This window comes from Perca fluviatilis, chromosome 11, assembly GCF_010015445.1.
Source record: "Perca fluviatilis chromosome 11, GENO_Pfluv_1.0, whole genome shotgun sequence".
Classification (NCBI taxonomy): Eukaryota; Metazoa; Chordata; class Actinopteri; order Perciformes; family Percidae; genus Perca; species Perca fluviatilis.
Genome location: NC_053122.1, coordinates 13,243,408 through 13,314,859, shown reverse-complemented (window position 1 = coordinate 13,314,859; position 71,452 = coordinate 13,243,408). Strand labels below are relative to the sequence as shown.

The 71,452-nt window shown below is 42.9% G+C and overlaps 4 protein-coding genes and 1 long non-coding RNA gene across 8 annotated transcripts in view; 2 read left to right on the top strand and 3 right to left on the bottom strand.

The window, feature by feature from the left end:
• Window positions 1–3,059, top strand: part of LOC120568165 (ETS-related transcription factor Elf-1-like) — a 6,539-nt gene extending 3,480 nt beyond the window's left edge. For both annotated transcript variants that reach the window (XM_039815493.1, XM_039815495.1), the window contains 2 exons: window positions 305–500; window positions 892–3,059. In XM_039815493.1, the coding sequence (XP_039671427.1) occupies window positions 305–500; window positions 892–1,483 (788 nt within the window). In that variant the 3' untranslated portion in view covers window positions 1,484–3,059. The remainder of the gene's footprint in view (window positions 1–304; window positions 501–891) is intronic.
• Window positions 3,060–4,775: 1,716 nt separating this feature from the next.
• Window positions 4,776–25,502, top strand: sugt1 (SGT1 homolog, MIS12 kinetochore complex assembly cochaperone). Of its 3 annotated transcripts, none has more exons than XM_039816356.1 (13): window positions 4,776–4,924; window positions 5,025–5,070; window positions 6,037–6,127; window positions 6,818–6,887; window positions 7,296–7,366; window positions 10,871–10,924; window positions 12,163–12,191; window positions 12,411–12,436; window positions 12,689–12,785; window positions 14,378–14,485; window positions 23,348–23,438; window positions 24,349–24,521; window positions 25,248–25,502. In XM_039816356.1, the coding sequence occupies exons 1-13, from the start codon at window positions 4,911–4,913 to the stop codon at window positions 25,347–25,349; spliced, it is 972 nt and encodes a 323-aa protein (XP_039672290.1). In that variant the 5' UTR covers window positions 4,776–4,910; the 3' UTR covers window positions 25,350–25,502. The 3 variants fall into 3 exon arrangements, with proteins under 3 accessions (XP_039672290.1, XP_039672288.1, XP_039672289.1); XM_039816354.1 differs by having other exon boundaries at window positions 4,780–4,924; window positions 5,022–5,070; XM_039816355.1 differs by having other exon boundaries at window positions 4,781–4,924; window positions 5,022–5,070; window positions 12,414–12,436.
• A 3,179-nt stretch (window positions 25,503–28,681) lies between these two features.
• On the bottom strand, window positions 28,682–35,784 carry LOC120568688 (leukocyte cell-derived chemotaxin 1-like). Its single transcript, XM_039816353.1, has 6 exons — window positions 35,476–35,784; window positions 35,059–35,199; window positions 33,750–33,890; window positions 33,123–33,236; window positions 29,431–29,581; window positions 28,682–29,028 (listed from the first exon to the last, which is right to left on the bottom strand). Exons 1-6 carry the CDS (start codon window positions 35,545–35,547, stop codon window positions 28,697–28,699), a joined length of 951 nt encoding a protein of 316 aa, XP_039672287.1. The 5' UTR covers window positions 35,548–35,784; the 3' UTR covers window positions 28,682–28,696.
• A 646-nt stretch (window positions 35,785–36,430) lies between these two features.
• On the bottom strand, window positions 36,431–40,698 carry LOC120568782 (protocadherin-8-like). The gene is made up of 3 exons (XM_039816486.1): window positions 37,816–40,698; window positions 37,468–37,693; window positions 36,431–37,365 (listed from the first exon to the last, which is right to left on the bottom strand). Exons 1-3 carry the CDS (start codon window positions 40,270–40,272, stop codon window positions 37,013–37,015), a joined length of 3,036 nt encoding a protein of 1,011 aa, XP_039672420.1. The 5' UTR covers window positions 40,273–40,698; the 3' UTR covers window positions 36,431–37,012.
• Window positions 40,699–60,274: 19,576 nt separating this feature from the next.
• On the bottom strand, window positions 60,275–64,109 carry LOC120568783. Its single transcript, XR_005640785.1, has 3 exons — window positions 64,003–64,109; window positions 62,767–62,805; window positions 60,275–60,377 (listed from the first exon to the last, which is right to left on the bottom strand). It is a non-coding gene; the product is annotated as an uncharacterized LOC120568783 (long non-coding RNA).
• Between the last annotated feature and the right edge of the window lie 7,343 nt (window positions 64,110–71,452).

The following is a 71,452-nucleotide window of genomic DNA, read 5'->3' as shown; positions in this document are numbered from 1 at the left end:
TGAATGTCATGGCAAATTTACATGTTGGTCTCATGTCTGAAGAAGCGCCAGAGTCACCTTTTACATAAAAGTCACAACAGCAATCTCACTAGGTCTAACCTGGTAACGTTTCCATAAGACTTTTAGTCTGAATTAAAGTCAGAGTAATGTAAAGGCTGCAGCAGTACATGTACAGAGAGATCAGAGAGACCAATGTGGATCACAGGGGATCAGTCACTTGCAAGACAGCTTTTACAACAGTCATTTCCCATGTTGTTTCTTTGTCTTTCCTTTTCCATCGTGTTTTTTTGTGTTTGTGCTTCAGGAGGAAACACACTGTACCTGTGGCAGTTCCTGATGGAGTTGCTGCAGGACCGACAGGTCTGCCCTCGCTACATTAAATGGACTAATCCCCAAGCAGGAATCTTCAAGTTGGTCAACTCAAAAGCAGTGGCCAGACTCTGGGGCAAACACAAGAACAAGCCAGATATGAATTATGAGACAATGGGCAGAGCACTCAGGTACACTACCAAAAGAAGGCTAAGGCTAATTAAAACTAATGTCACTATTAAATTAATCGGTTTGAAAAAAAAGTCAAGTTTCTCTAATTCCAGCTCTTTAAATGTGAATAACTTCTAGTTAACTTTCTCCTCTATGACAGTAAACTGAATATCTTTGAGTTGTGGACAAAACTAAGCTTTTTTTTTTTTTTTGGGCTGATTAAAACTTTTCACCATTTTATAGATTATTTATTTATATATAGAATCGATTAATCAAGAAAATAATCAACGGATTAATCTACAATGAAAATAATCCTTAGTTGCAGCTGTAATCCTAACATGGTCATGTTTTTGCATTAAGGAAAATATGTGGGGTTTGTTTTGTTAATGCTAAATCTCTGTCTTCATGTAGGTACTACTACCAGAGAGGCATACTGAATAAGGTTGAAGGCCAGCGTCTGGTCTATCAGTTCACCTCTCTGCCCAAAGATATGATTTATATCACAGATGGAGATGGCATCAAAGAGGAAGAAGATTACGATCACAACGAAAATAGTGGCAATGATGAGGGCGTGAGTGATGACTCCGATGACAGCACTATACCTTCTAGTGACCAATCAGTGGAGGAGGAAGATTCCCACCCACCACAGAAGAAAACGTCATTCAGCTCTGTTCGATCCCCAGCTACCCAGCGGACCAGGCCAGCTCCCAGGCCCTCAGGCCAGCGTGATACGGTCCTGCGATCTGCCAGCACCAGCTTGATCCAGGAGCAGCATTTGCCTATTGTGTCCGCTGAGATGCTGCGGACCCTCCAGAACCTGCAGAAGGTCCAGTCCCTGCAGCCTGCGGGTCACGCCTCGGTCTTCAAAACCGCTCAGCTGCTGGGGAGTCTGTGTGAGCGACAGGCTGCCGCTGAGGTGGCTGTAGACAGTGATGAAAAGTCACACCCAAGACTCAAAGTGGAGACACCACAGCTGGTGCCCCTAACTAGCTCTGACCAATAGAAAAGACCAATCACCCCTAAACACACACACACACATATGCACACACATGCATATACACTCCACTGACTCAGGACCTGTTACAGAGCTGCATTTTGCTGTAGCAATGTCTGCGCACCAGGGCCTATATTTCTTAAGTGTGAAAGAGTGGGTGCACTGATCTAGGCTTATTTTTTGTATTTTAGATTATATTATTAATTGGTAACAAAAGTAATTCTAGATCACTGCTTCCTCCTTGACACCTGATTCGGCAGGAAACTGTCAGGAACCAAAATCTCATAACAAAGCAGTTTACTTTCTAAGAGACTTTAAAAGCGCATGTGCTGTATCTCAGCCTTCTGTCATTCTCTGAAACCGTTAACCATACAAGATACCAAAGACAGACATGCACTGCAATCTCCAGTCCCTCTGCACCTTCTGCAGACACATCCTCTGCTTGCACTTCACCTCCAGCATCATGGATCAAATGATCTGATCAGCACACTGTACCTTCCTTCTCTGCCTTTACTCTCACTCTTTCCCACTCTTTTTTTTTTTACCATCACATGCTGAATCATTCCTTTGCCTTAAAAATGACTTTGCACTAGTGTTTACCCCTGCTGTATATTTCTTCTTTAATAGTGCCTGATGATCTCAGTCCATCCTGTCCCCTGCTTCCTTTGTTCCTGGTAATCATGAGGTTATTGAGGGAAAACATTCCATATTATTATTATTATTATTATTATTATTATTTTTTTTTTTTTTTTTTTTTTTAAAGATTACTGAATTATGTTTTGTATTGTGAAATGTTGAAAATAAGGGAACACTGTTATTTCTAGAATAGTAATTTAGCACTGCTGCTGTTTGTAGTTAATGTGTCTACACAGTGGACCTTCTTTTTGTTGACAATCACCAGTGAAATGACCTTTTATTTAGCTACATTGCCTCTATAGAGTCATACTGCTACTATTTAGCCTTTCTGCTATGTACACATTCTGTTTAGTTATTACACGTATGCATATATGGACCTCTAAAGCCTTGATATCTTTATGTATTGTGTGTTATATACTGTATATCTGTGAACATGCTTGACTTTGTGCCTTGTTGCCATTTTCTCCCTCAGGTTCGTACAAAATTAGTTTTACTTCAGACTATATACTCTATGCAAGGAGTAAAACGCCTGGCTCTTTTATAATGAAGTAATGCTAAGTTCAATGTTTTCACTTTTAGTTGATCTTAGTTTAGCCTCACATGCCTCACTCGAATGAAAACTGAGTTTGCAAGATTTAGGCTGGCTTCTGTGAGGCTAAACTTGGCTTAGAAGATGCTTGTAACTGTGCCTTTACCCCCAGGGAATCCTATGCAAAACTGTTTTCACTGTATTACAGAGTAAACCATTTATTTGGAATCTCCTCGCTTTATCTGGAGGTCTCTTGATACTGTAAGTTTTACTGATATTGATATGTAAGCTTGTAGCACAGGGAGAGGTGGAGTTTCTGTTGCCTTATTTTGGTGTGTTTGCTTTCATGCAGGCTGGCAGTGTTGAAAAGATAATATTCTATTATATGAAATAAACTTAATTTTGTCATTGTCTGTTAAATTAATTTTCACTAATTTATTCACTCCCATATAGTTTACCAGCATCAGTGGTTAAAAGTACTTAAGGACAATTTTGAGGTACTTTACTTGAGTTTTTCCGTTTTCTGCTACTTTACACTTCTACTCCACTACAATTCACAGTGACATATTGTACTTTTTATGCCTCGACACCAGCGACAGCTGTGGCCAAAGGCATTATGTTTTTGGGTTCTCCGTACGTACTCCGTACGTGCGTCCCATTCTTGTGAACGCGATAGTTCAGGACCCCCCTGGAGGGAATTTCTTCAAATGAAGCTTAAACATCCACTTGGACTCAAGGATGAAGGGATTGTATTTGTGAGGTCAAATGTTAAAGGTCAAGGTCACTGTGACCTCATGTCTTTCTATCCCATTCTGGTGAACGGGAGATCTCAACAACACCTTGAGGAAATGTTTTCAAATTTGCCACAAACGTCCACTCAGATACATTTATTGTATTTTGAAGGCGAAAGATCATGGTCACTGTGACCTCACAAAATGCTTTTTTGGCCATAACTCAAAAATGTATACCCCAATTATGACAACATTTAACACAAATCTCTAATAGGATATAATGACAAGTGATGACATTTTATATCCAAAAGGTCATAGGTCAACTTCACTGTGACATAAAAGCAAAAATGCTTTATTTGGCCAATATTCATCACCATAACTCAGAACAGAAAGGGGAGATATTTGATCGGATACTGAATTGGTGACACTGATTTTGAAACGCTGGTGATTGTATAGATCTTCTGTGCTGCCGGGTTGAGTATTTGTGTGAAGCATCCATGTTTGCCAAAACCCTTTTTATTAAATGTCTTCAAAGTCTGCACTAAATATATGACTTTGGACAGACATGGATGTAAACTGCTACTTGACTGGCTGGTGGAAGCATACAGCCAAGGCGGTAATTGTAGTTACTGCATGTCATTTAATTTACAGGTTTAGTTACTAGTTACTTTGCAGATACATAATACAGTAATACAAAATATGATCACCAAATTATGTTTTATTAAGATAAGATTTTATTGATGGCTGAGGGAAAATTCACTAGCAGTATATAAAGTAAGTCAAATTACCAGCACCTTTATCATCAGCACCATTAAAGTGATGTACACATTAATGCATCAATAATTATAATCCAATTATGTAATATATTATTAGGAAATAGGCCATCCTGCAACATAAGTAATTTCACTTTTGGTACTTTATTTAGATGCAATACTTTTGTACTTTTACTTAATTAGTAGTGTTTTTGACTGCAGGACTTTTTCTTGTAACATTTGTACCCTGTGGAATTGGTACTTACACTTAATGGAAAGAGCTGAGTGCTTCTTCCACCACTGCTATACCTCCATATACCCCACTACATTTCAAAAATATTGTATTTTTTACTCAACTAAATTTTAAGACAGCTATGGAAACTAGTTACCTTAATTAAGATTAAAATGTTACTTACAAAACAGGAATCAGTTTATAAAATCTGATGTATCAATGTATAAGGATACAAAGTAGGTCACATTATCCCCTGTCTCTTCCCCAAGCTACATTAAAATACTCAAATAGTTTAGTAGTCCAATAATTTAATATACAATAAACGGTATATAATCATTATTGGAATGGTAGCCCAAAGTTTGCCGTTAGAACGCTGTCATGTCATGACTCCTCCAGGACGTTAGGTGGAGGTGTGAGCGGTGTGCAGTTCGATGCCTGCTCCTGGGGCTCGAGCTGTGGCTGCTGCCTACCGCTATCACGTTTCCTCAAGTCTCTCCACATTTTACTAGAACTTTCCTGTCACTCCTGAAACGCTGTCCACATTCTTAGCAAATCCATGGCAACCGAACGGCAAGTGCAACTTAACATAATGAATGAGCTTTTATTTCATTTCCATTCATTTGTTTCTCTGCAGCCGATTAACTAATAGTCTTTCCTTTCGCTTTAGCAGCTTCCCCGATAGCTTCATTGACGAAGATCCACAGAAAGCTCTGGAGGTAAATATCAACATTAGCTAGCTAGCTAGCCATAAACCAAACTAAGTAGCAGGTGGATATTTCTAATCACATTAACCTTAACTTCCTCTGACTAACGAAGCTAAGTTGTTTTACCAAGGAAATTTGGTGTGGCGTCGGTGATAATAATGTCTCTGGTGTTAGCACAGATTTTGACTCTAGCTAGCTAGCCAAGTTAGCTAACGTTTCATAGTATATCAACATTCATAGTATCACTTTGCGAGCAGGGAATCATTAACGTGACAACAGTGCCATTTCGACGTTAGCAGTACATTTTATGTTTTGTTGTACTTTACCACCATTGCAAATCAACAATTCTTAGTCATAAGGCGTTATTACTAGAAAACGTTTGTAAGAGTCTTTTTAGATATGTCAGGCTATCAGCATGATAAGCGTGCACTGTAATCGTCAAGTCGGTAACTAATTCTATTCACTAGTTTTATTAAAATGTTAACATGTAAAACATATCCTTTTTAGTTATTCCTTAGTTCATTATGTAAATAATGGAGACTGCTTTATGATGTCTCATTAATGGTACTCAGAACCAGCACTTCCAGTCCTACAATATTTGACAAATAATAAAATAATATTTCCTTTTATGGCCTTTAATTGATAGGATAGCCTGAAGACAGGAAAGGGGAAAGAGAGAGAGAGGGGGGACAACATGCAGCAAAGGGCCGCAGGTCGGATTCGAACCCGGGCCACTGCCAAGGACTTAGCCTACATGGGGTGCACACTCTATTGGGTGAGCTAGAGGTCGCCCCTACGCACCCTTCGCATTTAACCTATCCTAACTAAGTTGGAGCAGTGGGCAGCCAGAGTCCGGACCAACTCCAGTTGTAATGCCAGTACCCACGTCAGGGGCAATGGCAGGAGTTCTTGGCATGCATGTTTATGGTAGGACTCGGAGGAACCATAACCACATAAATTTCATCTCTGTCCTTGTAGGAACTTAATGAGGCCTTGCAAGGAGACTCTAACAACGCTGACTGGTGTTGCCAGCGTGCCTATGCCCACATACTTCTCAAAAACTACAGCTGTAAGTCTGTAAACGACATGCTTTGACAGACATATTAGTTATAACACAATCTTCTTTTTTATGATTAACGTTTTTGTTTTTAAAACAAAACATACAACTCCCAACATGAACACATCCACTCCCCATGAACCCCCACCCAAACAAACAAAGACACGATGAAATAATAACCATAATATTCAAGACAATATAATAACCAAATAGACAACTGTAAACCAAATAAACATATGTATATGTGATGAAACAATAAGCACATAGTATACGCCTCTCCACAGTACATGGCTTAGGAGCCCTCCAGAAGCTTAAGTACTTTCCTCATTTTCTAGTGTAGACATCCAGTCTTGCAAACGCTGCCACTCTAGCCATCTCACATATAACACAATCTTTTTGAATCAATATGGATGATTGTACTTGAAATATAAATGTCTTCAAATTCTATTGAAAACTGTGTTGTGTTTTTGGTAACTGCCTATGTTATGAGTGTAATTTGGTATTGTCCCTCAAACGCTGGAGTAGCCGTTGTGGTCTAGACTGCAGAAAAGAACATTTCCTTTGGGATACTTGAATTAATAATCTGGTACCAGTCATCAATCACTAGAGGAAATTTGGGTGGCATGAATATTCATTTTCTAAGTGAAACAGGCTGGGTGAATGTATATGTATGGTAAACATAGTGTTGTTTTCTCTCCACAGGTGCTGTTGATGATGCCAAAAAAGCACAGCAGCTAAAACCCAGCCTTCCCCTTGCTTTCATGCGAACAGGGTGTGTACTATAATATGATAAAGAAAATGAGGGAAGACCATACTTATAGGTGTTTGGTGTATGTGCTTAACATGACCCAATGACTATGTGGTGTTTTGCAAAATCTGTAATATATAGTTGATTGGTAAGTAAGCAGTTTTTCACATTCACATCTGCTATGAAAGTTAAACACATTATTCCTGTTGCAATAGTTTGGAGTCATGTTAAAGCTAATATCAAGAGTTATGTAATGAGAATTTCAACTTTTCTCTCCAGCCAGCTATGCAGTTTATGTACAAGAATTGTTTTAGTTATGTAATTTCTCTAACAAGGTACATGATCCAAATTTTTTGTATGAGGTCACTTATATATTTTTCCAAGACTGTCTTATCTAAATATATGTGGCATGTTTTTGTCTCCCGACTGCAGAATAGCAGAATACCACCTTAACCACTGTGAGTCAGCACATGCAGCTTTCACTCAGGGACACCAACTGGATGGTGAGTACAGCCTATTTTGGCCTCGAGTACAAACTTTCCATCATCCCACTCTCTACCAACCACTGTTTGCAGCAGCATCCTGTCTGTTTCACTCTCCTCATTGAATACAAAGTGATTAACCTGTGTCCTTTAGCTTTATGGCTAAAATACAGTACAGTATTCTTAAAGTACAGATCATATTTATTACTTACACTATGGCCTTGAAAATACTCCTTTCTAATTGTCTGGCAGGTGTCTTAAAAGTGTATTACCGAACACTTCAAACATAGTTCTGGTCAGCAGTTTAACCACTATCTGAAATCAGTGCTTGATGTACTGTATATTAAACTGCAAGTAACATAGCAACAGCATTTTGGCTTATTACCTGTTATTACACTGACTAACTGTGGGTCAAACTGATTACAATGATCAGACATGCAGTCTTTCCCTGAAATGTGCAGGGATATTTCCTCCCAGGATTCGATATTCACGGAAATCCGTACCTCTAATTGTCCACCTCAAGACCCCGTAACATTCCAGGAATTAAAATGGCACCACGGCTTTGTTGTGAATGCAGGCAGAAAGGTCGCAGGCATAAGCACGGTTGGACTGTCCCTTCTTCCATCTATTCTGGCATATCAATGGCAAGTGTAAAAAGGTGGAAATGTGGCTGCATGTGTGAATAGTGAAAATCTCCAGCAGTGCCTGAAAGGTTATCCCAGTAATTTAAGGGAACTGTGTGAAATAACATTTTCCATATTTTCCTGTGGTACCTGCCCATGAGAACCTGAAGCATAGTAGAACACTCTTCAGGTTATTCTGATCCACCTCGTCCATTTTATCTGTATATCAGGAGACCATGTTGTGTATTATTATTTACATATTTGATTCTGTAGTTGATGCTAACAGTCTTCTTCTTCTCTACTGTCTTTTTTTGGCACATTGCTGCATATCTTGGTGTGTTAACACCAGCTGTAGATCAGTGGAATAGTGCCTGTGCTTGCAAAACCTAGCTCCATACCACTACAAAAAAAACATTTAAAAAGAGAACCAGTGTATATTTCTAGAGCCTAAAGCGTTAAGACCACATATTGATTTATATTTATTATGATTACATTGGAATAAGTTAAAGGAACACGCCGACTTATTGGGAATTTAGCTTATTCACCGTAACCCCCAGAGTAAGACAACTCGATACATACCCTTCTCATCTCCGTGCGTGCTGTAAAGCTGTCTGAAGTCTCCAGCGGCATCAGCCCATAACAGAACAGGCAGTTGAATGGTTCCAGTAATCCTACTGCTCCGAATAAGTGACAAAATAACGCCAACATGTTCCTATTTACATGTTGCGATTTGTAGAGTCACAGCATGTACAAAAAATAACGTAACATGAGACACAGCCATCTTCTAACCGTAAACAAACCGGGAACTATATTCTCAGGCGGAAGAATATAGTACTTGGGCGGAGTGATAGTATAGCAAGAGTTATTTTTTTTTTTTCTTCCTGCGCATTTAACTCCATATGATCACATGGTGTTGAGCCAGATGCACCTGAATGTTGGCCATACTACTGTAATATTTAAATTAGAGTTCACAAACATTGAGCTTCAGTTGATCTTCTATACAGTATTAGGGCTATAAACTAACAATTATGTTCCTTATCAATCAATCTGCAGATTATTTTCTTAAGTTACTGATTTATCATTCGGTCCAAAAATAGTTAAAAATGACTACAAGAAAAGAGGTTAATAGCAGGTTGCAAATATCTTCTGGGATAGCTTCTAGTATAGCCTTATAAAATAATTATCAAAAGGTTGCTTTTTTCTAGATGGAAGTATTGCATCACATCTTCAGTACGGCTGAATGTGTTGATGGCTTTGTTTGTTTTCAGTTAAGTAATATTTGGCCACATGATGATGTTACAAAAGAGCTGCTGTGCATTTTGGGCTTTAAGGGCGCTGACACACCAGGCCGATTATCGGCCGTGGGACAGTCTGGCGAGGTCAGTGACTCAAATCTGTTCGGTGTGTCCCGTGCCGTCGTCCGTCTGAGGGGCTGTTGGCATTCATTTTGGCCGACCTGACATGTTCGGTCAGCGGCAGGGCAGTCGGGACTCACCCGGAAATGGCGAGCGGAATGAGGTGACTAGAGTCTCTCAAAATCTGACGAAAATCTTTTAAACTGACCTTTGTTGAGCTGAAATGAAGACAGATTCAGCAACTGCACGGCCTATTTCTCGCTTATAATGTTTTCAGAAACACGTTTCGGTGAACTATTTTAGTACAATATGAGATCGTATTCTGAACGGCCGCCATGACAGTCTGGCTTTGAATTTCCGGAGAAAACAAACCCATGTGACGCGTTCGTCCAATCAGCTGCCGGTTTTCATTTCTTGGGCAACATTACAGATTAGCGCCGCCTGCTGTTATAGAGATGTATTACGTCTCGTCTCCTCTCATCTTTTTGGGCTGTTCTGTGGCAGTTATTTGGACCTCGGGGACGCGACTGATCATATCGACGGGGTTTTCTGTCAAAGGTCAGCCGTCGTCTATATGTGTCTACACCTTAAGACCCAGAGTAGCCCAGATTGGCTTTGGCTCGAGGGATCCCTCCAAGATGTAAGATAAGGACTAAAAGATTTTAAACCAGTAACTACACAAGTGTTAGTACGCGTCCAGATATATGCGAGCTAGTGAAGCCAGTGTCTGTCCAAATTGTTCACAACTGTAGCCATTGTCAGCCTAAACACTATTACCACCATTTTCAATATACAGTATCAGTGACCATAATCTCATTAATGTCTTTTACTACAGCTATCTCCAACTCTGTTCATCAAACGGATGGTCCCCAAATACCACACAAAACATTAACAACACATGGATTCTCACATCATTATATTTGTATATACTTAATTTTTTATTTATCAATTAGCTAGAAACTTGAACTGTTGTTGTAACACTTAAAGAAGTTTGCTATTGAAAAGACAGCTGGAGCTGGCCAGCAGAAAGCGAACAAGGAAACGTTACAGTAATGGCTGTAACTTCGTAGATGTCATCAAGGTGCATGAATCGATTTTTATGGCCATGAACAGAACAAACTGTTATTAAGTTAAAAAAAGACAAGCTGAGAAGCTTCCCATTTAAATGGCAGAAGCTGTGGATCTTATTTGGAGTAAGTGGTCAGAATTAAGTCAATGGGATGGTGGAAAAAGATTTAAAAATCTCAAGCGAATCATTAGCACTTTCAAAAGAGCTGTGAAGCCATTTTTGAACAGATTTTGAGTTGAACAAATTTTGCTTATAAAATGTGTGTTACCCTTGGTAATTTATTAAACATTTTCTGTACTTCCTAAATGTATGACTTTAGCCTTCTGCAGCACTTAGTCAGACCACTTTAGACTTCATTAACATCTAACTGACCTCCTTAAATGTTTACACAAGATTCTCTAATTGCCTTTTTGTATCAACATGTGTCACTTAACAAAGCACGGCAGCAAATGTCTATTCTTTTTTGTGATTGCCACAGTTTCTGACAAATCTTTTGAGATCTGGATCAAGCGGTGTGAGGAGAGGATGGGTGGTAAGTAGCTGAACTGAAACGTCTATAATGTGTATTGTAATGTATTTTTATTATTATTTAGAGCTGATGTTTGTCTTTGATTTTAGGTTTATTAGAATATTAAATAGTCTTTATTTAATTGTTTTTTTTAATGTATTTAAAATCTTCAAAGGTATTAAATATTGGTTCACAATATTGCCTATGGCGGTTTTAGTTTAAAAAATAGTTTCAGACTTCCAAATCCATAACCAGTTGCACTCTTAACTTCTATATGCTATTTACTCCTTGCTATCAAACACTAAGCTAAATAGCACAGTCGGAGAGCTGATCAGCCCATCTGATCAAACAAATGAGCTTGCACACATTCATGAATCTACAGTGTGAGTGTTTAGGCAGAGCTGCTCAGTCCGATAAAAGATGCATGCCATGTCTGGGTGGTGTGTTTCTGTTTGCTGGTGATGCCTGGGCCCTCTGGATCATCTCAAGTAAACAAGAGCATGAGTTTTGACAAACACGCTTCACACCCGCTTGCACACATACTCCCGTGAGGGGTATGATTCATCAGAGTTAACGTTACTGATGTTTGAAAGCCCCCGATGAGACCCAAACTCCTTCATAGGCCTGCTCACAGACGGCATGCGCACACAGACAAATGCACACCAGGGTGTACATCACCCCCCCCCCCTAAAACTTAAAAGTACCCTACTTGCACTCGCTTACACTCATACCAGCAGCAGTTGTTTCTTCCAGTGACAGTGTGTTTACCACCAACCAACCCACACGCGGCACCTAGTTATTCCATCACATGTGGCACCCTGCTTGTTTAAAAATACACAAACTCTGACACACAGTCTTTTTCTCCAAACGCCCCCCTCCTCACCATTTCAAACGCGACCTCATTAAGACAACATTAACACGCCTCTCATCATCTTATCTCTCTCTTCCCCCTCTGTGCTCTCTTTCTTTAATGAATTCAGTGAATAATGTATGACAGCATGCTGGTAAACGGTGATCAGGCTTGCTTGGGCTCACAGGGCTTTTAATGGGCGTGGACGGACCAGTAAACAAACTGGTGGAGAATGGGAGAGTGTCTGTGTGGGCATATCTGTCTGCTAGTATTTATCTGCAGACAAAAGTGTGTTAAAAGTTGTGTTCTTATTTCATCATCATAGATACTTGAGTTTGATTTAGGCAACTTAAGGGGGTGTATTAAATGTTTCCACCTGCCACTCACCCAAATTTTCCTTCTCTCTTTCCAGAGCAGACTCAGATCGGCAGCATCAACAGGGTGAGTTTCTCTGCACAGCCACCTGGGGGCACTGTTGCTCTCAGCATCGACAGAGAGCCTCAGCCTTGTGTATGCTCATCATGTTCAAAGAAAGGAGCCTCACTAAGCTTCTTTTCTTATGTTTTCTCTCATTTTTGTCCTTTTTGTTTCATCCCCTTGCCTTATCACCACATCCTCCTCTCAAATTGTCATTCTGTCTCGGGGGGCTGAATGACCCAGCAGACACCAGCGGTTCCACATGTGAAGTAAGTGCATAAATGTAGATTATGTCTTATCTAGGCATCTTTTTTTATGTGTTTGATTTTTGTTTATTATTGATGGCCTAATCAGTAATATGTATGATTAACCAAGCCTTAGTGTGTTAAAGCAGTCCCATTCTGTATAATTGTGGAAACAGTGTACATAGACGAGACTTGTTAATGATGAGTTGCTTTTTGAAGTTTTTGTTGCAAGGTCTTCAGACTTGTTAATTACTTTTCTGTGTGTGTTTTTTGCAGACGTGACTGGTACCAAACAGAGTCTCAAGTCATTGTCACAGTCATGGCAAAAAATGTACCCAAGGATGGTGTGTGTGTAGACTTCATGGAAAAAGAGGTATAAGCGCACACTTAAATGCAGTTTCAAATGAAGAGAGTCTGTGTGTGTTTTCTCTCTCTCTCTCTCTCTCTCTCTCTCTCTCTCTCTCTCTCTCTCTCTCTCTCTCTCTCTCTCTCTCTCTCTCTTTTTTTTTTTGGGGGGGGGGGTTGTGTTTTTTTTTTTTTTTTTGTGTTTATCTCTATAACACACACACACACACACACACACACACACACACACACTCCCCATGGACCCAACTATGCCTCCAGTGGTGCCTTGTTAACATTGCCCCCAAAGTACAGATCTAAGAACAATTTACCCTCCCCAGCTTCTCCAACCTCCTAATTGTCTGTAGATAGAAGGCATAACTGATCTAGGATCAGCTGCAGTGCCCTCCAGGGACAACCCTCTTTCGTTCTCATTTTCTCTTTTCCTTTGCATCTTTTCACTTCTTTCTTTCTCTCGGAGGGGAAACTGCAGGGCACCCCAGGGAATGGCTTTGCCTTTCCTAATAGAATAACAACTGAGTTTACCCCATTTTAAATGAAATATTTCACTTGTTACACTCCCTCTGTGGTGGGAAGTACAGATAAGTTCATATATTTTTTACTAGGTCAGTATATACAAAAGAAATTAAAGATGAAAGGCAGTGTTTCCAGTTCTTTTCCCTGGTGACTGAGTATGCAGCAGCTGTATACCTACAGACAGTGCAGGAATTTAAATGGGAATTAATATTAAGGCTTTGATAGTTTTGTGAAACTGCCCAAAAGCTACTTTAGCTAACTTTCTAAGCTTTTATCCCCGATGAACTACTTCTTACATACATTTGGTCCCAAATCAGAAAGTCCACTTTTAGTGAAATGGTAGGTGTTGAATTGCAAATGATGAAAGTAATGTAGTGTTCCTCCGCAAAAAAAAAAAAAATGGATTATGAGATGATAACAGTCGAGTTATTCCTCAAGTGGGACGTTTTTAGTGCTTTTCTATATGTGAGCAGCATTTGCAAAGTGACAAGTGTGTGTGAGGATTTGGGCCACAGCCCAGTCCATGTCCCTCCTAAACCAACAAGCCACCCACCCAGTCCCAGTGACTGACAGACTGTTAGAGATGTCTGCCCCCCCCCCATCATCACTGGTCACTCTGTGGCTGAAAGGGACAGGGTGAGGATACTCTTGGCTGACAAACCAGCCACATCAGATGATTATTCTCATGGACAAGTTGACACCTCCACCCCTCTTACTCCTTTTCTATCTTTTTGTTTCATGCGTTTCCAAGAATGTAATTTATACACAAAAAAGGAACCAAAAAAAGTGAAGCAAGCTCTCACCTTTGACATTTCTTTTGAGACGATTATGTAGTTGAGATGTGAGACGTCAGTTAAGTGAAATTAAATATTGGTGGTACAGTTTCAACACGGGCATAGTTAATTATTATCTTATCTAACAAAATAAAAAACGCCCACTCTGAAACTACTACTACTTCATAGTCATGGCACTACCTTGAATGAGACTCTATTAAATATTTGTATGTTTTACTAGTTGCTCACTGCCCAACTTAATGGCAGCCATTGAGGGGTAATGCCTAATGTCTGGTGTCTGTGGTCTCTTCAGCTCTCTGCCAAGATACAGCTGGCATCAGGGGAGAACTATAACCTCAACCTCCACCTCCTGCACCCAATCATCCCTCAACAGAGCAGCTTCAAGATCCTCACCACTAAGGTATCCCATTCACTTTGACTTTAGCTTGTCCAGTTAGTGTGTTGTTGAAACCTTCTAAATCAACAAGGAGATAACTTTTTAAGAAGAAAATGTTTTTTGTTTTTGTTTTTTTTAACCTCAGCAGCTTTGCATATTGACAATTCTGTCATACATTTTTGAAGATTTTGACATGTTTTTGACAGACATTTTGCCGTGACAGATGACATGCTCATGAAGGAGAAACAAACTGTCCGACCTGCATGCTTTCAACAATACCTGTTGTGTTTAATGGTCCATTGTGCACATCAAAGCTTTGCGACTTTTTCTGATGTAGGAGAGCACAGGACAAAAAACTGCATTGTTTTGTCCTTTCTGGGGTCACAGTGAACACAACTGACCAACACTCAATGTTTTGAGATAATAAGACATCCTCAAACTAAGCAGGTGACGTAGCTGCCAGGATACAATTGGTCATGGTAATTTAATTTCTGGAATATCTGAGATTTCAGAGGTGTATTGAAAAAAACATAAACGCACAAGGTAGAAACAACATTTTTAGGTCATGGAAGCACTTTTGAAAGTCAACAAAAAGTTATTACATTTTACTCAGAATCCGTGAGAACGTCCCCGTAGTTACTCTCAACTGTAAAGAAGCCGACTATTAAACATGTCAGGGAACATTGTTTTACATCCCTATAAAGAATATATGATGTAGTCACACACTGGTGAAATGTGGGCCCTTCTCTGACTATGCTTTAAATCTCTGAATTGCAATTTTGCCAGAGAGCATCAAATTATATTATCTGTATTCAGGCTTTTACTATCTAAATAGCTGATCATTAATTATAGTCGTGTTTTTGTTAAAACTGTTCATGACTTAAATGTCAGATAACAGTAAATAAGTCATAGTAAAATAAACCCATGCCGATGTGAGTTTAAGCACCTCACTGAAATTGTGACTGATCATTACTTGTGTAACCACTCTGAGATTAACATCTTAATCTCTTCAATAATTTAAAGCAGTGTAAAGTAGGCTGTCACTACATATAATGCCTTAATGCTAGTAAAGCTTACTGTAGCTGGAGTAGAAATGAGAAAATCCACTCTCGCTGTATACAGTGCGGCTCCTGTGGAGACTTTGGCGCAGTTCATCTGAGCAGCTAACAGGAGATTCACACATATGCACAAATCCTCACTCCTACACACACACGCACACGCACACGCATTAGGGCTGTACTCGCTGAGAGTTCCTCAGCACTGTTTAAGGTGATTATAGGCCTAATGAGTAGGAAGGGCATTTTTTACCATAGACTAATTAGTGTGTATTATAGAGGATGTGGGCTAATGACTGTCCTGGCTGAGTGTGTGCTGATTCAGGGTTTAGACCACTGTCAGGTTTTAGCCTGAGGATCAAGACGCAGGTTTTGTGTGAGTTGTTTTGATTGTTTTTGTAATCGTTAAGGAGGAGGAAATCGTCTTTTAGGCCATTGATCGATACAACATTAAGCTCTGCTTTCTTCCTTGGGACTCTGTGTAGAACTATTATTCTGATGGTGGTGGATGATCTTTCCACACTTTTCGGACACAGCATCTTCCAAAGCACATCCTATTCTAAGTAACTCAACAAAACTCATAAGATTGTAATTTATAGTTAGTAAAGGGATAATTACCCAGTTAACCACTTATTGTTGCTTCTTACAGGTGGCTTACTCATAACTAAATTATACAGTATTACATAAGTACTATTGAATGCCAGAGCAAAACTGTAATCTGGTTTCCTCATGTAAATCAGACATTTTGACAATATTAGGCCAGATTTACTGAGAGAATGCATGAATTTGTTGCTGCATCTGCATATTTTTAACTTTACTAAGGCAGCTTCTCATTACGCATTCAGTTCCTGGACTGATCCTCCAGATGCAGTTCAGCCATTGGATTCCTATACACCAAGTCTGGAAAATAAATGATAATGTAGTTATCTACAGAGTTTACTTCTACTAAAGTTGAATCTCACGTGAGGAAGTGTATACAATCTTAAGTAGTTAATCCAATAGTCAGCAGACAATCTTTATGTAAATGAAAAAGAGATATAATAAGACAGTGTTTCCTTTAGGATTTTTTTTAGCAGTGGGGGCAGGACTGTCCGAACAACAACCCCGCCCCCCATGATTCTCCAGAATACTGAGGTAAATGCAGTCAACAGCGTTTACCTCTGGTACCTCCCTCTGGTTACCTCAGGTCTGTTTCCAGACTGGGGGCATGCCAACTGCCATCTACTGTAGGTAATACACTCACTGTGGATAAGTACCTCATACATAGGCCTCTAACAGTAATTGTCTAATCACATTTTTATTTAACATAATTAAGGTTTCTTTGTTTAACCGCAATGAATTGCTAACATTAGCTAAGGTCCCAAAAACTATTTAGTACTGTACTATTGTCAATTTTATGTTCATTTAAGAAAAAAATACAATGTTTTTCTGATAATAAAGATGCATGATTTACTTCATAGGCTGGGAACCTGTGTTATTACATTATCCTGGTCACATAACGGTGATATAATCAAAACATTTATCCTGGAATTCATTCAAAACTTTAATTTGTTTGAAAAAGTAATACATAAAGAATTTATTTTTATAAAGAGACTGTCTATATTGTGTGCATTATATCCACCATCTACACTGTGCTGAGTGGAAACTGACCTGCACAGAAACTGCCCCCTCTCAAAAAAACATGCACTCTTACTCACTAACTCACTTTTCCATGGCAACAGCAGACACTGCATTCCAGAGGTGCACGTGGGTTGCAGCTTAAACAAGGGCTCAGTCTTAGAGAGAGCACAGCTGAAGATGGTCTTACACTCTCTCATATCTTTCTACGGTCTCTGTCTTTTTTTCCTCTTTCTTCCTCATTTATTTTCTTTGTCTTTTGTTTTGTCTGTCTCTCCATGGCCCCTCACATACACACACACACCTTATGTCTTTCACACATACAAGCACATGCACACAGACACACAAACACCTCTACCTCTAGGATAACGAAAAAGAGTGTTCAAACCCTCCTCCTCTCCCACAAAGCCCTGACTGTTCCCTGGTCCACTGGGCTCCTCCGGTACACATGGCCCCTACACACACACACACACACAAGCTCATAAGCCCACATTGGCAATTGCAATTCAAGACAACATAACAGCACCTAAGTCTTTTAAAACTCTACAGGTGAAATGTGTGTGCACACATGCACGACAATGTGAGAGACCCCAACAAACTGAGCAGCTTTCTCGATGCACGTCTCATTTAAATATTTTGGAGCCGTTTCATTTTTCTGAAGCCAAGGAGCCATTGGGGGAAAAAAAAAAACATTCAAATGAACAACGGCATCAGCAAATCAAGTTTCTCCAGATTGGCATGCATCCCTAATGAGTGTTTGGAGGGGAAAAAAATGCATTGCCCTCGGAGCCTGTCGGCCTGTCTGTCTCTGTAATAGGCTGCCCTGCACTCTTCGCTCCACAATGTTTACGCTTCATCTCCTCGCTGTCTTTAAAGACAACTTAGCAGGGGGAGGCTAAGCCGGGTGTGAGTGTGCGAGCACGTACACACAAGCTCTCTCACACACACACACACACATACACATACACATACACACACATACAAATACAGAGGCTGAACAGTAATCTTTCAACACAAAATATTTGCTGTGCGGGAGTGTCGTCTGTAGCACATTATCGTCTATGCGACCTCCTCCTGTCCTCCACCACGACAGACATTCCAACCGCAGGGGTCACCGCGACAACGGGGAGCCAATTACACACCAGTGTGTTTGATCAGAACAGACGGCTGACGCACACACACTCAGACGCGTGCACACAAACACACTAAATGCAATTTCAAATCCACACTCGATCGTTCATTCACTTCCAAACTCATCTCTTTTGGGCAAATAGCTAAAGTGGCATCTCCGCTCTTTAATTTGCATGCCTGTCAACGTCTAAGAATGTTTATATTTATTTCATTTATGTGGCTTTCTTGCAGAGTTTGTTTTGAAATCCGCGGGGATCTGGAAAAAGAGGGAGAAGATGCTGGGTGAGGAGTCGTGACAGGGAGAAAGGGGTGGGGGGGGGCCGATGGTACACAAACACGTGACAAACCACACGGGATCCCAGTGCCCCTCTGTAAATAGTGTGTGTGTGTGTGTGTGTGTGTGTGTGTGTGTGTGTGTGTGTGTGTGTGTGTGTGTAGCAGTGCACTTTTGTATAGTCCAGCCCATGGGGTCCTGTGGGTGGTGGCCCCTGTATGTGGCTCTGCTGTCACATCCCTTTACGAGCCATCTTTTCGCCTGTCACACACAAAAACGCACACAGAGAGACTCACACATGGCGCCTGGCCTGCCATGTCTCTTAAAAGCCAGGAAACACAGATGTGGCAGCAGATTAATGTTGTATGGCCCATGAGCACGCATAGAAGCACACACACTTTGACACACACACACACACACACACACACACACACACACACACACACACACACACACACACACACACACACACACACACACACACACACACCGCTGCTGCTGCTGCTTGAGTCCTGCTGCACTTCACACTATAGAAACATTGAAGACAAGAATGGCACCTGCAACACTGAATGGTAATTTTAAGATGGTAACGTTTAATTTACTTGGTCTACAGTCTTTGGTCCTTTTCTGTTCTAAGACTTTGTCTCTGCCTCCATGAACATTAATAGATCAATTAACTAGAGACCATCTTGCAATGGGATCACAGCCACCACAACACCAAATCAGGCCAAGGGCGTAAAGTGTACTTCCCATTCCCCTACTACCTCCGCCTTTACTTAGACCACACCCATCTTTGAACTTGACCTACGTTTTGATCTCAACTACACACCTGTAGTGTGTAGTTTCGTGACTGTATCTTGCACATTTGCTACGCTATCACAGTGACAAAATCTGTCTACAGACAGACATATAAACACCTAAGTACCCCAAAGAGCCTCTGTGGTAGTTCCCGCTACAGTAGGTGTCTCCAGGACCACATTTTCCATGACACACACACACACACAGACTCACAAGGTGAAAACTATACCAGCGTCGCTGTCGCGGCTGGTAAAAACAGTCAGTCAGGCTGTTGAGTTGCTGCCTTGTTAAAATTTAAAACATGAACTCTTCTGCCTAGATAGCTTGACTAAGATTATTTTAGAGTTAATATCAAAAACAAAAGACAAAAAAATGAAAAGACATAAAATCTAAAGAAATTTAACCTCAACCCACTGCTACAAGGGCTGTATTAGTTTGATCGCCAATTAGCCGTATTTGTCAGCCATTAGAGCAGGTTGGCATCTCAGCACTTTGATACATACTAAAGTCTTGAAAGCACTACGAGACCCCTAACAGAGCTCAAAGCTCAGAGATTGCAGATACATCTGTCAAAGAAACTAAAATGATTTATTATGCCAAGAGGAGCTGTTTCAAAAAGCGATTGAAATTAGTTTATCAAACACAAACAGTCACAATTGATGAACAGGGTTTAATAAATCAACATTGAAACCCTGATGTATCCTGGATAATTTACCAATTCTACTGAGAAGCTGAAACCACAGAATGTTAAGCATTTACTTTTTTTTGGAGGGGGAGGGGGGCTTTTTCCGCCTTTATTTGATAGGACAGCTAGGTGAGAAAGGGGAGAGGGGGGGAAGACATGCAGGAAATTGTCACAGGTCGGATTCGAACCCCGGACCTCTGCGTCGAGGCATAAACCTCTCAATATGTGTGCGCCTGCTCTACCACTGAACCAACCCGGCCACCTGTTAAGCATTTGTTGCTTGAAAAAAACATAGAAATAGATTATCAAAATAGCTGCTCATTAGCTTTCTGTTGATTGATTAATCATCTAATCGTTGCAGCTCTACACAATACATCACTGCTGCACAGAGTGAGTAAAACGCATGTTGTCACCACAAGCTGGCGGGGCAAGCCAGAGGGGCGTACTACGAAGCGAGATTAGTGGGTTAGCGAGCTATGTGGAGCCTAGAGCCAGAGTTTGACGATGTTACGAAGGTGGCTCTCTTTTAATCTGACTAGATCACCATAGCAATTTATGCTGCAGACCTAGTCCTGACCAGTTTATGATCAGTTTCGCATTGAAATCAGCTGAAAAGTGCCTCTCACTAATCAACTCTTTAGGAAATAGCGTCACTCTATAGTTGGTCTATATCCACGTCGTTCCGTGGACGTCCGTTACCTACTTCTTTCTTTGTGGTGGAATATTAAGCGCCGGTCGATTTATGAGGACTATGGTTAACTGCTCCTCAGATCTCTGCAGGGTAAATCCAGACAGCTAGCTAGACGATCTGTCCAATCTGAGTTTTATGTTGCACGACTAAAACAACTTTTAAACGTACACGTTCCACCAAAACAGGTTAGCGCCGCACAAGAAAATTGTGATTGGTTTAAAGAAATGCCATTAAACCAGATTACGCTCCCCCCCACCCCCCTCCCCCAGAATGCTGTGTGGACTTGCCAGACCCTCCTCCACAGCACTGTGGTAGAAGGTATGGCAATGCGAGACTACTCTATAGTTTATCGTCAATCTATATGCGATACAGATTTTCATTTTATATGTTGTAAATGCAAAGTCGTTGAGCAGTAACTTTAACGTTAGTAATGCCACCGAACGGAGCCGTGCAATTACAGTAGCACAAACTGTGTATCTTACACGTACACGTTATCTCGAACGGGATAACAGGACTTTGGGCTTTGTCAAGCCAACTAATGCAAAGAAAGCCTGGCTCTGTCAAACGTGCTTCGTAGTACACCCCTCAGATTAGACTAGGATAAATTCATCTTTGAGTTGCATTTTTGTCACAGCCAAACACAGCACCATAGTTGTCAAATTAACAACAATTGACCCAAAATCCAAAGTGAACTGATTTAAGCTGCTGAATATGTAAACTCTGCTTTCTACTCGCCGTATCGAAATGCCCCATGGAAATTTTAGTTAACTTCTTTCTTACATTTGTATGCACACAGGCTTGTACCTTTTTGAATTTTTATTAAAGAACCAGATATTTTGTAAAACGGTAGCTGGTCTTTTGTATTGATGATTCAGCCAAGAGAGTTTCATGCAAATCCAAGCTTTTGAAGTGCTTCGACAGATGGTAACCTAACATTGTCTATGCATGAAATTAATTCAATGAACCAACCCTGAATGCCCAAAATAACTTATTTTTCCTCAAAACTCTATAGGGGTTGACTAATTTGACACACCTTTGGAGCAGTTTGATTTAGTTGCTTCAAAATCATATTCATTTTCCATTCAATCTTTTATTATTTACTCCCTTTATGTACAGTATGTTTACTGTAAGGTGCTGGGTTACCCTCAAAAGAACTTCTTCCTACAAAATGTTGTCCAACCTCATCAGAAGTCAAAAGTGTTTATAACTGATCTAAGCGGCCACATTTGAAGGCGGGTTGAAATGAGGGGCGAGATGTAATGAATTATTTAAATATGGATATAACGATGCACATTTTCAGAATGTTTTTCAGTCTCTTCTGAAAGGCATTCAGAGTGTTGAGCTCTGTTCTATAGTTCAAAACCTGCTTACTTTTTCACCTCTTTACACCCTCTTAATCACAGCGTGAGGTGGGTGTGAATGTCAGTGTGTTTCAGAAATGGTCGGACACAGACGCCTATTCTGTCGGAAGGTTGCGTGTGGGGGGGGATGTCCGAGTGGGTGTTTAGATGAACTCACAGAATCTGATTTTATGCACAAACTTGCAAAAAGTAAGGTGTCATATTCTTTTTAAAGGATGAATATGAACTATTTGGGCAGTGGCCTGTATTCTCAGCAGAGATGTTCTTTTTTTTAGTTTCTCAGCCCTGCACAGGTGAGCCAAAAAGTTAATTTCGGACACTGCACAGATGCCTCCCTGTGCACGAGGCCCTTTGTGGGGCAGAAAGCGCTGACACATACCAAAGTGATCTATCAGTGTACCGAGTTCGCACTAGCTCATCACCCTGGTGGAGGAGGTAGCAGCTATCTTATTCCCCTCAATCTGCTCCCCTCACTCACGCTTGTCTCGGTGCCAGTCAGCCTCTCTGCCTCCTCCTCTCCAACCTTGTCTACCTCTTGGTTCCCTCTTCTCCTCTGGCACCCTCATAAATGAATCATCACATCGACCAGCAGAGCAGAAATGTTCCTTAATTGCACCTACATAACCAGCGCTGTCTTTCACATGCACACGTATCAAACGCACGCACCGTTAATGAGTGGTGGTGGGTGGGGGGGGGGGGCTTGCGTGTCTCGCTGGTATGTGCCCTGTCAATGCAGCTCAGTGTTAAAAGCGTGTGTCCATGTCCTCTCTCCCCTCATTGTTTTCCTCCTCTCCCATGTTCTCCTGGTGTAATGATTTGGATCAGACGCTGCTGTGTGGAATTAGGATCTCCCCCCCTCCTCCTCCCCTTCTCCATCCCTTCCTCCCGCCCGCTCCGTCTCTCACACTGGCCCTCTGGCTGACAGGCATCTCGTTAGTGCTGTATGTCTGTCAGTGTGGTTCGAGATTGAGCTGTGCCCCCGCATATCCCTGATGTCTCTCTCTCTCTCTCTCACACACACACACACACACACACACACACACACACACACATACATATACACTTGCAGGCTGAGTTGACAGCGGCTTCGAACAGACAGGTTCTCTGGCCTCAATAATGATCTGATGTCCTGTACTTTTAAGATGTCGCTCTAATGGAAGCGCTATTTTTGTCCTGCGCACCAAAGACAATCATTTTGTTTAACGTTGTATCTCCCTCGTTCCCTCTTCTTCTTCTTCTTCTCCCCGCTCCTTGTCACCCTTCTCTTTTGGCAGGTGGAGTTCAAGATGAAGAAGACAGATGGCATGAGATGGGAGAAGCTGGAGGGAGAAGGACAGGAGTCCAACATCAAACACTTCGATCCAAGTCAGTCCACAGCTTCTGCATTTACATAACTATCCTTCTGTCTATCATCTCCCTGTCTCTCCCTTTCACCCTTACCCTCTTCTTATTTCTCTCTCTCTCTCTCTCTCTCTCTCTCTCTCTCTCTCTGCAAAGATCGATATAAGCTCCTGTGTTTGTCCGTTCTGCACTAAAAGGAGAGTGGGCAGTAAAGCCCTGCTAGAGTCTTTGATTAGTCTGACGGCGAAAGTTTACAGGGAGAGGGAAAGGTATGACAGCAAAATGTGACTCAGTATTTTAGCCCACACATTCACATTACTGACAGGATTAATTGCTTATGTAAGTATGTGTGGAAGGGGGAGTAGAAGTTAAGTGGGCAGCCAAACCATCCTCTCCATGCAACCAGCTCAGCCTCTAGGACGCCCTGTTTATAAGTGCCTGCTTACAACTTGGACTACTGTTACATTTAAACATGATATTTGACATCTGACTTTATGGGATCATATTGCCGCATGTCCACAATTGGCCTGAATATGTCTACTGTGCGTCTGGTGCTGTATTTATGTAAATCTGCATCTGGATTTCATTTCCCGCTTTCTATCTCTTGTTGGGATTATAGTGGGCGTATTTCATCCTGAAAATATAGAAATCAAATCACAATGTGATCCTTCAGCTTCTGAGTTGGATGATTCAGTAGAAAAGTGAGCAAAATGAATTCAGTCAATACACCTTGGTGTGATTAGGTGATAAAAGTCAATTCCAGTCTCATTGAAAAACCTTTATTAACACGGTACTGTTTGTTTCAGGGTGATTAAAGAGCTCTGCTTACCGTCTTGCCAAATGTCTCTCAGCTGGTTTAAAATCCCTCTGACTTGTTCTTATCTGAAACTAAATGAAGTGTAACCCTTTAAACACCGTTTCACTTTTCCATCAGATCAGTACCCATCATCGTCCCTCAACACCTGCAAATGGGACAAGGTGGTGTTGGACATCCACGAGGAGGAGAAAAATGAGAAGCTGGAGGGAGACGCAGCCCTTAACACGCTCTTCCAGCAGATCTACTGCGATGGCTCAGACGAGGTGAAGAGAGCCATGAACAAGTCCTTTGTAAGTATTATACTTTAGTGACGAGCCTTTTTCGCTAGTTATCACTTAAACCACAGAGAAATAGTAGCCAACTATATTTTTCAATTCATCCAATAGTAGTTGTTGAGCTATTTCAGTCCAGACCGAAGTGGTGGAACGGCAGAAAGACATTGCCATCCATAGATGGAAGAAGTCACAAAGCACTTTAAAGGCTTTGTAGGAGTTGTAAATGCTGTTGCTCACTGTATTGAGGGCTGGAATACAACATATTTGTGTACGTACTGTATGTGTACAGAAAGATATGCGTATGATGATTGCAACTAAATGTTTGATTGAGGATTGGGATGAATCAGCATTCTGTTACTAACAGTATGATTTTGGGACGCTGGAGCCCAACGGTAAACTTGGAAAATGAATTTGCTGTCATTTCCAACATACAGCCTAAAGATGACGGTGTTTTAACATTCATGTCATTTCTGCATTTGGTTTAAAGAACCTAGAGTGGAGGACTAGAGAATAAAGGTCAGTTTATAGGGAAATCAGCATTTTGAATTCTTCGACTTTTTAGCTTATTATGAACTAACGACAACATTTAAATAAAAATGAGTTAGTGGTCAAAAAGGTCCACCTTGTTCATCAATACATATGTTATCAATATTGCTGCCATGAAGTGATCTAAGCCCTAAGCCTTGTTAAGCAGAGAGCAGGTGTTGCGTAACTACAGTACTGCCTCTCCTCCCCATGCAGATGGAGTCCGGTGGTACAGTCCTGAGCACCAACTGGATGGACGTTGCTAAGAGAAAAGTGGAGATGAACCCACCGGACGACGTAGAGTTCAAGAAGTACTGAGCACCTCCCTGTCCCTCTCCCCTCTGTTTGGCATCATCTTTCTTCACATACAGTACAGGCCAAAAGTTTGGACACAACTTCTCATTCAATGCGTTTCCTTTATTTTCATGACTATTTACATTGTAGATTCTCACTGAAGGCATCAAAACTATGAATGAACACATATGGAATTATGTACTTAACAAAAAAGTGTGAAATAACTGAAAACATGTCTTATATTTTAGATTCTTCAAAGTAGCCACCCTTTGCTTTTTTATTAATAAGGCAAAAAATTCCACTAATTAACCCTGACAAAGCACACCTGTGAAGTGAAAACCATTTCAGGTGACTACCTCATGAAGCTCATTGAGAGAACACCAAGGGTTTGCGGAGTTATCAAAAAAGCAAAGGGTGGCTACTTTGAAGAATCTAAAATATAAGACTTGTTTTCAGTTATTTCACACTTTTTTGGTAAGTACCTAATTCCATATGTGTTCATTCATAGTTTTGATGCCTTCAGTGAGAATCTACAATGTAAATAGTCATGAAAATAAAGAAACACATTGAATGAGAAGGTGTGTCCAAACTTTTGGCCTGTACTGTAGGTCCATCTGAACTCCAGCGGGACTCCGTGTTACTCTGCCATCTCCGTCTCCGTGGCCGCCCACCTCTTCCTCTTCCCAACCCTTCAGCTGGGAAGAGGACGCCTTGTTGCCCAGCCGTCTCTGTGGCCGCCCAGCTCCTCCTCTTCCCAACCCTTCAGTTGTGCTGCTGCTCTGGTGTTTTCACTAAGTGCAGGGAGCCTTAGGGTTCCCACTTTCACTCGCCCAAACCGCTCATAGCCCACTCTCTGCAATAACCTACCACCTGATGGGGTCAGTTAATTTGAATAATCTGTTGAACAGATTGATATCTGATTTTTAAAGGCCAATGAACTCAAAAGGGAAGTCTGGATTAATATGTGACTTGACAGACCTGAAATCCTCCAATTCAACTTTCAGATCATTCTTCTTTTTTCTCCTTTGCTTTTGCTGGTTTTCTCCAAAAAAAAATGCCCACAGCCTTTCTATTTGGGAGCCTTTTATGACTTTCTATTATCATCACTTGTATAAACCTTTAAAGTTGTTGAAAATAAGAACCCAATTGAGATGTTTAAATGATAGCTATGATTGCATTCATTGGTTCATGCAGTCTTTTTTTCTGTACCCTCAGTAAAAAGTCAACAGCAATACTCTGCAAACTGAATTGTCTGGAATGTGTGCCACATTTCAGTCAGTGGCTTCGCACCGGTCGTTCCCTCAGTGTGATTCAAGCTTCAGTGTAAATAAAAGATTTGTTGTTTGGCTCACAAACCTTGTCTCCTGTTTTAGGGGTTTGTTGTCTCTGGAAACTGCTTTGGACAGGTTGGAAAGTCTAGGAAGGGATCCACCTGATGCCAAAACAGCAATATATTATGACAGAGAGCCATGCTCTGTGATTTATGTGCTGGGAGGAATGAAATGTGGCGTTACTGATATGAGTGCAGGCAGTCCAGATATGGCGGACAGCTTGAGGATGTGGTTTACGTATCATGGTTTCGATTGGTATCAAAACGGAGAGCCCCAAGTTGTTTGGCCAGCAGGGGAGGATGCAGCCCCGAGGTGGAGTGGTGACTTACAGTCAGATGTGGGAGAGCAGGAACCTTCCCCGTTCTCTAACCACGTATATGCGGCAGCATTAACAGTGAGGGGGCGTCCTGCAGCGGCAAGAGAGCATTAATATGGATCAGCCTCCTAACCGCATCATCAAGCCTCTCACACGGAGTTAAGTGTTAAATTCATCACACATCGTTTCATCTCTTGTGACGATCAAACGCCCGTTTGTGGCTCTGGATGGAACTCTGAGCTTCATAACACACACACACACACACACACACACACACACACACACTCCTTTACTATCCCTGACACACACACAAACACACCGCCCCCATCCTTACCCCCTACCCCTGCCTAAGGCGGCTCTGTGACATCAAAAGGAGCTAAGCGCTTTGCATCGTGGGTAAGATCTGGGAGCGTGACGGCTACAGAGTCTTTAGTCTCATTAAAGAGTTCTAGAGCTGCAACTCTCACATTAAAGAACTCTGGAAACTTCATTCTGCTCATCTCTTTGGAGTAGCAACCAGATGTGACACGTCTCAAAGAAAAGTGTCTTTGAGTGTGCGAGACGGGGGGTGGGGGGTGGTGCTGTTCCCAAATAAACCCAGTGATAAGTTACAAGCAATATGTATTTACAAATAGGATATTGCGTCATCAGGTCAATACAAAAAAGAGGGGTGACTTTAATGTTTACTTAAAAAAGTTTATTCAGTGATATTGCACTTCGAGATAGCTTCTTCCATGCAGGTGGAAGCACATTTAGATGAAAGTTTGCGAGAGAGAGAGAGAGTGTGTACAGTACATTGTTCTAATGAGAGCAACTCATGAAAATAAAATAAGTCAAAAAAGATTTTGCGCTAGAGTGATGAAAAAGTAAAACAAACAATAGGTGCTATTTAAACCAGCTGACGGCTATTGAAATACTCGCACCCTATACATTTATTTACATCAGAGAATGAAAGAAAAGGAATGATTATCTGCTCTATAAATACAAGCCTACATGCTGCATGTTGTGCTGTAGTTCAGAAGGATCTAAATCCAAATGTTTTTTTAATAAGACAAGCTGTGCAGCGTGCAGCCACTCCGTACCTTTTACATGTGAGAACATATCTGTCCTAGATTCTGTACCATGCATTTGTATGTGTGGGCACAGTTACTGATGCTGTTCATTTCGTACGAATCTGCTCAGACTGACAGGTAATAAGATTACAATAAGAAGCCACCATCTTCCTTTCCTAAAATGTCTCTTTATCCCCTTCCCTTGAACCTCATCCCTCTAGTTCCCCGAGTGTTAGCCAATTGCATTTTCATGTCATTATAATCTGTATTGCCTTCAGAGTGTGTGAATAATCGCTCGTATTCATACCAATTAAAATGGATTTCGAGCGGGATGGGGGGGGGTGTTGTCAGATGTTGGTTTTTTTTGTTGTCAAATATTTTCTTTTTCAACGTTGTGCTTGCTGTTTACCCCCCTCTGTGGTTGTCAGGAGTGTGTAGCAAGGGGTTGGGGGATGCTTAGAAAGGGAAGGGAGAGGGATTAGGAAAAATGGGGCCCAACATAAGGGGTGAGGATGGAGGGCAATGGGCGGAGGAAGGGGAGGGTGAGTAGACCATGTATGGGAGCCTGTGTGTGCTCAGCAGGGCAACGGGGCCAGGGTGGAGGAGGGGGGTTGGGGATGTTGTGGAATTATTCATTGGGCCTCAAAGCTGAAAGGAAAGCTTTGGACAGGCTCACACAGAAAACACAGCCACGCATACACTCAGATTTGCAGTGACAATCCGGGTCCCTCCGCTGTGACCCCGGCATCTGCTGCTGCCCGCACAGCTGTGAGAAACGCTCCTCAGCGAGAGCCTTCTCAGGTAGTCCTCCGATCTGAACGGACAGTCGTGAACGCTGCAGCGGGATGTAAACTTAACAGAAGAAGAAAAGTGTGTGAGTTGGTCTGTGTGACTCACCTGATAGGGGTTCTCCGGGTTGAACTCTGCCTCCACGTCCTCTTCCTCCTCCTCCCCGGCTGCCTGGCGGCGCTGGCGGGGGGCAGCCCTCCTCTTCCTCTGTCCGCCTGCACACACACATCGCAGTCTCACGTATCTGACAGCAGACCACACTTAGGAACGGAGGGGCACTAATGTGGCACTGCTCCTGATTGCACAGCCGTTTCTCTGGCAGCATGTTGAAGTCCTCAGATGAAGTCGAATAGAATTGTGTTTTGAGAACTTTTGACCCCCCCCACGGCATGCTAAAAAATTGTACACTCCGTAGCTCAGAAACAAAAGAACGTCTGCTTTTCTTTTTATCTTGTTTTTCTTTCTGTGGCTTAAACAACTTCAATGTTAAATGGAGATTCTAGAGACCCATATCCTCTTTGTTTTGTGGAAAAAAACAGCCTTGAAATGTGTTTCACTTTCAGTTTTCTTTGGATTTACATTTTCATATCTTCACCACGAGCTGTCTGATTGCTTACTGGTTGAGTAGGTGGGACGGAGCCAGAAGATTGGCAGGTCTCCACACAAGTCCTTTATCTTGTTGCTGAGGAAGGCGGAGTCCGAGAGGGGAGCGTCAGCCGCCACCCAGATCAGATCATCCTCAAATTTGGCCGGCATCACCTCATCCTCCTTCAGGGGTGAAGAAGGTAAGGAGAAGTCAGTACTAGATACCCAGCGCGAATGCAAACAAACATCACAACAAAGCCTCTGAGAATGTCACTGGCTGCTGGAGGCGTAATATCCCACTTTTTACTAGCCTTCCCCTTTAAATAGCCCACAGTATTTGCATCCTGTCCGAGTCTAATCTGCATTAATGCCATATTGTTAATGCTCCTTATAACAACATAAAATCAAGTAGTAAAAGGAAGCCCTTGAGGCTTCAGTAGACAGATTCCCTTTGTACTAACATGTAGCTGTATACACAATGTCAGGATTCATCCAGATCTGAAGGGAAGAAGGGATTGGATGGCCTAAATGTGCAGGTTTCTGCAGATAAACTAATGAGTTTTCCAGAGAAGAGGCTATGTAAACATATATACTCTGTATCCACGGCCTGCAGGTAAAATGGGAATTCTGTGGGGATGAGGGGATGATTTTGCTTAGAGGCATTTTGTTCCTGATGGCTGCGTACTGCACTAGCCACAGCCATGTTTAGGGAACATTATCCTCCAACCTTTCAGAAATGCTGTTTTTTTTTTTCCCAAGCTGAAATGATTTGCTGGAGGGACAAATAAAAGCTGGGGTCCTTACCACTGCTCCACTGATAAGAGTTTATCTGACCCACTCTCTCTCTCTCTGTGTGTGTGTGTGTGTGTGTGTGTGTGTGTGTGTGTGTGTGTGTACTTATCTAACCCATATTTGCCATCACTCTAAATTATAGCAAAATGACCAGCCTGCAGCAACCATTACAACATCTCTCTGTCTCCACACACGCTCACACACAAACGTGAGCCAAACGATCCTTTATGAGGCAAAGCGAGCCAATAACACAAACACACACAAAAGCACAAGCATGAAATAAATGATCTGTTATGAGGCAGAGAGAGGCAATAAGAGCAGCCCTGCGTGATAATTAATGTGTGTGTGTGTGTGTGTGTGTGTGTGTGTGTGTGTGTGTGTGTGTGTGTGTGTGTGTGCGCACATTCATAAGGGCAATTCTGATGATGTGGATTTATGTGGATGTGAGGCTTATGCAGAGCTAAATGATTATAATTATCAGACAGCCACACACACACACACACACACACACCAACCACACACACACACACACAACGTGTATTCAGTGTAGTCCTCTGTTGGGTTTGTGAGTCCACCAAGCTGTTACATGATGGAAGGAACCCACATAAAAATCGCCCATGTGTTTCTGGTTTATCATTGGCTTCGGTGATTCATGCTAATACCTCAGCATACGCTAGCTATATATCAGAAGTGGGAACTTGTAGAGTAAAGGGTTTATAAGTTGTATCTGCTGCTTTTATAAATGAGCTTATTAAAGATGTATTAAGTAATAAGCCATTTTTTAAAACAATGTTTGGGTTGCCAGGTTTGAAAATATCCCTTGATGATGGCTTCTATTGTCCTTTTAGCTCTTGTTATTACAAAGTGAAGAAAACTCATGACCATTTATTAATGACCTACTAACATTTGTATCTTCAGATTTGATGGTTTATTAGAGAGTGAGTTAGTTGTTAAAGGGTGATCATATCTGGAGTTGGAACCGTTATTGTAATACATGGATTTAAGTAGAGATTCTCTGCAGCGCTTTCTAAGGAAGGTAAGTGATCAAACTGTCCAATCCATTCCTGATTAATCAAAGAGCTAAAATAACTACTTAGCCACAGCAGCGCATTGAGCTAAATGCTAACATGCTGATGTTTAATGATTACCATGTTCACCATCTTAGATTGGAGTGTTAGCATTATTGTATTAGCACTAAACACAAAGTTAGCTAACCTGTAAGTTCATTCAGTTCAGATAAGTATTGGACACGTTACAATTTAGGCTTGATGATGGCGCTAACGGAAAAGTTTAGGGATCACTTACGTGATTGCAATTCATCCTGTGTGTGACGTGATGTGTGTAATATAAAAAAGTAACGCACACCAAGGGCTGTCGTGAGGGGCTGATCACTGAAAGTAGACTTGAATGTATGAAAAAAGGTGTTGCACACTCTGGCACCATTTGCATGTCTCTATTTATTCTGATGACGTTTTGGCCCCTAGGCCTTCTTCAAATCAACAATCCTGACATGAATGTGTGTACCATATTTTGTGCCAATCCATCTAGTAGATGTTGAGGTATTTCCCTGGATAAGTAAAAAAAAAAAAGAAAAATTACACGCTTGTGGTGCCAGAGGGAAAAAGGTCTGGGGGATCAACAAAGTCCGTATGATTCATCCTCTGGGGAGCAAAAAATGTCTCAACATAATTTCATGTCAATCTATTTATTTCTTTTTCAGACCAAAGAGGAGAACCAACAGACATTGCCATCCTTTAAGGCCCAGGTACACCGACCAGACGGCCGACCCTCGGCAGAAAAGGCAGTTGGGCTGATTAGTATCCCCGAGTTGGTCAAAAAAATGCCTCGGAACACAGCAAAGCGACGAGACGTAATACGTCTGCATAACAGCAGGCGGCGCTAATCTGTAATGTCGCCCAAAAATGAAAACCGGCAGCTGATTGGACAAACGCGTCACGTGGGTCTGGTTTCTCCGGAAATTCAAAGACAGACTGTCATGGCGGCTCGTTCAGAATACGATCTCATATTGTACTAAAATAGTTCACCGAAACATGTTTCTGAAAACATTTTAAGTGAGAAATGGGCCGTGCAGTTTCTGAATCTGTCTTCATTTCAGATCAACAAAGGTCAGTTTAAAAGATTTTCGTCAGATTTTGAGAGACTCTAGTCACCTCATCCCACTCGTCGTTTCCAGGTTAGCACTCTACCAATCAGATTGGTCATTCGAGTCCGACTGCCGGCAGTGCCCGCCTTCCGATTCAACATGTCAAATCGGCCAAAATGAAGACCGACGGCCCCTCGGAGAGACGACGGCACCGCACCGAACAGACTCGAGTCGCTGACCTCGCCAGACTGTCCGACGGCCGATAATCGGCCTGGTGTGTCTCGGGCTTTAGAGCCACGATGAAAAAGACAAAGTATGTTATGCTTTTAATCTCTTGTTACTTGTCTATAAGAAATACATTATTTGGTAACAAATATATAGCTCGTTTAAAAAGTATTCCTTATTAGATAGTGGTGCCAAAGTGTCAGTCTTAATTTGAATAATGCTGGTTGATTAATGATCAGTGTCCTTTCGTATTTTAACATTGAACTCCGGAACCAATGATTTACCACATGCAGATGGTGTTGGTGTTTATGTTTATGTTGTGATCACTATGATCTGAAAATAAGTTAATAAAGGATCACAATGTGCGCAGCAGAGTGGATTACAAAAACTAGGTCCCGTTTGTAAAACATATTGGAAACACAAGGAAGAACTTAGTACCAAAGCCTTACAGTTTGTTAAGCTCCTGCGGTGGAAATGGCCTATTGATAAATTCCCTGAAAAACCACTGACTGTATAATGTTAATATTACAACGTTAAAAGCGTCTTACTGCGTGGAGAAAACATGTTTTCTCAGGACATACAAGACAGACAGGACCAACCCACCAGGTCGAATGTCATCGAGTCCTTGTTGAGAGCCTCCACATCAGGCAGACGAGCCTTCGCTTGGGTCTTGATGTAGCACTTCTCTCCTCCTGAAAACCGGATCCCTGTGATCCCCTGGAGAGGTCAGGAAGGAGAGGGCACAAGCAAATATCTGGAAATTAGAACTCATTACACCTCCAGTTGTGTCATTCCCAGCACTCTGCAGGAGTCTGGCACTATAGACATCAAACGTAATATCACAGCTGATTTTGACATTATGTTCTAGCTTAAAAAGCATTACACTCACAGGGACACTATGATTAAAGGTCAACATTTTAATAATTAAAAGGCCAAAACTGCTGCTTCACTAGTCTGATTGGCCTGGTTGGGGTACTTTAATTAAAGGTCAAAAAACACCAGTCCGCATTTAATGGAAATTGGAGAGAAGATGCATGTTGACACAGATTGGCCCAAAGGGAGACAACGTGTCTGTTTGCTGCAGTGATCCAATCCCTCCACACGTTTAGCTTCAACCAATCTGATTGACTTGCTCCTAATTGCTCGGTTAGCGATGATCAGTGTGTTGATGAGTCTGGTTTTCTGCACTACAACCTCCTGATATTTTAGATTCTTTTAGATCCAACTTACAATCTCAAAGTCGTGGACCTCCACGGCCTCATCCGCCCCGCTGCCGGTGCTGAATCTCTCCATGTTATTCGCCGTGTCAATCTCCATTGTACCCTCCTCCACTTTGCCATTGATGCTCATGCTGTAATGGACATTGTAGACCTACACACACACACACACACACACACACACACACACACAAACACACACTAGGTTTCAGACTGGCATGTAAGGTATGAGAGTCCTGAGAGTCACCCCACCCCCAGCCCCCTCTCTTTCAACACTCTTCCTAACCCTCCCTCTGCAATCTTAAGACTTTTCCTCACACGTAAACCTTTTCATTTCTGGATTCTCTTTCAGACACACACACACACACACACACACATTCATTCATTCAAACTTGGTGAGAGGAACAAATCTGTAAAGCTCTGGGTGATAGTGACCCTTCTACAGAGGGGTTTTATCATGTCTTAATAGCATTTTTTTTCTAACTTCATAGTGGAAGAAAAACACTCAGACAGCTACATTTTCCCTCTCATGTCTTCCACCTCTTGCCCCTGGAGCATCAGCCGGACCAAAGAGGGCCCCCACCACCCCTCTCCACCCTGCCAGGATCCTCTACACACACCACACACCACACACCACACACACACACACACACACACACACACACACACACACACACAACGCCTCCATTCACCAAGCTGACTGCACCATGGAACTGGAGTGTTTAACTTACATTTTACTGTTTGCCTACTCTGCAAAAAAAAAAAAAGCCATTTTGGAAAAACGACTTTACTCTCGAGTCTCCTTTTAATTCAAACAAGTTAAAAATGTTTCCACTGGCAACTTAATTTCACTTGTTTCAAGAATATCAAGAATTTCTTCAATCAAGTGACATTATTTTCACAGGGTACGAGTATGTTTACATTCGGGTAGTACCACTCATTGTAGAAACGTTTTGAAAGTAGAGTGAAAAAGAATTATTCAGCAGTTCAGAGTGCATTTGATTTGACTTTTGATTGAAATTCCTCAGGGACTGTAGGCTAGGAAGGTTATTGTGGTGGCGAGCAGGCTGCACCTTATTTTTCACTTTGTAAAAAAAAAATAAGAAAAGCCTTTCACAAGGTTATTATTGTTGTCTTTGAATATCTTCGTTGTAATCATTTCTAATGTGTGTCACCACTAATGTGTATACAGTATGTCAATAAAAGCTGACAGAGACAACCCCACCTATCCCCCCCCCCCCCTCCCTAATAATTTCCGTACACTCATTTATAAAACAAATGTAACAGTGTAAGTAAAAGCAACAACAACATATTAGACGTACGTGTTTTTCATTGTTGTTCCAGAAGTAGAACGCTCCGACTGCCCCCAGGAGCAGTAGGAGGGCCCCGGCGATGAGCACCGCGATCCCGGCCTTCAGGAGGCGGCCGGTGGCGGCGGGCTTCACGGCCACCGCGGAGTAGGCCTACCGTAAAACAAACAATCCAAGGAAATGACAACATGTCCGTAAACACGACATCAAAAATAACATGCTTAAAGCAAGCAACTTCTGCCAACCCAATTACCATTAGTTTTATCTGACTACAAGTAGGTTTTTTGGTCAACTGTCCAGCATAAGGTCAATAACCTAACACTTTGGCCCCTGGCTGGCCCCCACACAGATGTATCTACAGTAGGCTACCCGTTATTATATATAATAATCCCAGCACACTGAGCTGTACTGGTTTGTGTGAAAACTCACCGGGGGCATGAAGTTATGCAGGTCCTCTGGTCCCGCCGAGGCGATCGGTACTTTCTCTGAGTTCCCGGCCATGACTGGAGCCAAACACCTGAGGGAACCCCAGTCCACTACTAACTTCTCTCTCTCTCTCTCTCTCTCTCTCTCTCTCTCTCTCTCTCTCTCTCTCCCTCTCTCTCAATGCCTCCACAGACTGCTGCAGGTCAGAGGTGACTGGCGGAATGTCGCGTGTTTTCTCTAGCTGGGAGACAGTATATTTGTATGACAGTGTGCAAAAGCAGCTTGCTGGACAGACGTGGGCCTTCTTTTAAACATATCTTTTTTATCCGAGTCCAGAACTGCGTTGCTGTTATAAAAAAAATGCCCTGAAGCCACGAATGATAATGGGGAGATTATGTAAGGGGCGCAGCGTGCGCATTTGGCAGATAGACAAAAAAACATCCTGACAGGATAGCAGGAGGATTTGCTCACAAGGACTTCTTGTTCTTTGACAACAACAACAAAAATCTGTGTTTTGATGCCCATCAAACAGGCTGTTAGACTTTCTTTTATACATGTGAGCTTGGTTTGGACACGAACAGTAAATGCACCTTTACGCATAGTCAACCTCATTATGAACATGTCTTTTATGCGCGCATTTAAGGTGGTAATGATTTATGTAACGGAAGGTCTTCGCCAGTAAAATGCAGTTATGCCGTCCATGTAAATGAGAAAGAATAACTCTGAAGGTGTTCGCTTGGATATGCATGAGCTGTGAGAGTGATTTGCTAGAAAACCTTGGCATTGCTCTGGCATCTCACCAGCAAAATCGTATTCACAAAAGAAAAAAACTAGACTGACCTTCGTCGGTGGGATGCAAGGACAGAGGCTCACTACTGCAATAACAGCGACGCCTGTTGGCTTTATAGTGACTGGCCTGACCGATGTTCATGCAAGGCATTCACAAACACCCTGCTCACCATGTTCAGAACATTATTTCAAAGTTTATTTTCTCTCAGAATATTGTGATGATAAAAAAAACATTCTGTACAATTACTTATTATTGCATTCAAATAACATCATACATCGTTATCAACTTGATACATTGTGGGTCACCGGCCATCCAACAGCACAGTTTCTGGGGCCATTTTAAATAGTCGTGCTTAAAGATCAATAATTACAATTTATATGTACATATCTTTGCTTAATTATTACTTTTATAAAAAAATAAAATCTCTGCATGTACAAAACTTGCATATGATACACTTCATGTCAACAAAACAAAATGTATCAATTGATTGATTGAATGGCCATTAAATGTGGCTTTTACAATAAAACAGAAACACACGAATATTAGGATATAAACTTATATATGCACTCTCCACAGCAACGAATAACTTCAAAACGTTACAGTATTCTCATTGTCAATGGATCATAAATTAAAACTTTGAATACACTATACATTTCTTTGAGAGTGAGCTTAGATTTGTGTGTGTGGTGTGTGTGTGTGTGTGTGTGTGTGTGTGTGTGTGTGTGTGTTTGTGTTTGTGCAATGTCTGTTTTAGACGTCATTGTTGGGGCAGTGTGTTGGGGTGGGGGTGTAAACAGGGATGGTTATATCACTGATCTCCTGCACCCGCACAGGCCTGGATGGGGTGACCAGAACGTAGTCGTACTCTTTGTGCAGCACCTTCTCGTACACGCTCTGTAGACCCACGGTTTTGGGGATGTGCGCCTGGTAGTAGTTGTCCCGGCGGTGGGGGTCCCGGGGCAGGGAGGCTGTCTTGGAGAGGCTGCTGAAAGAGGAGAGGGTGGGGGCTGGAGAGGGCGCTGCGTTGGCTCTTACTGCCGAGGGGCTCCAGCAGCGATCTGAGTGACCCAGGACCTTACATTCACTGGTGCAAGCCCACAGAGCTAGAAGAGAGGGAGACAAGAGAGTTAGATTGAGAACCAAAGCATGACAGCTATTTGACATCATTTTTTTATATAGCCATTCGAATTAGCCACTGTTCTTACCATTTTGGCCACCCATGGGAGGAACCACTGCCCCATCTTTCTTCAGGCCAGTGTCCCCACTGACATCACTGTCACTGTCATTGAAGTCACTGTCTCCCTTGCCACTGTCTTTGCCACTGAAGGCCGGGTCCCTGGCAGAGATGGTGGTGTAAGAGTTCCCCTTCCAGATAGTGATGGGCCTCACAGCCTCTTTGGCGTTCCCATAGCCGGGCAGAGTGGAGTAGCCCTGCAGGAGGAGAGAAGAGAAAGCAAACAGAGGTCAGTATCTGCTGGATGAACACATTGCAGATTACTCATTGTTGTGTGCCTCCCCTACACCTCCCCTCCCCAACCGAAGGTGCATCTCACCTCGTGTTTGTTCCCTCTAGGCTTACTGTTGCTGTCTGAGTCATACACACAGGGCACTTCGCTGCCGTCCTCTGAGGCCGAGCACATGTCGCTGCCCCCGGGGTGAGCCGAGGTGAACCCACCGGGCTGGCTGCTATAGGAGTGTCCCTCAAAGCCCGCTCCTCCCCCGGCCCCGTGGAGTGGCAGAAGCGGGTTGTCCCCCACGTGGTTCCTGCCCCGCTCGAGCGTGCCCTTCTCCCCGTACGAGTCGCTGTCTTCTCCGCTTTTGTCCCGCTTGCGCCGGTTGCAGGTGGTGGCGATGAGGATGATGGCGAGCAGCAGGAGCGTGCAGCTCCCCGCGAGGACAACGATAATCACCACGGACAGGTCCCACTGCGCGTGCACCTCGTCCCCGCCGCCCGACTGGTACACTGTCCTGTCGCTCGGCGGGGAGCCCGCGATGATGAGGAAGTGGAGCGTGGCGGTGGAGGTGAGCGCGGGCCTCCCGTTGTCGCTCACCGTCACGGTCACGCTCAGAGTTTCGTCCACGTCATGGCTGAGCACCTGGTTGAGGTAGATCTCCCCCGTGGCTTTGTTAACAGAGAACACGGAGGGCTCACCGGTGGCCAGCCCGTAGGACACCTCTGCGTTCACGCCCTCGTCCGCATCCCGCGCTTCCACCCGGGTGATGACGTAGCCGCTCGGTGCGTCCCGGGGCAGGAGGACTTCAGCGGAGCCGTTATTGAGAGGCGGCTGAGTGATGACCGGTGTGTTATCATTCTGGTCCACTATCCTCACGTAGACGTTAGCGCTGCCGGACAGAGGCGGGGAGCCGCCGTCGCTGGCCGTGATACGGAGCTCCAGCTGTTTCATCATCTCGTAGTTGAAGCTCCGGAGCGCGTAAAGCGACCCGCTGGCGGGGTCCAGCGACACGAAGGTGGAAATGGGGGAGCCCATGAAATATGTGTCTGCCAGTTTGTAGCTGACCTTCCCGTTTGACCCCATGTCCATGTCCCGCGCCACCACAGTGGTGATGTATGCGCCAGGTGCGTTGTTCTCCACCACGGCCACTTCATACACCGGTTTACTGAACACCGGAGCGTTGTCGTTCTCGTCAGTCAGTCTGATTGTGTACTGAGTGATGGTCCTGAAGGGAGGGGAGCCCAGATCCTCCGCCACTACTGTGAGGTTATATTCGGGGATTTTCTCCCGGTCTAACGGGCTGGTACTCACAATCATGAAGCTGTCCTCGTACGCCTGCTGCAGTCTAAAGTGGTCGTGTCCGTAGAGCGTGCAGTGCACCTGCCCGTTAGCGCCGGAGTCTCTGTCCGAGGTGCTGACCAGAGCCACGAAACTCTCTCTGGCCGCCGCCTCGGTAATGTACGCTATCCCCGCCGTTATGGACGTCATAGGAGTGATGGAGATCTCCGGTGCGTTGTCGTTAACATCCTGCACCTGCACTACAATTTTGCAGATGGCCGGGCTCGGGTTCGGACCCAGGTCGGTTGCCTGAACGTCAAACTCGTACGTGTTCTTACTTTCAAAGTCAATCGCGCTCTCGACGGTGAGCCGTCCGGTCTTCCTGTCCACTCTGAAGAGTTGCCGTATTTCTGTGGGCACCTGGTTACCGAAGCCGTACACCACCTCGCCGTTCAGCCCCTCGTCTGGATCCTCCGCGTTCAGGTCCAGCAAGAGAAAGCCCACCGGTGCGTCCTCGGGCAGGTCCACGGAGAAGCTGTTCCTGTCGAACACCGGGCTGTTGTCGTTATAGTCTTTCACCTTGACGTTGATGCGCGTTGTTCCGGTGCGGGACGGGTTGCCACCGTCCATAGCGACCAGCTCCAGCGCGTAAGAAGCCTGCGTCTCCCGGTCCAGCTCCTTCATGAGCACCAGCTCCGCATATTTAACCCCGTCGGCCCTGCTGAGCACGTCGATTGAAAAGTGGCTGTTGACGGAGATCTGGTAGCTTTGGATGTAGTTCGCCCCAACATCCTCATCCACGGCAAAGTCCAGCGGTATCCGCGTGCCCACCGCTGTGTTCTCGGAGATCTCCAGACTCGACTCTTTCCGGGGGAACTCGGGGGAGTTGTCGTTGATGTCCTTGACCTCCACCTCGACGTGGATGAGTTTGAACTGCTCTTTGGAGAAGCTGACCACGTCAAAAGCGATGAGGCATTGCAGCATGTGTTTGCAGGTCCGCTCCCTGTCTATCCTCTCTCCGATGGTCAGCTGCCCGTCGCTCTCCCTCAGCCGGATGAAAGAGGAGTTGAACTGTTTCATCATCCTGAAATTGGTCCTGGAGCCCCCCGAGGAAGAGGCAGTGGAGGAGATGTCCTTGGCCAAGTTTCCAATCACTGTCCCTGGTGCGTCTTCCTCGAATGTCTGATATTTCACCGTCTTTCCTTGTGTGACAGCAGCCAGGCTTGCCCAAGAGACGCACGCTAGCACCAACAGCCCGTTCCACCCTATTTCTCCCATCTTGACACCTTCAATCCGAAATAATCTGAAATTCAGCAAACTGCCCGCACTAAGTCCGATTTAAAGTTAAAACAAAACGAACCTACAAAAAGCTATTCCTTCCCCGCTCTCCTCGACTCTCCGGGGTTGTTTATTCTTTTTATAAAGCCAGTAATAAATATTCCATATGTCTTTCAATGCGCACTCTGGATGCGCTCCGCTCTCTCTCCCTCTCTCTCTCTCTCTCTCTCTCTCTCTACTGGAGGTGTGCTGCTCTTTCAGCGCAAGAGGGCTGCAGTGTCTGCAGGAGGGTTTATACGGCGAGCCATGCAAATGAGCCGCACTGTGGCCAATCCGGGCTTTGAGATGGGGGGAAAGAGGGACTTCTGAAAGACCTCTAAACCCTGTTTAGAGATTCCTGGACTGTGCGGAGAAACTTGGCACCCAATATGTGGGCTAAACGCGGGGCTTGATTTAATACAGCTATAGTTTCCGTTGCTTGTTTATGTTCCTCGGGCTGTTAAATGAGTCTGCGCACCGACACATGGGGGGAGAACAGAGATGCGCAGTGTCCCTGAGCTAGAGGACAAAGCATTTGAATAGGAGAGTCTGTTCAGGATGCTATAGCCTACCATAGGCGTACTTTTAGTATAAAGAGATTTACGCTTAAACACTGTTGGATAGCCACGCACGTGTCCTGTGTAACCCACTGGAGTCAAAGCAGTCACTGGCAGGTGGAGATGTCCCAGTGACCTCTCCACCTCTGATAGGAGAATAACTTCATGCATGCAAGATAAGAATATGACGTGATTTGTCCTTTCCTCCAACATCAGAGTGCCCTGATCCAGTCACCCAGGCGGATAAGATTTCATGTAATGCACTTCTGATAGACCCATAATGCTGAGACAGCTTAACATGCTTAATACTGGCTAGGCCGGGGATTCAAAAGAATGTGGTGTAACTGGTGGTAATAGCATAATTTTATTGCTCATTTTATTCTCATTAATACATTTGCTCTGTCTTCTATTATTCATTCCCTAGTGTGTTGTACTCCAATTGTTTGCCTATCAGATCATATCTAAGAGGACTATAGCCTCTCAAACATTGATTTTATTCTAATTCGGTCTCAGCTCAGATCGGCTCACGAGATGTCTTGTGCGCGAGAGAGGGGATTTTTTAATTAGAGCCGGTGTACCGGCCCGGTTTAACATGCGACTCTGCTTGGCCTCGCCTGCCAGAACAGAGCAGAGAGACGCAGGTGAAGACGAAACACACACACACACACACACACACACACACACACACACACACACACACACACACACACACACACACACACACACACACACACACACACACACACACACACACACACACACACACACAGCGGTCACGCACTCACACAGTCTTCCACAAACCCGTTACAAATGGGATTTGGCTGTAAACGCAGGGGGGATTTATCTGGATTTCAATAGTGAGATTATATCAAAGGCGTATGAAGCCCTCGTTAGTAGCGGCGGCATAATGGCATGGCAGGGTCTCCCTTTGCAGCCGTCCATGCCTGTATTGTGGCCCCTGAGCTGGTCTGTGGGGACCCTAACCCCCGCTGCCTCCATGCAGCCCTCCGTCTAACTGCAGCATAATGAGGCAAAGCCACATACAGCCTTTGTACCATCCCTCCATCCCCATCCCCCCCCCCCACCCTTCCCCAGACCTGCCCCAGTCCGGCCGTTACTCCTTTCATTACAGGGAGATGGGAGATGAATTGCCCTGGACATGAGGGTCCCTCCTATTAAAATACATTTAGAGAGCGACCGGGGCCCGTCACGGCTCTTTAAGAGATTTTCTTATTCTTCCCATTGGAATCAGTCTCTCTTTCACTCTTTCCCTCTCTTCCTGTCTCACCCCTCCCTCCCCTCCCCTCTCTCTCTCTCTCTCTCTCTCTCTCTCTCTCTCACACACACACACACACACACAGCTTTTCAGGGGCAACACTTGCCTTGCAGTAGAAGCTAATATCAGTTGGCATGTTCTATAAAGAACCCATCTGCCACAGAAAGTCAAATAGAAGACACCTGAATGGATAACATCTAGTCAAGCAGCTTGCCTAGTTAGACACAGTCAGGCCTGTCCTTAAGGATAAGGAGACATCGTTCTGTGATTAATTAATGACATCAGAGCAAAATTATCAGCCCTTATAGGGGTGTTATATAAACATTGGTAACACTTTGCAATCAGGCACCTTTATAAAGAGTTTATAAGTTGTGTCTAATGGGGTTAATAATTATTACTAAATCATATAGCTTTATAGATCAGCTATGATGCATCAGAGCAGATAAGCATCTTTTTCCTCTCCTCCCAAGTTTACATTTTGTTCCAGCTTTCCTTTGCAAAATCAAAAAGACAGTTTGCACTTGCAGTATATGACTCATAATGTTCCACTTTGCCACATGCAGAAGACAGCAGTTGTGTCTCTGTATCAGGTTTTCATTAATATATACATTGGTGTTGCACATTACAAGTTCTATTAAGACATTAAGCTTTAAATTGAGGTATGATTAAACAAGTTGTTACTACTGTTATTTTGACATGTTGTGGGAGGGTGTTACAGTTCTAAGTCAAGCGGAGAGTTCAAAGAAAACATTAATAACCCTGGGGAGGACCTTTCTATTTTTTTAATTTCCATACAGTCCCTTAATAAGTTGTTAATATATATGCAGTTTTTGTTCAGATCCTCTGCAACCCGAAAGGTATTACATTGCAGACAAAATACATTTATAAACAACTTACAGCGCTTTTATTGATGCATTGACAATATTTATAACTGCATTATTACGAAATAGAGGATACTTACCAGTCAAAGGCATTTTTCACAGCCTGATAACACTGAATGTGTTCCTAAAGGTTATTATAACTGATACATAAAGCATTAGTAAATTATGTATAAAAGGTGTAAAGCAGTGATCATATAAAGATAAGGTAACTGATGAATTTGTGTCAGCAGCAGCAGCATTAAGTCTGATCCAAAAGATCCCTCTTTCACTCTCAAGCTTTGTGAAGAGCCCATTCTGTCCCATTCTATTGAACCACAGTAATAATAATGTGCTCACTGCGGGGCGGTTTTCTATTCCGCCGTGTGAGAACCGTCGTGTTTACTCTCATTTCTTTCTGTGTTTAGAGTACACAGGGCTCTAATACCGCTCAGCATTCTCTCACACACACAAACAGAAAGACAGAGCAATCAAAAGCAAATCAGCCTATATGTTGAGTCTCGCCTCGCGGATTAAACTCCCTGCACGTGCATGTGCGCGTGCATTGGACGGACAGTGAGACTTTTGTCCTTACAATGAAAGCAAAGCTGCCATTTAAAGGACATACACATCTAAAAAAAAAACATCATTCTCTCACGTGACCACCGTGTCGAGCTCGCCCGTCTGCACGCGAGTTCAACAATAGCAGAATTAGAGAGTCTCCGAAAGCCCCTCTATTCTTCATGAGGCATATTAGCATTTTCTTTAACGTAGGCTATATAAATATGTCTTTAGAGGAGCCCCCCCCCTCGCACCCTCTCCTACTTTCTTTCTTTTCTTAAGCATTGTGGTCCCATTTGCTCTATTGATCGTCGGGTATTTGGGGTCTGAAGCTGCTCGCCCGATCCCTATGCCTCTCGTTGGGGCTTAACTCATTGAGATGGAAATAGGCGATTTGGTGTCTTTTGTCCATCAGATAAGCGGTGGAAGGAGAAAGTGTGGGGGAGAGCAGGAGGGGGAGAAAGGAGAGATGTATGTATGTATGTATGCGTGTGTGTGGGGAGGGGGGTGTCTAAAATAATCGATCAGGGATTGAACCTCCCTTTCCCCTCTCAGCTAACCTTTGCTTAACTCGCGTGCCATCACAAGCACAGAGTCCTAATTGGTTCCCTGCACTAATTATCCAATTATCGCCTCTCCACCGGAGAACCGCACTCAAGGGCTAGTCTGGCCTCATCCTCTACACTATTGATGAAAATGATTAGGGGTGAATGCGCCCATCAGCTCCAGAGTGCAACACTTAAGAAACTTGTGTCACGGCCCCTGTAAAGAGGTCTTAAAGAGAGGATCGCACTTCACTTACAGAGGGTTAATGAGACTATTCAACCTGTATTTTTCCTAAACTCTTATCGAAAATTGAACGCATGATAAAGTGGTGTGCAGGTTAATTAGGCCCCTTTGTGTGGCCCTTACAAAGTGAAAAATAAAGGTTGTTGGCTAAAACCATGAGTCGGCACTTGTGTTGAGGTCATTTCACAGTGAAATGTCCACGTGAAATAATATATTGTACATAGTGTTATTTCTTATAAACTAAAAGTGACAATACAAGTTGTTTCTTAAAGTTTCTTTATGAAAGCTATTAAGGTGGTGAAGGTGGTTGAACCTTATGTTTCACTTTCCTCGTGGGTTATTAACATTTTGTAGATCTGAAACAATTAATCGATTAGCTGATCCATTATTCTGGATGTTAATTCTTTAGCTGATTCCAGCTTCTCCAGTGTGAAGAGTTGATGCGTCTGAAGATGTTGGGAGTTCTGATGAGCATTTTTCACTATTTTCTTAGATTTTATGGGCAATATGATTAATCGATGAATGGAGAAAATATTTGATTAATCAATGATAATAAAATAATTGTTAGATGCAGCCCTAATTAGTCTTTGAACCTTTCTCTTGACTGACCCCTCCCAACAACATGCCCACATAACAATGATATGACCAACAGTTGCACTATAATTGTTTAATAGTGTACTCCAATGTAAACCTTACTATATCTTAATGGAATTTTGGACAAGAGAAAAATGAAAGACTTTCCCCTGCTCTCTCAAAAAGTCAGACTAGGCTACCTTCCGCCAAAAGAAAAACGTAATAAACTGCAGTGTAAATATGCTCGTTTGAAGGAAAATAACATAATTGATAATACTAGAATAAATAGACATGCTGGTAGACTACTTTGCATTCTGATTGCCCAACAGGGGACCAATAGTGTATGCCTGTAATGCTGCAACAGGCAGTGAACTGCCGTGAGCCAGATCTGAATGGAGCAGCAGGCATGGACTGGCACAAGAACGCCACCAGATTGATAACGTCCAGTTACATTAAACATTTATTCTCTTTTCTCCATCTCTTTTTCCTTTAGTTAACTTCTGCTCCGATCCATCACCTTCCAGCCCATCTGTCGCTGATAGCTGCAACACTTTGAATAAATTCCTTCCGACAAACAAAGCGGTTAACATCTCATGAATGCAGCTTTTTACACCCCACATACAGATTGTGGGGAAGCTTTAGGGCCAGTGGAGTAACCAGTGCAAAGAAATCTGTCCTGGGACACTCCCTCTTAGCTTCCACTTCATTACCGGTATTGTGCTCGGGAGCGCGCAATCTGTGCGGCCGTCTCCGCCCGGCCCCGCCAGCTTTCTAATGACTTTCCAATGATGATTTAAAAGCTCACAGGCCCGTTTTCACTCCAAACTCCTCCCACCTCCCCTCTCATTCTTCCTTTCACTGCTTTTGAGTCTCATCTGCTTTTGTCTAGAGCCGTTTCCATCACTGGCATTCTGGAGCGTAATTCAGGGGAGGTCAGGAGCAGCGCACATAAAGATTCACACATCAGGCCTGAATAAAAGGGGAGTTGCGTTAAGTTTGGCCCCTGCCTCTGTCTGGTAGTGGGAGAATCGTTGGAAAGAATTAGTGGCTTGTGTCTTTAGGATGTTTCTCCGAATACCTTATTTCCTTATTTCGAAGACAGACAGGAGCTAAAAGTTAGTGCGTGAGGTAACGAAGGGCTGGGGGGCGGTGTGTGCGCGCACACCTGATGGTTGCAGCGCGCCAGATTGTGCCGTGCTTTGGATGAACAGATGGAGGTGGAGGAGTTAAGAGAAGCATGGAGGGAGGGAATGGCAGAAGTCTGCATATCACTCATGTGAAGTTATGTCTCCCCCTTTTTCTCTCCCCTTGCATCGTCCCATAGATATATATATCTATGGCATCGTCCATGTGCATTGAAAAAAGAAAGGCACCAGCATGCAGATGAGCTGCATCTGATGTGTGAGGTTGATGCAGCTGAAAGAAAGTTTGTAACAATAAGTGCCTGTAATAATCCATAGATCGATGGGACATCTATTGGGAAGACTTTAACTAGCCAAAATGGCTTACTTAACAACCTTATGATGGAACATTTATATAGACAGAGGCAGTAACACTGCATGGAAGATGAATATTTAGCTAAATTGTGAACATTAGATCAATGTTTATGTAAGAGTATTAAAGTAACACTTCTCACAGCTGCTCCACGACAGATTTGCTCTATCACACAGTTATTTAGAGCTAACAAGTGTGAGGCAGTCACTGAGGCACTGCTGCCCCCATTTTGGTTTGAAAACCTTTCTGTAATAGTTCCACCTTGTTGTCAGTCCAAGAAAATAAATCCCTGCTTTTTGCCATTGTTGTTCTTTCTCCAAAGCATTTTAACATATAGCCTACATCCATGATTTTTGAGTAATGAGTAATGTCAGACAATCTGCTTCCTGTTTACATCAGCATGTGCATGCCCAATGTTGCGAATGGTCATGTGAACCAAAAATGCATTTTGTCAGACATGTTAATGGCTGAGATTAGTTCTGCTACTGGAGCTAAAACTCTTGTGTGCACAGAGATCCTTTTAGTTTTAAAACGCTGCTTGAAAATGAAAACGTAGTAGGCCTAGTGTAGATGTAGCCTGAAAAGTCAACTCAAAAGTTCTGTTCATATTTTTAGCCATGCTAGTATGCTAACATGTAGGCCTACTTGATATATTGGCACACGTTTTTGTAGCTACATTTATTTATCCTACCGACTTTGGTGAGCCCCCAACTTTTCCTCTAGTGCAGAAAGTAGTGTGTTGCTATAAAAATGGTGGGAAAAAGGCAATTAACAATGGAAGAGAGACAGACCATCATAACACTTAAGAATGTTGGTCTTTCCTACAGAGAAATTGCGAAGAAAGTCAAGGTGTCAGTGAGTACAGTATTCTTCACCATCAAAAGGCACTTAGAAACTGGGGAAACTATGAAAGGAAGACGTCACAACAGAATCAGAAGACAAGTTTCTGAGAGTCAACAGCTTGCGTGATAGGCGGCTCACAGGACAACAGCTTCAAGCACAGCTTAATAGTGGTCGTAATAAGCAAGTCTCAGTCTCAACTGTAAAGAGAAGACTTTGAGCTGCAGCTGTTTGATAGGTCGAGTTGCAGCAAGAAAGCCATTGCTAAGACGTCAGAATAAGAAAAAGAGGCTTGCCTGGGCCAAGAAACATCGTCAATGGACTACTGAAGACTGGAAGAAGGGGTTATGGTCTGATGAATCAAAATTTGAAATCTTCGGTTCATCACGCAGGATTTTTGTACGCCGTCGAGTAGGCGAAAGGATGGTTCCTCAGTGTGTGACATCAACTGTCAAACATGGAGGAGGAAGCATGATGGTCTGGGGCTGTTTTGCTGGATCCAGGGTCGGTGATTTGTACAGAGTGAAAGGCACCCTGAACCAAAACAGCTACCACAGCATTTTGCAGCGCCATGCAGTACCCTCTGGTATGTGCCTGGTTGGTCAGGGGTTCATCCTACAGCAAGATAATGACCCAAAACATAAGTCCAAGCTATGCCAGAACTACCTTAGCAAAAAAGAACAAGATGGTAAGCTTAAAAACATGGAGTGGCCAGCACAGTCACCAGACTTAAACCCCATTGAGCTGGTTTTGGATGAACTGGACAGAAAAGTGAAAGCAAAGCAACCTACAAGTGCCATTTTTGGTTTATAAATTGATTCCATGATTTCTTTTTTAACTTAAATTGTTCATTTGTTCTATTCTTTCATTTCAGAGTACAATAAGACATTGAACTGCATGAATTTCAATAAAAACCTGGAAAAAGTGGGGTGTTCTAAAACTTTTGACCAGTAGTATATATATATATATATATATATATATATAGGCTATGAAAGAAAGAAAAAGCTGAAAGCATGGCTCTTTGTCTTGTTGGGTAATAACTGCAGATGTGTTTGAGCATGGAATTTTATTAATGGATCACTTACTAGCTTTTGGGGATTTCAACCACGTCTTACTGTCTTCATTTAGCGATTGGAGTTGGCTCAGGTGTCACAACTAAGTGTGGTTTAACTTTGGCTATATGATGACAGTATGCATGTTTTACGTTCACTCCCTACTGAATAGCTTTACTGCTCTTGTGTCAGATCCTCCATTTTCATTTTAAGAGGCCGTGTACTGCTACATTTGTCAAAATACAAGGCAAATTCTTTATGCCTTCTTAAATGCCTTCTTTATACTGAGCAGAGACATAAAATGCTCCTGATCAAAGATCTCCATCTGCAGTCTAACAAACAAATAAGTAGCCTAACGTTTTTGCCGTGTGGGCTTATAGCATTTTATTTTTAATGACACATTTCATCATCACAGACAAACTTTGCGACAGACTTCTTTTTACTGCAGTTATGAAGAAAAACATTTTGAGGCGTATTAGCTCTTTAACTTTAAGCAATAACCCACTAACCTACTTTAGACTCTATGAGTCATACAAGACAATCACAGAGTGCATTAGCAGCCAAGGTGGAAACGCTTCTTAAACTTGCCTATTTGATAGGCAACAGAACTCCCACTCTCACTTACTTTGTAATTCCTCTCTCTTATCTTCTCTCCCACTCCTCTTCCATCTTACCTTCCTATTTCTCTCTCGATTTCTCTACATTTTCTTGCTGTTTCAAGTCCCTGCAGTGCTATTTAGAGCATGGTACGGGGCTATATTAATGTGACTAAAGAGGATTGTACAGGTAACACAAGTCCAGCTGGCAGTAAACTCTGCGGTGCGGTTCCTCTCTCACAGAGCATTAAAGCTCCCCTGTTTATGGAGTCACCCTCCATAAACAATACTATATAATTCTCTTTGAACGTTACAGCACATGGCTCATATAAAACAACACAAAATATGAGGGGACACCATGCACACCCACACATACATTACACAGGCTCCACATGTGTGCACGCACACGCACACACACACACACAGAAGACAGACTGCAGCGTGCACACAACCAAAGCATTATGCGATCAGTGTATCCTCTCTGCATGTGCCAGCAAGACTTTGAAGGGAAAGCATTGTTTTCCCTCGGGAGTAAACAGCCACCGAAGACAAATAACTATATTCAACAAATAGTCATTATGCATCAAAAAGCCCCATACCAAAAAAAAAATATATATAGCTCTGCACACTATAGAGCTAATCAATATTTCAGCAGCCCAACCTTGATTGTTCATGCAGGCCATGAGAGGGCTAATGAGGCGAAGCTGCAAAGACAATCTGGTCACCAAAGTAGGCTATCTACTAAAGGACAAAATTATCTTTCAGATCTCCTGGATCACTCGCGCTCTGCACAGGATGCAATGCCACTGAAGTAAACCACTCTAGATCTTCCTCTGCATGACAGCTTATGAGTAGGCATATCTGAGTGGAAGAGCACAGATGTGGTTTCCTCTGATCTGGTGTGTCAAAGTCCTCACCCCTCAAATGACGTTGTTGTCAGCGCACTTTGAATTGCACCTAATGTGGGAAACATGGAGTGCAAATAAATGACAACTGAAGGATTGACACCAAATTGATAGCTTGGAGTTATGAGGTTTTACTCAAAGTTTAGTCAACCACAATTAGATCTTTGAATGTTGCATCATACTCAGGACGTTTTAGTTAACTATTTGAGTTTGAATATTTATAAAGGCAAAATGTTCACACCAGTTTTTACAAAGGGACTGTACAAAAATGATTTAGGAAGGTCTTTTGTTTTTCAGCCTCTTCTTTGTAATAAAATCAAAAGTTGCATAATTAGTTACATAAAATCATTCATTTGTACAGAGGACAGCAGTTCTGTCACTGTAATAGGGTTTTCTTAACGTGAACATTGTTGGTGCACATGGACGTTCCATTAAGAGAGTACTTACATTGCATTACATTGCTGAACTCACGACGGACAGTTAAAAAGGAGCAAAATCGATTCAGCAGAACCAGAGATATCAACTTTTTATTCCACACATTCTCCGAGACTGTCCTCCCCCGAAAAACGACCCCATAACGAACCACACTGTACAATCAGCAGTTGAGATCCATATTTACGTTTTATTGTTAGGAGGCCCCCTCTAGAAGCCGTAGTAATTATGACGGGAGCAAAGCAGGAAGTAAGGTGAAGAAGTATAAGAGTGCCAATTGGAAATAAAAGTAAACAGCAAGTTTTTTTTTTTATTTAAGGGAACAAACTGAACTATTTGTCACATTCTACGTTACGAGCCTAACCGTAAGTGAAGTAACGTAACAAATGTACTGATTTCAACCCAAACATTGATCTTTTTCTAAACCTAACCAAGTAGTTTTTGATGCCTAAATCTAACCAAACTGCGACCGATTCCCAACTTTTATAACTTGTTTAAAACCATGACTGTTACGCTTAGAGGATGGAAAATGCTCCTGTGGGTCGTATTTCCTGCCACCGCTATGGGCACTAATTTATGAAACGCTCCTATGGCTCGTATCAGAGGGTAGGAATAAACGACCGTATGGTTTGGAGGACTTGTTGCATTGTCCTTCCTTGTAAACATCCATAGCCTACATTACCCACAATACAACTCAACTGCCCCTCAACCACCACCAAAATAATTTTTGTATAGTCCCTAAATGTAAATATTTGATCCCACATCTGCACTTCACCCAGAAAGAACCTTTTGACTTTACACTTGTGTTGTGAATTGCTGAAATAAAAAGTGTTATGGTTGCAGGGCTATAAATTCAAGTAATAAGGTTATAAAACACTGTTAGCTTGCTACATTTTGGGTCTCCGTTGCAATCAAAAAGAAAAAAAACAAGCTATGTAAACATAGATCCTTGCAGGCACACTAACACACACAGCAGGCAACACCCAATTATCTTTGCTCACAATAAATGAGAAGTAGTCAAATTAGTATTGGGTGTAGGAAGTATCTTAATAGAGTGGAATATAAAAAGTGGAGGAAAACATCCTCACTCACAATTCCTCACAGACCCTCGCTCAACACAAAGCCAAATGTAGGCTATTTCATAAAACTACAACCCTGTGTCATCAAAGCTCTCCCTGCGGAGGCGTTATTCTTGATCGCTCCTCCCGTCTAAGCGCCCTATTTCTCCACATAGTCATCTTTGTTTGCAACACTTGTCTCGCATCACCGAGAGGAAAAAGCCCGTGTTCGATTTATCTTAACAGTTTGTGTGTCACTGGGGGGGAATGGGTGAAACTTTTTTTTAAATCAGGCTTTGTTGCCAGAGAACAGAAGGCTGACAAAGTTTTATAGAGGCAGCCATGAAGTTCTGCCTCATTAGATCGAATAGCTGTTCTATATTCAGGGCCTCTGTGGGGCTAACAAATGCAATGAGTGGGCCAAACTCAGTTCGTTCTGCTAGACCAAGGGCCCTTTTGTTTGTGTTTGGTGGCTGAGGTACAGGGGCCTGGCGGGTCCTTCAAAATCTGGATTTCACCACAGTTTAGCAGACTATATTAGGAAGAGAGTGTATTAATGGACTAACTAAGAAACCCTGTAGGATTTGAAGCTGCACAACTTGTGCTTAAATGATCTAATCCACTCAGTTACATCACTGCAGAGACCCAGATTGATCATCTACCATGAAGTGAAAAATACAGTAGGTCTATTATTTTCCCACACTGTAGCACAAAGGAACCATAATAATTCAGCTGGAGGTGGGATTCAAAAACAATGACTGAATGATGTCCTTGTCAAGTGCTGAGATTTCAGACAACTTACTACCAGCCCAGTATTTTTCTTCATGGTAATACTGTATTTGTACTCGCCAAAGAAACAAGATCTGGGAAAAAATAAAGTCTAAAAGGTGGGAAGAAACTAAAGCAGTCCAACGATCAGACGTGTTGTAAACAGATTATCTACAGCTCGATATTTGGAGGGATGACACCATTTTAAATACCATTTTCTATTTCAAATACATTTGGCTATCTGGAGGGTCGGTTTAAAACCTGAATGATCTTCTGACTGTGTTTCTTGCCTCCTTTGACTTTGTTTTAGCAAAGCACAGCATTCTTAAATTTCGTAAAATTTTAGCAGTTATATGCTGCAATCCATTGGAACTCGGAAAGAAAACTAACCTCAGACATGGAAAAGTGCAATGGAACGGTTATTCAAGTTGAAATTCCAATTAGGAAACTCAAGCAAGATCCAGCTAGCCCAAATTCACAGACATCAACACACCTGCATCACAGCAACATGCCGGCACACATAGTGAACCGTTGTGAAAGGTAGTTGTAGGTGCCGTTTCAGTTTCCATTCAGTTGATCTGTGCTTGATAAAAGTATTTTTAATTCCATTTCCACAGCCACATTAATGCAAGTTCTACAACTTTATGCTATTGGCTGTGATTCACACTATTATGCTCGGCACCCATTTAAATGATTTTGAGCTGTTGTACGTCATTTGAATGAGCAAAGACGAGTAAGACAGCCATTTCTCTGTGGCAACTGCACCAAGTCCTTTAAACCATCCGATAAAGGTTTCGCGTTTGATAAATTAGCACGTCGTTAACGTTGTGAAATGGTTAGGTTTAGGTACCAAGAACTTGACATAGTCCCTTTGTTCCAGAAGGAACAAAAATCACTGTTTACTTTTGTTTCAAAATGGGACACAAACCCCATACTCCTGGGTGAAAGTCTTTTGTTTGTGTTCGACCCATCTACCAACCCAGCCCAGCCTCCAACAATTGTTATCTCCACAACACTACAGCCAGAGGAGCTGAATCTTTTATGGCTCCCCAAAAGCCCCCACCCCTCCCTGTGTTAAGAAACTACTGGTCTGTATCCACGACATTCCAATTCCTTGATTGCTCCGTTGCCGCCATAAATTCCGCTGGATGTTACTCTTTTCGGCCAGATGGCCATTACTTTACGCTTTCTTTTGTGTTGGAATTTGAAACTCTGGTCGATTCATGAGGACTATGGTTAACTTCTCCTCAGATCTCTGCACGGTAAATCCAGACAGCTAGCTAGACTATCCGTTCAATCTGAGTTTTCTGTTGAACGACTAAAATTTCTACTGGCTGCGTAACGGCTGCGTAACAGCTCCGGAACGGCGGCGGAGTCATTAGGTTTCCATTAAAGTCAATGTGTGTATTTCCACTGATTGCAGAACAGCTGCGTTCCTACTCCGGCACAGCTCCGGTGATCCGCAGCCCAGATACGCAGAGCTTCTATTTTTGCCAGACACCGGACAGCTTGTGCGGGACAGGAAGTCGAGCACAGAAGCAAAATAAAACATCCAATTAATTTTCAAAATAAAATACACCGTGCTCACGGGGGGATCATATTTCCCTGCAGTACACCTTGAAAACACAGCACAGAGTTGTTTCCCCTCTACTCCTCCGAATGGAAACTAACTGTTGTTTTTTTTCTGGTTCTATTCTACGTGAATTTGCGAACTTGTGGGTCCTTGTGACTACAGCTGTCAGTCGTGCCACAACAAATCTGGACCTAGTGGGTATTGACAGACGGCGGAGCACGCAGCCGGCACGCAGCAGAACCGGTCCGCAGCCGTTCTGCATCCAGTGGAAATCCAGAGTAAAACAACCTTTGAACGTACACATGTTCCACAAAAACAAGTTCCTTCCAGAGGCTATTTTGCAGAGGTACCGTTGCTCCGTCCGGTGCTTAGCACTGCCCAAGACAATGCCAATGCCAATAAACCAGAGCACGTTTTTCTCCCATCTCAGAATGCGGTGTGGACTAGCCAGTCCCTCCTCCGCAGAGCTGGGGAGGAAGGTCTGGCAAAGCGAGACTATGAAACTACTAACACAAACCAAACTGTTCCTGTTGTTGCAGCTTCACATTAAAAGCTTTCCACTGGCCAACCGGCAATATGTCTGTCACTAAGTTATTCTGCTCTGTTTGGTCAGCGGAGGAATACTACAAAGAGAAACAGTCACTGTGAGCTGGAAACAGCTGCAGGCGACAGGCACTTAGTGTGGTTTGTGACCAGCATACCTCCAACACCTCATCAAGGTTAACAACTTAACCTTGATATGCGGTGCAGTGGGAAAATACCCTGCTCGGAAAGACTTTTGATTATGAAAATGTGATATTTTTGTCATATACAGGCCACCGTAGGCTGTCATTTGTGATGTTCTTTAAACACTCCATGATGCCGCAGGAAAAGCACATCACATGTAGTTATATTGCAAGTTTGAGATCAATTTACAAATAACTGACATATATATTCTTATCATGGTATCGCATCTTTATTTTAAAACAAAATCCATATATGTATGATGACATGCATGTCCTTCAGATTAACAAAAACATTTGAATTTTCATTATTTTCATTAATTCAAAATGTCATCTTTTATGGGTCACTCATAACATTTATGGAGCTATAATAATATGTAGGGAGAGAGAGAGTGTGTTTATTTTTCAGATGCAATGCTATTTCCAAGAGTAGCTCTAATTCCAGAAGGCAGAGGCACTGTGTATTAAAAAAACAAAATGCACTGCCTGAGTTTAAGGACCCATCTCAGAGTTGTCCTCCTAAAAAAGATTAGAGGATTAGGAAACCATCTCGAGGTTGCTGTTTCATGTCTGTGTCCTAGATCCAGCTTGATATCCTTTGATTGCACAAAGAAAGACACTCAGGCTATAGTGCTTTGGGCCAAGCCAAGATAATGGGGAGAAATTTGCACTGTGTCATTATTTTCATCTTACTCTGTAGCAATCATTTATTATAGGAGAGGCGGTATTTCATTGATAACTAAATAGGCTTATTTTTCTATTCACGTCGGCTCGCTCATTAGGGGCTAATAATGCAAATGTTATACAGGCTATTAGAGGTGTTTAGCAGGCTTGTGTCTGAAGACGTGGGTATTTGTTGGGCAGATGGACGCAGCTCCGGGGCTGCCCTCACCCCTGACCCCCCACAGATGTCCCAAACCCAGGCAGAGCTCAGTCACGAAGCTGCGGAAAATCAGTAATACACCGGAACCGGCTTGTCAATACGCAGGACAATTAGGCGCGTTTGAGCGCCAGCTCTGGCTGCGCAGCGGCGCTCGTTGCTGCGTGAAACACGCAGTGATTACAGCGGAGATGAAAGAGGGAAAGAGGCCATGCGGTGCCTTTCTGTGAAGGCCTGTTTGACCGATGGCTCTCTGCTGAATAGGGCTCTGGTGGTCATACATAAATTAAGAGGTTAAGTGAGCCATCAGGAACAAATGTTTGCATTTATTAACTAAGGAAAATAGCTCCCAGCAGTGAACCCACAGCCTGGGTTTCGTTTTGGGTTGAATTCTTAAGCGTGGGCCGATTAAAAAAATTACCTTTCAGTTTGGTAGGCTATAAGGCTAGCTTAACTTTAGCTATGGTCAGTCTATATGTGGATCAGTCAAGTCTAATTAACCTCCACAAAGACAAACTCTTATTATCTTACAATATGAGATGATGCAAGATCAATTAAAGCCAATTCAGTAATAGCCTACTGCTGTTCACATCAGAAGCCACCGAGGGAATATTATAGACTGTTTGCATTTTCAAAGCAAACACAGTGTTCCAAATGGACAACCAGGAATCACATATAGTCTATGCAAAAATGTTTAAAAACAATAAATACGACTCCATAAAGCCATCAGACTGAAATGTTCACAAGACTCGTTACAGAACAAACATTCCCATTCACATGTGAGGAGGGATCCCGCAGGAATGTATGAGGCAGGTGTAAATTTAAACTGTTAATGAGGCGCATCAAATGCATCACAGGCGCGTCGTGCTGAGCCATTCTACCATTAGTCCAAACTAGACAATAGCCATCAGAGAGTTTTCCTCGCTAAACGGTGCCGAGTAGGTTCAAGCAGCGGGAGTTATATTGTAGCCGCAAACCCCCGCGGACTGCACCGAGCTAACCAGCCAAGTCTTATGAGTACAGACTCTTAACGAGACAGATGAAACGTCTTCTATTGGCCGAAGTGCAATGCATGGTCTGCATCTTCTGGGGAGACTGGCATGATGATGTCAGTATGGAGATCCATACAGGGAAATTAATCAAGAAAGAGGGGATGATAGAATACATATATGAGTTGCCACTGACATGGTACGTCATAATTATGAGTTACAGTATCTCAAACATGGCATAGTAGCCTAGCTATTTCATCATGGCAGTCTATGTCCCATTAGACACAACGTCATAAATCATAAATAATCATAAATAAATAAGAGGAAAACAATTACTATATGGCAATTTCATGAACAAATGAAGGAAATGTGCTTTTCTCAACAAAAAATGACCTGCAGCTCAGTAATGTGAATGCCCAAATACCATAGATATTAGGTCCGACAAGTCAGACGGAAGTTAGAATATACCTAAAGGATGAATGAAAAGAGCCCCTTGTCTGTCCCATGTTTAGTTACAGTCAGTGGTGGAGGAGTATTAGTATTAGTATTAGTAGCTTAGTATTTGTACAGATTAAATAAATGAGATATGATGTGTTAATAAGTGATCTTTACAGGTGCTGGTAGGGGGATTTTGTTACCTTTGCACAGATCGATGCTAGCTTTCCCTGCTGTTTCCAGTCTTTATGTTAAGCTAAGCTAACTGAGAATTCATTGTGGTGGTAGGTTCATTTAATCGACCACATGTGAGAGTAGAAAGCAAATATTTTTCCCAAATTATCAAACTATTCCTTCATCTATTTTATATACTGTTGGGTCATTATACATTATTTAATTATTTAAGAAGCTCATCATGTGTTTTGTATGTGAGATCTTGATTTGTGAAATAAATAAAGCTGCCAGATAAATGTAGTAATACATTATATTTCCCTCCGTATGGTAGTGGAGTAGAAGTATAAAGTGTCATGAAATGTAAATAATACAGTAAAAGTACCCCAAATGTGTACGTACTGTAAGTGCAGTACTAAATGTACTGAGTTATTTTCCACCACTGGTTCCAATTGTAAAATCGACCTCAAAGAGTAACATTTCACCTAAATCCCAGATTCACACTGGCCCTCCAGTCAAATCAATACTGTGTAAATATGAAAAGCTCTCTGCTAAATCCAGAAACTAAAGTGCTCCTGAGACCAGCATACCTCCCAAGGCCACTTCCTTGATAAAGCACAGGAGATACTAACTTGGAGGAATAATGGAATATATTTCCATCTGAATGAAATTTACATCATCTATCACTTCTGAACCAGAAAATGTTATCTGCAGAAAACCCCTCTTTCATATTGCCAGAGTGACCTTTTCCACTTTATTTTCAGTGTGAATTCACAGGTGCATGGGAGGGGAAAACTTTTCAATCTTGTTTCTAGCAGTGGAAAAGAGTATAATGCTCACTAATACACGGCAAATTGTCCTGAGGCGTCGGAATAACATATTTGAATGATGAAATCCAGCACGATTCCCTTTGGCAGGCAAATTCCCTTAAAACGTTGCATCTCAGCACATAGGGGTGGGTTTTGGGAAATTAGGTGCATGTGTGTCTGTCTCCCTGAGGGCTGATGGAAGGCTTGCGTGTGAGTATATGAGCGCTTGCTGTAGGTGGTTACATGTGTGCGTGTTCTTTAAATAAAAGGCGGCTTATGCAAATGAGCTCGCCAAGTCGAGGGACGACGATGGCGCTTCACGCAGAGTTTTAATGTGTACCAGTGTTTTCCCCGAGACTAACAAGGCACAGTGTGCCATCCGGGCCGAGCAGCAGCGCTCACAGCCATCAGACAAGTCAGTGGGCCTTATGTGAGGCGACACAGAGGGGCCCTGCTGAGCATGAGGATGAGGTGTGGTGGAAAGAATTAGCAACAGTCAAGGCTGTGGCCCACTTCTGGCCTTTGGAGACGTGATAGGTGACAACCAGAGTGTGTGACACATTGGTATGGCAGTCTGTCGTTTGTGTGGATTGTCAGGGAGACAACAAACAAGGGAGGCCATCTCCTTCTCCTCTCCTCTCCTCTCCTCTCTCCGCTTGTCAGTCATTTCTCATCCGTAGGACAGCAAAGGTGGCCCGCCTCCAAAGCGTGGCCTACTTTCCTGCTCTCACACAGAATGGAAATGAGCTCAACTTATTTCTTTGCAAACGTCTGTCTGATTTTAATTAACATCACAGTCGTTGTGATAAAACAGCGCTCTGTCTATATCTTACAGCAATGAGATCCCACATCCGCCTTCTGTGTGTGTGTGTGTGTGTGTGTGAGGGAGTGACAGAGACAGAGACAGTGAACTGAAATACATAATTTAACCACATGCCTACAAGCTGCACACAGCAGCACTGATTTCAACACGCTTCTCTCAGGTCTCACACGAACAACTTTTGCTGTGGGTGTTTTCTAACGCACACACATACTTACATGCACACACTCACACTCAACCTACTATTGTAATTTTAATTGTTGTTCGTGTTCTCCCTCCCTCAAACATATAGCATCATAGAGTTTGCTGTTTTGCAGCGTGGCACTCTCTCTTTCTTTCACTCACTCAGTGTGTTTGTCATACAGCACATCGTATATTTATAGCATATTCTGTCAGAAAATGTACTGTATTTGAGCGTATTCATTTGAAAATAATAACATTGACAACAGCTTGAGAGATGGAGGGGTTGAGAGAGGGAGAGGGACTCATTATAAGCATGTACCCACTAACGAGCTGTATTGTGCTCCAGGCAATGTGTGTGATAGCTTGAAGTCGCCGTGTGTGTGTGTGCGTGTGTGTGTGTGTGTGTGTGTGTGTCTACTTATTGGCAGCTGAGGGATCTTAACAGTCTAATTTTTTTTCTCCTCTCTTCACCTTCTATCTCCCCTCTTCTTTTCTCTTACTGTCTCCTTTCCTCTCCTCTCTTCCCATCTTGCATCCTCTCCTTTCCTCTCATCCTATCTCTTCTCCACCATTATTCAAACTCAAAGTAGGTTTTGTTCTATTACGGCCCAAACTCTCTCTTCCGTGCATTTGTTTAGAGTGTAATGCATTATCCATCTCCATTCCACTTTGTTCACTCCACTTCACTTCACCTAGCTGCAAATTATGAGCAACACAGGCTCACGCTGACACAGACACACAAACACATACACACATATGCAGGCACGCAGTGCTACGATCCCATTAGCTTTAATATTTCAGCAGCGTCATAGCATTCGCCAGCAGCCTTGTCACCGCCTGCTCCCCAGGGACACAGTTCCTAGATCAGCCCGGCGTGTCTTCACCCTCCAACAACACCACTAGGATGGGAAAAGCACTCAGCTGACCGCGAAACTGAGTTTGCGCTGTGGCCAGCATCCCCAGAAGCACCGAACCCCCCTCTCACACACCCTCCCGTCACCCTCTAACATTGTTGCTATCTCGAGGGAAGAGCAGGAAGAAGGGAAGGGGAGAAAATCAGAGGAGAGAGAGATACATAGAGAGGTTGTGTGGGTGGGCTATAGGGTGCTGATTAGGCCCTTGGTTTGAAGTGTTCAGTGGCTTACCCTTGTCGATGTGCACGCACTCACTCACTCTCACACACACACACGCACAGACGCACACAAGCACATATGCACACATGCACACACACACACACACACACACACACACACACACACACACACACACACACACACACATTGTTTCGCACTTTATAACTCATTCAGTGTTACAAAGGCTTTAGAAGTATACGGTGAGGACAGTGTGCCGCGTTTAGTCATTCTGTTAGAAATTCTCTGCTCTTTGAGGTGGAATATTTCCCTTTTGTTCTGAAATTCATGCCTGTGATCAATTGGATGGAGAGGTCTACTGCATAATAGAGCTCTGTGTGTGTATGTGTGTGTGTCTATATATGTGTGTAACTGTGTTTTGCCTGTCTGTGTCTGTCCATCTGTGAGTAAAGAATAGAGCTGAATGTGAAGAATTGGACTGAGAATTTCATATGCCTAGCAGAAGTGTGTCTGTGTGCTCACCTGAGGCATAACATCATGGCGGCACGCGGGGCTCTTTTGCTGGGACCACATAATGCTCTCACTGGGCTCCGTTTAGTCCTACAGGGTCTGACCACTTGTTAGCTCTATGGAGGCTGTGGTAGTGTGAGGACACACAAATCGAGACATACACACCCAAACAGCATAAGCTATGTCCTGTGAGTTATAACTCATGCATGATCACTAAATGGAAACATTTGTTATCTCCACAACACTACAGCCAGAGGAGCTGAATCTTTTATGGCTCCCCAAAAGCCTCCCATCCCCCTCCCTCCCCACACACACTCTGACGCACACTATAAGACACACAAACACACACACACACGCACACACACACACACATACGGATGTCTGCCACACGTTGCACATGCACACACAATTATGAAACATTAACACAAATATATCCCCATTGTCTTCCTATGAAATATTCAGGTTCTTGTTCAGACTGATACATGCTCTCTACGCTCATCCTCTATGCACATGGACTAAACATTCAGTTTATGGCAAAAGCTTTAGGGGCCACCTCAAAAAATGTCTTGCCTTGACTTTCCCTAAGTTGTCTTATCTGTGGTTTAGTTAAACTGGTTTTGACCTACTTAACAGAACCACAGACATTCTATTAACTACAAATGGCATAAACATTTCATGGTAGCTGACCATTTTCTGAATGATGCATCACGTTTTCAGATTTTACCCTCATTTCCCTTTCGTATCAAAAATCAACAGTCAAAGTTTCCTTGAGTTAGTTAATTCATCGCAATTAACATTTTGTCTCTTTGTTACTTTTTGTGAAAGTTAACTGTACTGTTATACTGTGCTTCGAGCTAAAGGCTAACGTCAGCATGCTAACATGCCGATGTTTAGAAGCTGTAATGTTCACCATTTTATTTTAATGATATCATGCTGACATTTTCTAATTAACACTATACACAAAGTACAACCTGATGGGAATGTCATACATTTTGCAGGTATTTGGGGTCATGAATTAAAGTACTAAACAAAGTAACATTTAGACCTGATGATGGTGCTACATAGCATGGGAACCAGACAAATCTGCAAGGTCATGTTTCTTTGCTCTGGCAGATTTGTCTGGTCCCCAGCCAGACCCTGGTTAGGCCAATCACAACCGTTTATCTTATATGGGGTTGGATAACTTGGGGAGCTTTCGTGCTTTATGCAAAATACGTGATGACATAATTTCTGGCTTGCATAGCCTAGCGCCGGGGACGCTACGGCAAGCATAGACCCAGCTTAGTAAAGAGGAATGCCGTTAAAGCATTCTTGAAAACAACCAAGATGGCTGCAGCTGATGTGGAACTTTCTGTTAAAGGTCCAATGTGTGGGACTTTCTCCCATCTAGCGTTGAGATCATATATCACAATCAACTCTCTCGCGACACGCAGGTCTCTTGCTCTTTTCAATATCCTTTTTCTTTTTCTGGGCGAAGAAGAAGACTCCTGTTCCTGAAATTTGGATTTTGAATACGTGTGGTCCTCCATGTTTCCTTCTTCAAACTTGCCGGGGCCGGGAAGCTACGATACCCATTAGCAGCATTAGCAGCACCTGTGAGTTTATCATGTAACAGCGGAAACACGAAAGGCGATGCACTATGTCCTGTATGTCCCTTACCGGCTAAAGTATTTCAAGATGGCGCATGAATATGGAGCGTCTGTCCCAGTTCATGCAAACACAAATGTAAAATTTCAAGCCAATAGGAATACTTGGAATTGATGACAAGTTTGTGAACGGGCAACACAGATTTTGAGAATGAACAACTAAAAACGTTACACACTGGAACTTTAAAGTACTATTTTCAAATTCTGATGTCAAAAATGGCATCAGACATTTTGATGCTACACCTTCGCAGGTCATCTCTGCATGCTGTAGTCTGTCTACATTTGGTCTAGGGCCGTTGGTAACGCCCCTTAGAAACTGAAAATGAACTGAGAGGTTTCAGAATAACTTGCATTTGCGATTTGGTCTGGTGATGTCAGGCTTAGTGCTAAATGAAAAGTCATCGGATCACCAAAGTTATTACAATTAATTCCGTAGGTGACATGACTATCAAACAAAGTTCACGACAATTCACCCAATATTCCTTGAGGCGTATTTCTCAAGGCGTTTCTTCTAAAAAAATCAAAATGAATCATCCATAAATGGTTGTTTAAAAGTTCATGGCAATCTGAGACATTTCAGTCTGGTGGACCGACAAGCTGGCATTTCCATCGACCCACACAGCAGGATTTCACTGTATTCACCTTTTTGAATTCATGAGTTGAACAAATTCACTTTATCCTTTCTACAATATAAAAGGCTGCTTATTTTATGTCCCAGGTTTTATTTTCCAACAGTATGAATGTTTTTTGTTAGCCCACACTTCCATTTTGTATGTTGGTTTAAGCTTGAAAGAGAGCCTTTCAAAAAAAGGTTTTAAAAAATGACATGATAAATAAGTCTTACAAAATGTTCTCTGTGTTAACTTACCTATTTCAATCTGGTCAGCCTCTGCGAGTTGAATTCCATCTGAAATGAATGGAAAACAATTACTGTATGGAAGGTAGGAAATTACAAGTTTTTTATTGCTTTATCACAAGTAAGTGGTAAAACCTTACAACTCTCAGTACAAAACTCAAAGCAGATCATCAAAATGGCTGTTGACTAAGTACAACACACAGAATTAGACAGTAACTTTTTACCACACCTAATCAGTGTGTCATCAAAGACAACACCTTACATATGAAGTAATTGGCTTTCACAATGCATTGCTCACAATACTTTTGATACGCTTCTCTTCTAATTTGCATAACATTTCACCAACATTTAATTCAACTGCTCTTAAAGGTGCAATACGTAATACTGACAGCTAGTGTTTAAAATAGTTAGTGCAGTACAAATTCAAAATACTGGAGAGAGTCGTCTCCCCCGCCACCAGACCCTCCTCCAAAGCGCAATGAAGGAGCATCCACAACAATGTTGCTAGGCGCTTGCCTCACATACCAGACATTACTTCATAGCAGAGTAGCTAACGTTAGATGCTGGATATATTGACAAAGAAGCCCGTGCCCACGCGGAGCTCTGTACCCAACTGACAGACACACTCTTTCGGCTTAGAATTACGGTAGGAACCGCTAAAAACACATCAACCTCACCGTCTTCTCCACCCGACGGACAGACACACTTCCTAGGCTTAGAATTACGGTAGGAACCGCTAAAAATACCACTACCTTGCCGTCCTCTCCACCCGACTGAACACACTTTATTGTCTTAGTATTATGGCAACAATAGTTAAACACACTGCAAACTCACGGTCCTCTCTTCCCAATTTACAGTCCCCCTCTCTTGGCTTAAAATAACTCACGGTTGTCGGCTACGGCCGTTGAACAGGCTACACGTTGTAAACAGCCGTGGCCCGCTTGCCTGGTCCTCCGGTAACATTAGCAGTTAGCAGGGTTAGCATGCCGGCATTAGCCAGGACCAGTTGGGATCACTTTACTGGCTCTGTCTCAATTTGTTTTTGCGAGTAACCAACTCGGGTAGTCTAGCTATATAATTCAATGTGAGTACACAAATGTTGAAATGACATAAAATGCCCGTCCCTTGTAGCCGTGATAAATTAGCCTGATAATGCTTAAATGTTCAGGAGGAAATTAGCCAACTCTGTATCCTTTCGGGCTCTAAGCTGTCTCCATCTTTTAAATACCGTACATCTCCAATATTTACCCTGGGTTTGTAACGTCTCTGGTCATGTAACTGTTAGAAACATGCCATTTGTTTCAGGTCGGGTAGAATTTCTCTCCGTTGATCCCGTTCGTTTGTGTGCTGCTTTCATGGCTGTACTAATGTTACAGCTGTAGCGCGCTGGGTTAAGTTTTTACAGGTATATCTGGCAACCCGGACTGGCTGTCAAACTGGGCAGTTGATACCAACGCACAGGCCAAAACACAAACAGAGATTCCGTCAAATTTCAAAAGGAGAAAATACTGGCATTAGCATTATTGTCAGAAAAGACAGTATTTCAACTTAACATGTTTCCTTAATATCCGATGACGCATTGGGGTTATTTTTGGATTTATTACAGTAAATATATTACATATTGGACCTTTAATGGTTAATCACTGAACATTTGGTAAACCTATATATTTTAAATTGGTTTGTCAGCTAGATAAAATGTGTTTGTATGAACATTTAAATTACATGTAACCCCACATAATGAATACTCGTTATTGCTAATTGATTTCACTTAGTGGTAACCACAATTGCTCACCGTATTACATTTAAGAGGGGGGGAGGGGGGGGGGGGGTTAACATTGGCAATTCCATTCAACATGGAGCAGTATAGACACCAAGGAATAGGAAGAGCTTGTGGACAAGGGATCCATCAGAGAGGTTACTATAAATACTGTAAAATCAAATTTGGCCAAATGATTGTAGATGATGTCTTCACTGATCACATCTTGATTACATATAGGATAGATATTGTGGAAATGATAGATTCTGTAAATGTTGGGTAATGTAAGTGTATTACCTAATGGGAAAATTGTCTGTTGTTGTCTGTCTTTTACACTACTGTAGCATATTACTTTCAGCACTTCTAACGGTGATTTGAAACATGTATCTTGCGTTGTTTGTTACTGGATTCACTGGTAGTTAAAACGACTAAACTGAAAAGATATCATGTTGTGTTTTGGTGATTATATCAATATGTTTTCATGACATTTCACAAAAAAATACTTTTAATCAATGGTTGTGTGGTGAGAGCTGGCTGTTTTGCAAGTGTGATGAGTTTGGAGTTTTGGACTAAGAGTTTTGAAATTGTACCACATAGTTGTGATAATAGTACCAAAGCGATAAAAGACAAACAAAAAAAACCTGTAATCTCAAATCTTACAGTAAACTTTGTGAAATGATCAGCAGGAACACAAAGTGCTGTATACACAATTTTTAGGCTTTAGCATTGATAGAAAGCTGAAAATTTAGAAACCTTTTGTTTTATTCATAGATAGATAGATAGATAGATAGATAGATAGATAGATAGATAGATAGATACACACTCAGAAAAGAACCACAAAGCAGAGAGAGAGTCCTTGGACACACACTTACAAACACACATAGACACAACCTAAATCATCATTGGAAAATCATTAGAAATCTGGCAAAGTAGAGGGGCACAGATTGAGGGACAAACACCCCATTCAAGCACACACAAAGACAGGCCTGCACACACTCACAGAGAAGCAGCCGGGTGGAAGGGAAGAGGGGCGGTTCCAACGATACACTGCTACGCACACATACACACACACACACACACACACACACACACACACACACACTGCTCGAACCTCACAAACAACCCTCCATACTTCACAATTCGCCCGCCCACCTCTGTCAACATTTATTGCTCCTTCTGTGTGAACATCTAAGTTTCATTCACATGTCGGCCATTGTGTGTGCGTGAGTGCATGTGTGTGCACACGCATGAGTGTGTGTCTATGGGTTTGTTGCTGTGAATGAGAGCTCCATTAGTGATTCATTTGTGTGTAGTTAACCATTGTGGAGAGAAGGCAACATTTTATTTGTCTGAATCCAACCCTGACCATATGGCAACACCTTCCCCTGCTCACTCCTTTTCCTCCCCTCCACTTTCCTCCGAGCTCTCCTCCTCCTCTGCTTCTCCCTCTGGACTTAATACTTCTTCTTCATCTCTTTTTTTCCCTTCCTTTCTCTCACCTCCTCTCGTCTGCACTTTCTGCTAAGAAGTTGCCTCCTTGCCTTCTTCCTTTAGTTGACTTTTTTGAAAGCTATGGTGCAGCATGTGTGCACATCTGCGTGTGTGTGTGTGTGTGTGAGAGTGTGTGTGTGCGTGTGTGCGTGTGTGTGTGTGTGTGTATGTGTGTGTGCGTGTGTGTGTGTGTGTTCTAGGTCGATGGGGACAGGCCTCTTTGGCTGTCAGCTACAATCAGGCCTCACGTGTGCCAGTAATGTTGTGTATTGTCCGAACACATCACTAGAGGAGCATCTGAGACGTCCATTAAAGTTCAAAGCAATTTATCACCATCGCCCTCCTCTACGTCTTCCATCATCCCTCACTTCCACCTCCTGCTCCCCACACTGTCACTATCTCCTCCTTCTCTTCTCCTCCTTCCAGTCTCACTCCTCTGTCTCTATCCATCACATCCATTCGCTGTCCCTGTTTAGCTTGAATTAAAATTCAAATTGGATTAATCTGTACTTTATTTTTTTTTTGGGCTGAAGCAGGTTGTACAAGATGCAAAGTGTAAATATTGTTCATAATGGACAAATAAATATTGTAAAGACTCTCTCTCATTCTGTCTGTCTTGTATGTGTCTAACTCTCACCCTCTCTCTGCCTGTGTCTGTCACACTTGCTAATGCACGATGCCCTTGACATCTTGAGTGTGATTTGTGACAAGCTGAGGCTCCTGAAGGCTTTAAGCGTGTGCGTCCAAGTGTGTGTGCGTTTCCTGTGTGACAGGAGTCACCCTGGGGTATGATAACTTCAGATGGCGAGTTAAAATATTAAACTGGCCTTAACAACTGACAGCTCTCTAACACCCGTTCAACAGCAGTTCAACATGCATAGGCGAGCTCCGTTTCGCAAACACTCGCCCACACGTGTTCCAGCCCTGACAGTAAGTAGCTTTCCACAGCATATACGGCTGTGTGGATGTGTGAGTGCAAATTGTACAGTATATGTGCCTCTGTGTGTTTGAGTGTGTGCATGTGTGCGCATATGCGACACAAGGTTGGATTTGGACTTGTTTTTAATCAGTGGGATTTTGCAAATGGCCTCGGGCTTCTCCCGGGGACTAATTAGTGATGTGACTTCAGCATAATAAATAAACACACACAAACGCGTGCACACAGCAATGCAGCATCAAAACACAGAAAAAGAACACAGAAACGAGAGTTAGAGGAGAGTCAGTATTTTCAGATCAGATGAAAATGTACATTTACAAGGGAAGTAAACAAATGAGCTGATGCTGCCTGAGCCATACTGTTTCTGTCCTGTCTCGCCCCTAATGTCTTCCTTTACTCTCTTTTTCGCCTTTGCAGTGTATTATTGTCAAGTTTTCACTTTTTATTTCTCTCCCTCTGTCGCACACACACACACACACACACACACACACACATAGATTCAACTATTTAATGTGTTGACAGCCTGCACCCAAGTGAGAGCAGAAGGTTGGCGGCCTAAGAGAATTCCTCAGGCTTTTCCACACTGCACCTTAATGTGCACATGCAAACACACAGACTGGCAGACAGACAGACAGACACACACACACACACACACACACACACACACACATTCTGGCTGTGTAAACCAGAGAGATTAGCAGCTCATTACAATACCACAGGGGGGATACACACAGGGGACTGTGTGTTTCTGTGTGTGTGCCAGAGCACCTCAGAGCATTGTCTTCTGGTCATAACAACAACTGTTCCATTATTTGTGTGTGTGTGTGTGTGTGTGTGTGTGTGTGTGTGTGTGTGTGTGCCAGAATGAAAGTGTCTTTAATCAGGACAGAAAAACAGAGGCCACAGAGAATTACTGAATATGTTTTCATCGCCGAGACAATTATCAGATTAAACAAATTCCCCTCGTTAAGCAGCTAATCCATCCATCCAATCAGCAGGCAGGACGAAGGCAGCAACACCTGCTCCCTGGCGGTGACCTCAGACAGATGTGGAGATGTGGAGATGATCCACTTTCGGAGTTGCTGCTCAGATTCAAGGGAGGATTGTTTCATCCTTTTGAAGTCTGGCGTTTGGCATGAAAAGGGGAATGCAACCCAGTTTACAAAGTTTCAAGTTTATTTGAAAAGTTGATTGAGCTCCACACACTTTTCAAGTTAAATTATGCCTCAGTTTAATGCAGTCGATTCCCTTTTTGGTGATGTAATGCAACCAAAGGTGAGGGTCACTTGAGTGTTTTTGCCTGCTGTTCCCAAAAGGATGGACAGTGTTCATTCAAGTTTCAAAGCCACATTTGTCTGGCCAGGGCAGGGCAACATGCTGATGCTAAGCAGGTGTTTGTCATGTCATGTTCACCATCTTAGTAAGTACTGGACATTATGACCTGATGATTGTGCTAAAATGAAGTTAAAGGATCACCAGTCCATCCTGAGGGGAACATGAACGTCTGTACAGACTTCCATGGCAATCCTACAATAGTTGTTGAGATTTTTTGCTCACCAGACAGACAGTGTCCATCCTTAGAGCCATGGCCATTAGCCAACCCAACATGGTATCCATCAGGCTCAATGGTTACATATTTAGCTACTCATTTAGAAAACAGTAGATGAACAGAAAAAAAATAGTGTTTTAAATTGGGTAGACTAAAATTTATTCTGCAAATAAAAGGTGGTTTTACCTAGCCACATACCTGGGCTTGTGAAAGATATGCTAGCTTCCTGTTAGCTAGCATATGTGATATAGAGGTGTTCAGTGACTACGGATCTTTGAACTGAACTAAACAATGTGATCTGAATTCCACTTCTAATCTAATATCATTTTTGAACATCCAATTCAGCTGCAGCCATGAGTCCAAACTAGTTTTTACTTCAGATCAACACATTACAAACATCATCATACAAGCTGACCCCAGTACATAGAGATAGGTAGCTGTGGCTGCAAGTATGGCAGGTCACCACAGCATGACAATATGCTGCTTCACATTGCCAAATCCTACATAGTCTGAGAACAACTCTCCTCCAACATGGATTACTTTTATTATTTGTCACACACCGCCCCTGGAGCAGTTTGAGGTTTTGGTGCCCAGGAGGCGAACTTGCATCTCTCCAGCTGCCAGACCACACTTCATACTTTGGTCTGACCCTCCGGTTCCCAAGCCAGGTCCCCATGGACTGAACTACTGACGCCCCATCAACACTGACATAAAGCCTGCATGCTATTGATGCTTCATTGGCACAAAATGATACATTGACTTTGTGCACATGTAAGACATTTGTATGAAATCCTGTCATCCACACAACCTTTACATTTATTATTTATGCACAACATAACAGAATCTGGTCAGCTGAAAATCATCCAGGGTCTTGTCTAAGACACTTCCTGCAGTCATTTACTGTTTTTTTTATTTTCCTGTGCATTAGTAAGACATCACAGGCAGAGGACAAAACAGATCTCTTGACTCATGTTTCTGGCTGCAGGAGACAGCAGGTAGTGTTCACAACAACAACCGACACGTCCCGGGGCAAATCTATTTTAAAGCTGACAGTCAGCAACTTTCTTCTTTAAGAAAGAGGAAGTGCAACCTAAAGCCTTGATCGGGCTAAAGGCCGAGATTTATTTAGACTGATAAAATGATCACAGTCATGGATGTGTGTGTGTGTGTGTGTGTGTGTGTGTGTGTGTGTGTGTGTGTGTGTGTGTGTGTGTGTTTTGTGTGCACGCGCTCCACTCAGTCGTACGCACACACTTGCAACGAATGCACACACTCGCAACGCACGCACACCTCTTCACAATCAGAAATCAGCGCCTGGCTGCAGAGAGAAAAGAAAAGAGAATTCATTAAACTCAGCCACCCACGCTGGGCCAGAGAATAGATGGCGGGTAGCGAGGGAAGGAAGGCGGGGAGGATGATGATGATGAGAGAGAGAGAGAGAGAGAGAGAGAGAGAGAGAGAGAGAGAGAGAGAGAGAGATGGTGAGAAAAGAGGGAGGAAGAGAGAGGGGAAAGAGAGAGGGGATAGAGTCCTCTTAGCGGGGGCCCATCAAATGAAGTGGATAGAAGGTCTGTTGAACAGAAAAGCTCTTTTGGAGCAAAGGGATGAGAGAGAGAGAGGAGATAAATAACAGAACACTGGAGGAGACACGGGAGCATGACTGTGTGTGAGAGATGTGTTAGATAGGAGTTAGTTTGAGATCACAACACACACACAAAAGCAATAAGAAACAAAATTGTCCTCACAAACTATAAGATTCTGTGCATCGTCAAACTGTCTTGCCTCCAGCACTCTGTTGTCCCTGCTTGGTAGCCAGTAAGCCATCCTTAAATCTTTCACCAAACCTGAGTGACAGCTAATCAGATAATGTGTTCCTGGTCAGCACGGCTGTGACCTGAGGCCGACATGTCAACTCTTCTCTCTCTGTCCTCATCCCAGACCTAATCCGCACTGCACTAATGTGGTTAACTAGAGCTGTTTCTGAAATTAACAAAAGCCGAATATAATTCCCATTTAGCAGTAATTAAGAGATTATTGACCTCCCATCCTATTATCATAATCATCAGGCTTTGGCAAACAGTCAAACAGAACCAAAAAAGTAAAACGACAGCAGCAGTCAAGAATCAGACGCCAGTGCCAGTGTACTGTTCGTGATTCTGTGTGTGACAACAGCGCTCACTCAGATAAGATGTAGAGATATACTGAAGGAAGAATTGTGAGGTTACTCTATCTGCCTTAGAGAGAGAGACACACACACACACACACACACACACACACACACACACACGTTCCACCTTAAGCCTTTTACTGTCCAGAATGTCAGCAGCCATCTCCAGCACTGTGGCTTGTCACGGAGAGTGAGAGAGGAGAAAGTGTGTGTGTCAAGTGTGTGTGTGTGTGTGTGTGGGTGTGTGTGTCTGTGTCTGTGTCTGTGTGTGTGTGTGTGTGGGGAGAGGGGGGAGGGGGGGGTGAGAGACAGACAGAAGCTGAGAGACAGAGACATGCAGGAGGGAGGGGTGTCCTTGAGAGAGGACAGAGGTGTTCAACTGGATCTAATGTGATGGAGGAAACAACTGGAGCACACACACACACACACACACACACACACACACACACACACACACACACACACACCCACACACACACCAACCACTGTTGCATCAATAACATTCCCAAAAAAAAACTTGTTGGGAAAGAATTCACATGAATACAATCCGTCCGACTAAATCCGTTTGTCCCGTCCAACCCTCCACAGGCCAGCCTTTTATATTGCCAGTATAGAAATGGGAGCCAGAGCGGGGCCGAGCCCCAGCCTGGCTCTCTGCATTGGGCCTCAGCATCATTATCATCATCAGCGGGCCCTCTCAGATGCACCAGCACAAGATCAAAGGAAAGCCTCTCAATCTTCTCCCCTCACTGAGGCAGCACAGAGCTGCTCTATAACTGGCATCTTGGTCCTGCGATA

What these genes read in the sequence shown, in the direction of transcription:
- LOC120568782 (XM_039816486.1), bottom strand. Translation starts at nt 40,272, where the DNA reads ATGGGAGAAATAGGGTGGAACGGGCTGTTGGTGCTAGCGTGCGTCTCT. An exon ending in CTAGAGGGAACAAACACGAG is followed by an intron (nt 37,694 to 37,815) that starts GTGAGATGCACC and finishes CTCCTCCTGCAG; the next exon opens with GGCTACTCCACTCTGCCCGG. An exon ending in TCCCATGGGTGGCCAAAATG is followed by an intron (nt 37,366 to 37,467) that starts GTAAGAACAGTG and finishes CCTCTCTTCTAG; the next exon opens with CTCTGTGGGCTTGCACCAGT.
- sugt1 (XM_039816354.1), top strand. An exon ending in ACTTCTCAAAAACTACAGCT is followed by an intron (nt 6,128 to 6,817) that starts GTAAGTCTGTAA and finishes TTCTCTCCACAG; the next exon opens with GTGCTGTTGATGATGCCAAA. An exon ending in TCAGGGACACCAACTGGATG is followed by an intron (nt 7,367 to 10,870) that starts GTGAGTACAGCC and finishes TGATTGCCACAG; the next exon opens with TTTCTGACAAATCTTTTGAG.
- LOC120568688 (XM_039816353.1), bottom strand. Translation starts at nt 35,547, where the DNA reads ATGGCCGGGAACTCAGAGAAAGTACCGATCGCCTCGGCGGGACCAGAG. An exon ending in GGAACAACAATGAAAAACAC is followed by an intron (nt 33,891 to 35,058) that starts GTACGTCTAATA and finishes GTGTGTGTGTAG; the next exon opens with GTCTACAATGTCCATTACAG. An exon ending in AGGTCCACGACTTTGAGATT is followed by an intron (nt 33,237 to 33,749) that starts GTAAGTTGGATC and finishes TGACCTCTCCAG; the next exon opens with GGGATCACAGGGATCCGGTT.